Below are 72,089 nucleotides of genomic sequence, written 5' to 3'. Positions count from 1 at the left end.
GTGGGTTGATAGGTGAAGCCAGATGGTCTTAAAATCCTCACACTTCATCTGAGAATGGTTAAACAAATTAAAATGGAAAGACTCTGCACTCTAAGAAATAATGAATATGAAGAATTCTGAGAAATTTAGGAAAATATATGGACTTATGCAGAATAAAATAAGCAGAACCAGGAAAGCAATATTCAGTGACCACAATAATGTACTTAAAAAGAAAATCAAGAAAAACAAAGCTGAATATTGTGTAGTTATAATAACTAAGTTTAGCCCAGAAGAAGAGATGATGAGAAATGCAAGGGAGATAGTGGGTCCATTATTCCTATAGCTTGGGGGGGGGGGGAGTCCTCTACTAACCCCTAACTACATCTCATTCATTGGCCAACAATAGTTCCTAGACCAAGTGTACCTGGTCATTGTTTGGACCCTGATGGCTTGGATTGAATGTAAATAGTAACTGTTTCTGTTTTGCTCAGAAACCCTGAGGGTCTTCCCTCCCAAATTGTTTTTTTTCCCCTAGGGAAAAGAGGCCATTTTCTGCCTCATTTCTTACCTAGCTTTAATCACAGAATGAGTATTACCTCAGTCACACTGAGATCTGGAAAAGACCTTAGCTTAAAAAGGCCAAGGTCCCCCCACTGCATCCTGAGCCATCTCCAGTCATCCTGATCTATATCTTGCCCAGAGGGCTCCAGAGGAGAAAGTGTTGAGGCTGGTGACTTTGCAGCCGCCCTCCCTCACTTAAATCCAATTCACTTGCAAGTCATGGCATCACCTTCCCGATGCCGGGGTCCTCTTGGAGAATGAAGGACAAAAAACAACAACTACGTGTGCTTGGTACTCAACTCACCCCTTTCTATGCTCATAATTCTTAGTCTATCACCTGTCATATCTATTCATCTGTTTATCCAATTTATGGAGCCCAAGTGCCCAACTAACCGTCCTTTAACTTTCTGGTTTAATCATTACTCAACATTTCAGTCAATACCACTTCCTTTCATTCCAGAATAGTCACATATACTTGCAGAATTGGTTGATAGCTTGATCAGTTTTGCTGAACTGTTTCTTCCTTTTTTTTATTCTTTGTTATAAGGTATAGGGGGTAAGGGTGGGAGAAACAAGCAAATATTTCCATACTTGGAAATAAAGGTGATGTAAAAAGTAAAAGATATACAATTTAAAAAAAGCTAAACCCAAGCAAAGGAGTTAAGAAAATTCAGGCCTGACACATTGTAACTCACCTCAGCAAAAAGTTTCCTTGTAGTCATCCTCATCATCCCAAACAACAAAAAGCATTCATAGTATTAATCAGATAATTACACATTGTATTACATTAGCTACAACTTTTTTTAAAGCTACACAGACCTATATCCTGCCCTTTGGGAATTTTCACTCTCTCAAATTGCTTTTTTTTCCCCTGTCCTTATAATTTTGTGGGTCAGCAGAATCCACAGTCAGCGAGCCATCAGCCAATGGAGATGTTGATATAAGATTCATGAGCTGCAACCTATTATACAAAGCAGAGGCCATTATTACACATGAATATAAAGCAGTTTGACTTAAGTGGTTCTTCTTTTATATGAATAATAAATAAAAGTAAATTAATCTATGAAATAATGTGTCACAAAATCAGAAATCTGAGCTATGATTAAAAGAGTTCAGTAATTATTGCCATATTGTTTGGCAATACAGGGATATCACTAATACATTCAAAAAGAGTTTTTTAAAGTGATACAGCAAAGGAGTATGCAGAATGAAGAACCTTTCAGAATTTGTAAAACTTTCTTGCTAAAAATCTTTGACATGAGGATTCTGAGGTAGACTTACCCTACAGGAGGCCTTGGGCCAGTGGCTACTATAATTAACTTAAGGATAAACTTTGTGTTCATTAAGAAAAACCTAGCAACCTTCACTGTACTTTGCCAATACGACATAGAGCTAGTATCATCAGCAATGTCATTTTTCTTTACCAAAAAATTTTCAAACACTGACTAGCTTTGAACATGAAAAGTGGGAAAAAAGGTGACAAAGTTTAATTGTTTTTATGACAAATTTAAATATGTGTTCTAGATTCAAGACTTTCCTGGGGACTATAAACCCACTAAGGAGTCCCTATGCTTCTATAATTCAGTGCGATTTTATGAGAGAAGATGAGCCCAGAATGAGGTCTATGCAATGGGAAAGACTACCACTTCCTGTTGTATTAATCTCTCTGCAGTGGAGAGTATGCTATGATACAGGCTCAAGGAGTAGTTTGTTCTTTCAGACTTCTAACTGATTGAAACAGTTTGATCTTATGATATGCCCCTGGTATAGCCAATGAAAATTCAGTATTTAATAATTTAATTGAACAAACATTAAGTAGCTACTGTTTACAAAGCACTGGGTTCTGTGCCAGGGGAAATAAGAAGTGTTAATAAGACTTTGTCCCTACTCTCAGTGATATTCCAATCCCTGGAAAAGAAGAATCTGTCAGAAATACTCTCTCAAAAACTCTGGTGCTTCTGTGATCCAATAATTCATACCACAATCCACCCTGTGAAACTGTTGGCCTCAATTTCCCGTATGTTCTCTTCAGGAGGGTCCACCCAACATGCTGGAGGCCTTCCTTGCTTTCTTCTGATATCATGATCACTCTGTTACTCTGTCATCCCTTGCCCTTGCCAAGGACTAAAGGATCTGTCTTCTATTGATACGTTTCCCAAATGACACCTTTTACTCTTTCTTCAGAGTTCTTCATCGATCATATATTGCAGCCTGCTCACAACTACTGTGATCTTCAATTTTAATTCTTAACTGACCATTGTCTCTAAGTCATACTGTATACAGTAGCACAGAAGATGGTATTTTAAAGATGGTTCTTTGATTTTACAGGTTTGGAGTTATCAGGGGAGCTTTGCAAATTTCCAAAGGCAATCCAGACCCCTTTCTTCCTACTAACCTGGACTCAACTCATTACCTATCTGTACAATCCATGCCATATATAGCTAATGATGGACTAGCATTATAGACTACTTTAAAATATATATTGTAACTTGGACAACAGATATTCTTCATCCACTTGGTCTTTCCTATATACATAATAAGACTACACTCTTTGGAGTGATTACAAATCCAGTCTAGGAAGTTTTACAATGTTCTAGGGCTTTATGTAATCAGGTCACCTATAAACAGAAAGGTCTAAAAGACCTCACCATCCATAAAGAAATCCTCTTTAACTTGAATTCTGTGCAAGATCACCTCCATCACAATGTTGAGTACCTTTGATAAGTATGTATTTTCCTGTTTTGTGCCTTACCTGATATTTTTAATCAGAAGTTCATTGAACAGGATTATTTCTGTTGTTATATCTCTTGAGGAATATTGAATAATATGGATATACAAATAGGATTCCCTTGCTATAAAGGATTCTTACAAAATGATATATTCCTCCAGCAAATCAAAATGCCTTTTTTTCTTACATCAGATACCAGTTGTATGACCCTATGCAAGTAAGATAATCTCTGTCAGGGCCAGTTTCCTCAACTGTAAAATAGGCAAATAATACCACTTACCTTACCAGGATGATTGTGAAGATCAAATGAGATGATATATGTAAAGTGCTTTGCAAACCTTTAAGAGATACACAAATATTAACTATTATGGAACATACAGTCTGCTACAATGGATTTCACAAATGTTTTCTGTTTTCTATTTGTTGTTCTTCCATTTCAATCTCTAAATGCCCTTGGAATGACTTTCCTAGTTGGACACCTTGCTAACCTTTCTTAAAGCTAGTTTTACCCTCTGCTGCCTCTTTCTACTTTATGAGACAGTACTGCTCATAATTGTCCATCATCCTTCCTTGTAAGGTTTTACAGACGACTTTATATTCTAGTCCAGTGTTGCTTTTGCAGCCATCTCTTTCTATTTGGCAAGTGAGTCAGATGCTTGCTTTCCAAGGTGCTCCCTGGAATGTTTTGGTCCACTGCTGGTAAACAATTTATATTGGTTAAATTTCCAGAGAAAATTATTGCAGTTGGTCTTGTTATTTCTGTTGTTCATTTTCAATTTTTGATTGTCAGTTACTTGTTTAAGTTGAGAATTAAGTTATTTCAATTGTATGCCATACCTTTTTTCTCATTGTTATTCTTTCTTCCCATTTTTCACTAATTGTGATCTTAGCTCTGAGGAACTGATGGTCTATGTACAGACCACCAACTTCAGGGATCACTCCCAAATTAATAATGAGTCCTTTACTTTCTACTAAAATACAACTCATTTCATTTTTATGACATTATTTGGAGCTTATCACGCCCATGGTCTACCGATTCTTTTCCCAAAGAAAATATGTACATATTTACAGGTTTTTAACTTTTCTCATGTCTTCTTCCAGAGCTATGCTTTCCCATATAGTTTTATATCCTCCTCACCTTTTCACTAAAGTCCTCAAATATCAGAGGACACATTGATTTAATTTGTAGATTCCAAGAAGGTTTTTCATAGAATTTGTCTACCTCTTCACATACATCAATAATTAAATACATGAAATTATACTCCCCAGGCAAGGAATAGAGACAGGGTCTTGATGGCTTCCTATATCCCTTGGTCCTCCCTACCCACCCTATATCTTCCAAACCCCAGAAGCCCCTGACGTAGTCCCTGACTCAGAAACTAAGAACTAGGTAAGTCACTCAACCTATTGGAGACATAGTTTGCTTATCTATAAAAGGAGTAGTAAAAAAAAATTATCTTTAACATTATTTCCAGCTCCAAGCCTATGGACTGGTAGCCCATAAAGGAATCAGTCCAAAGTATAACCAAAAATAAATAAATAAATAAATTGACCTTAGAAAAACTCAATGCCTTTCATGGAATTAGTCCTAAATTCCATCAAATAACTGATCATTTCTCTCAAAACTATTATCTAGTAACCAGTGAAAGGTCATTCAATTTGGCCAAAGTGGTAAAATTGGATCTTGTGTGAAGAAATAGTCTTAGAAAATTCTAATAAAAGAAGTAGCTGTTGAGAGTTTGACTACATCTTCTGCCACTTAAAATCAACTTCCAGAAGCTTTGATGTAGGGACAGAAGGTCTTATAAAATAAGAGACTTATTGTAGAAGGTAGAGATTATTTCCTTTTCTTATGCTGTGACAGGATTAATGATGCAAGGAAGGTTCATAATCAGCTCAAAGGTCAGGTTGGGTTAAAATTGTTTTCAATAATTTTGGACTGAGATCCTTTCTTAAGGGTCTAAGTTGCAGAACATTAGTAATACCAACTAATTTCATGGTCTATGATTGAACATAGGGCTTTAATTCAATTGTGGATTTTTCCCCAGATATTTTAAATAGCAAACACAGTGCAAATTTTTAATTTTCAGCCAGAAACTGGCATTATTATTTATAATATAGGCAAGAAGGTTTTGTGAGCACCTAGTCATTAGTTCATTTTTTTAAAATCTGTCACACTGGAGGAGAAGACTTAATCCATATGATATAGGGGAAAAAGGATTAGTGTGAATTGGATCTCAGAAAAACAAGATTGTTAAAAAGAAATTTCCATATATGCTGCAAAATCATCATCTTAGAAATATCATAGGTACAGGTACTGTGTGCATCTGTTCAGTGGAGCAAAAAAGTATATAATCAGGTTCTTAGCATCAGCCACTTTTTACTCCTCCTTTCACCAAGTCTTATTAATTCTACCTCTAAAATACCTCTGAGGGGCTCACCCCTTCCTCTTCTCCATTGCTGCCTCCCTAAAGTCCTCATTACAATACACCTATATTATTTCATTTGCTTCCCAAATAATCTTCTTACCTTAAGTCTCTCCCTTCTCCAACTCCTCACTTTGTTGTTGTTGTTGTTGGTAAATCATTTTTAAGTCATCTCTGACTCTCCGTGACCCCATTCTGGAATTTTCTTGGCAAAGATACTGGAGTGATTTGCCATTTCCTTCCCCAACACATTTTGCAGATGAGGAACTGAGGCGAACAAGGTTAAGTGACCTGCCTAGGGTCACACAGCTAGTAAATGTCTGAGGCCAGATTTGAACTCAGGATGATGAGTCTTCTCCTACTTCAGGGCCAGAACTCTATCCACTGCACCACCAAGGGGCATCAGTATCCTAGAGTAAAAGTATACGATGGCTCCCCATTGCCTACAAAATTATTTCTAAAATTTACATTTGTCATTCAAAGTCAAACAATATGGCTCCAAGTTACCTTTCCAGTGTTATCTTCTACTACTTTCCCTCACATGCCCCACTGTCAAGTCAGGCTGGTCTACTCATCATCCCCTGAACACCTTGATGCTTCCAGGACTTTGTTCATGCCTGGAAATCTTCTCTTTCCATTGGTTGAATCCATCATTCAAGACCCGACTCAAAAGTTATTTCCTCTACGTGACCTTCCAAAATACCTCCACCCAGAAAATAATAATAATAATAGCATTTATGTAGCACTTCAAGATTTTCAAAGTGCTTTACAGGTTGCCTTATTTATTTTAGAAAATTCATTTCTCCCTCCTCTCAACATCTCTTTAATGTGTTCTTCCAAAATTCACCTAACCATGATTATTACTATTAGTAAATAATAATAATAAGCATTTATATAGTGCTTTGAGGTTGGTAAAGTATCTTATATTTTATGACACTTAAAGGAATTGAACTCTCTCTCCTCTTAACTTGCATAGATTTTGTTCCTTTTACATATTTATATGTATATATTTATGCACTATATTATAAGCTCCTTGAAGAAAGGGATGATCCTTAAATCCTACTTTCATCACTTTGTATTGTACTCAGTGCTGATTAGAGTATTGAGTGGATAATGTCTATTACCTGGGTATTCAGGCATGATTATGAGTAGAGACTGATCTAGGATCAGTTACCAATACCTGGTGGTAGCAAGCTAACTAGCTCAAGGCAGCATGGTAGAGTGTAAAAGTCACAGTCTTTAAAGTTGGAGGATCTGGGATCAAATTTGAGCTCTGATACTTACTGCCTATCTGACCTTTGACAAGTCATGTTGCCTCCCTGGGCTTCAGTTTCCTCATCTGTAAAATGAGTGGATTGGGGGTAAATTGAACTAGATGACCTCTAAAATTCTTTCCCGTTCAGTTCTGCCATCCTATGATCCAATGAGGTCCTTCTCACCTCTTTGAGCTAAAGACAAACTAGGAGTTCCTTCCCATCTGACCACTGCCCTTAGGAACCCTGATCTCCTGGAGACATGAAGATGAATATCTCTTGATTAGTGTGTGAGACCCTGGCTTAGAGGAACATGTATACACTCCCCCAGGAAAACCAACTGGGACTTTGGTGGGGGTGGGGGGAGGTGGAGGAGTTGGGTAGAAAGAGACTTGAACATGGCAGCACAGCAGAGAGGCAGAGTTCTCTGTGATATGGTTTTCTCACCATAGATATATGCAGAGACCTCGCTCTATGAACAGAAGAGTCCCAAAGTCTCTCTCTGTTGATAGCTGCTAAAAATTTAAACAGCCTACAGTTGTCTTGCTGTGTGGTAGGTGCTTAATCAATGTTTATTGACTTGAATTGAATTATATGTCAGGTTATTTGATTTCTTTGTTCAATCATTTAAACAGGTTTCAAGTAACCAGTTTCAGACTATTTCTCCCTCCCAAAAAAAGTAAAAAAGATGACTAAGATTATAAGGAAGATAATAAGGAAAATATGGGCTTTGTATTTATTTTGAAAGAGGATGAAAGGACAATTTCCAAAATTCCATTTTTAAAAATGTTCAGAGAAATCAACAAATTTAACCAATTCCTTTAACCTCTCCCTTTGCAAGCCTGGCTACTGACCAAAGAGGGGGCATTTTCCAGTAGGCTCTAGAGTGCTTGCTATGTGACTTTGAAACTAACTATGTGATAGTAACCAAGAATTCAGATCAAAAATTTTTTAAAAACTGATCATCACATAAATCTTCCAAATGTATGAATTAATGGCATCATGTAGACAATCTATATGACTAATAGGAATTCTCTCTTCTAATTGAGATGTTGTCACAATGACAAAGCTGTAATTTGTCTTCAAAGAAATCAGAGGTAAGTACTGAACTAATTTTAACTGTAGACTTTTGGCCATTTGAACTTAATTTGAACAAGTCTTTTTTTATAAAAAGTGCTCTGATTTTACTTTTTTTTTCTATTCAAGAAGACAGATTAACAAAAAAGAAGCTTTCATCACACCTTTAAGGGAGGTGATGGGTTAGTTGATTTTCAGAGATAATTCCTTATGTACCTCTTTGATTAGCATTGATAATCAATGCTACCAATCAACTAATCAGCTACTAATCAACCAGCAACACTTTCCACCACTTCATTGATATAAACTTTCCTTCAACTAATAAAGAAAGCAATTCCCCTATGACTTAGTAGATGATTTTTAGAGTTCATTTGGCCAAAACCAAAATCACTCTGTGACCACCAGACCATTCCTCAGATTCTGTATGTATTTAGTATAATTTAGGCAGCTAGTTGGCACAGTGGATAGAGTGCTGGCCCAGGAACTGGGAAAACCTGAGTTCAAATATAACCTCAGACACTTACTATTTGTGTGACCCTGGACAAGTTATTTAACCTGAAGAGATTAAGAAGTGGCAAGAATACATAAAATAACTATACAAGAAAGGTATAACAAGGATGGTATGATTACTGATCTAGAACCAGACATCCTGGAGAAATCAAGTGGACCTTAGAAAGTATTGCTAACAGTAAGGCTAGTGGAGGTGATGCAATTCCAGCTGAGGTATTAAAAACTCTAAAAGATGATGCTGTCAAAGTGCTGCATTCAATATGCCAGCAAATTTGGAAAACTCAACAGTGGCCACTGGATTGAAAAAGATCAGTTTATGTTCCAAACCTAAGGGAGGGCAATGCCAAATAATGCTCAGATTACTGAACAATTGCACTTGCCCCCAAGGTCGTGCTTAAGATTCTTCAAGCTAGGCTTCAACAATATGTGAACTGATAATTAATGGAAGAGCAGTCTGTTTTCAGAGAGGCAGGGGAACTAGAGACCAAATTGCCAACATTTGCTGGATTACGGAGAAAATGATGGCATTCCAGAAAGACATCTATTTCTGCTTCATTGACTACACTAAAGCCTTTGACTGTGTGGATCACAACAAAATGTGGCAGGTCTTCAAAGAAATGAAAGTACCAAATCATCTCACTTCTCTCCAGAGGAACCTGTATGCAAATCAAGAAGCGACAGTTAGAACTGCTCATGGAACAACTGATGGTTTGAAGTTTAGAAGAGGAGTTTGAAAAGGATTATCCCTTATTTACAATATATTCACAGTGCAATGTGAAAAATGCCAGGATGGATGAAGTAAAAGCCAGAATTAAGGCTGCTGGGAGACATGTCAACAATCTCAGATATGCAGACAATACCACTCTGAGGGCAGAAAGTAAAAAGGAATTAAGAAACCTCTTGAGGAGGGTGATATAGGAGAATGTAAAAGCTGGCTTGAAACTTAACATAAAAAAAACCCTAAGAACTCATCACTTTCTGGCAAATAAAGGGAGAAGAAATGGAAGCAGTGTCAGATTCCATATTCTTGGGCTCAAAGATCACTACGGATAGCAACTACAGCCACAAAATTTAAAAATGCCTGCTCCTTGGCATGAAAGCTTTGGCAAATCTGGACAGCATATAAAAAGCAGAGAAAAAAGATCCATATAATCGCAGCTATTCAGGCAATTCATGGGAGGTAAAAAACTGAAGCTGAAGCTTAAATACTTTGGCCACATAATGAGAAGACGGGACTCATTGGAAAAGCTTCTGAAGTTGAGAAAGATTAAAGGCAAAGGGAAAAGGGGATGACAGAGGATGAGATGGATAAAGTCATGGAAACAATGAACATGAACTTTGACAGACTTTGAGAGATAATGGAGGATAGAAGGGCCTATGTGCTATAATACGTGAGGTCACAAAGAGTTGGACATGACTGAATGACTGAACAAAATCCAGTTTCCTCATTCATAAAATGTGAATAATAATAACACCTACCTCCCAGAGTTGTTGTGATGATAAAATTAGATGATATTGCTAAAGCACTTTGCAAACTTTAAAGCATTATATAAATATTACCTATCATTGTCTATCTGTAGGTACTAAAAACAACATAAAATAGAAAAAAAGATCATTTTCCACATCCTGTTTTCAGCAAAAGCTATACCTAAATTATCCCAGGGAGGGTAAAGATGGAGAGCTGTTCTCTCTCGTTTGTAAAGATCTCCAGGGATGGCAATTCTCTAACTCCCTCAGGTAGCCCATCTAGTATTTAGCCACCCTTACAATCAAAAAATTCAATTCAGTAAACAATTATTAAGTCCCTGCTATGGATCTCAGTTCCTTCACCTGTAAAATAAAGGAGCTAGATTAGATCTTAGGAGCTTAAATTTTTATAGTGCTTTATGGCATACAAAGCACTTTCCTCAGAATAATCTTGTGAGGCAGTTATTATTAATGGTACAGCTAGGTGGCACAGTGGATAGAGCACTGGGCCTGGAGTCAGGAAGACCTGAGTTCAAATTTTACTTCAGACAATTACTAGTTGTGTGACTCTAGGCAAGTTATTTAATCCTGTTTGCCTCAGTTTCCTCATCTGGAAAAAATGAGCTCTAGCTCTTTGCCAAGAAAATTCTGAATAGGATCACAAAGAGTTGGACACAACTGAACAACAAAAAGTTATTATATTATTATCCTTATTTTATAGATGAGGAAACTGAGATTCAGAAAGATAATGGGACTTACTCAAAATCACAAAGGTAGCAAGGACTAGAACCAAGATTCAAACTTGGGTCTCCCAAATCCATTACTTTCCATTAGACAACACTGCATTTAAATTTCCAACTACACCCTATGTATAAAGGCACTGTAATAGGCATTGGGGTATACATGTGAAATAAACTAGTCCTTGCCTTCACTGAGCTAATGTCCTAGTAGGATGGATGATGGATGGGCTCAAATAATTAGTACAAGTTAGAATATATGTATGGGCCTAGTAGAGGTGAAAGAAAAGGAGCAGATTTAAAGAAGAATGACTAATTTCTAGAAGTAAGGAGGTATCAGAGAAGTCTTTATGAAAGGAGTAAGAGTTGAGTTAGGCTATAGTGGAAGAGAAAGATTTTAACAGTCAGTAATAGGGGGTAAGCCCATTCCAGGCTTGAAAGATGAAGTGGGCAAGTCCTTAGGGTCTGGAAGGGGTAAGACTACCAAACAGTAAGTAGTGTAATTTAGCAAAGATCCAAGGAGGGTAAAGGGCAGTGGCATGAAATAGGACTGGGAAGATAGATTGGAGTAATATTTTGAAGGGCTTCACTACCATTCTAATGGCCTAAGTACTCTCAGTCCCTGAAATTTCTCCCTTCTGATTGTCTAGTTTCTTCCAGAACCTCCGTTTCAAGGAGGGGGCCCAGGCCATTGGTGTCTTTATTCCTCTCTAGGACATAACATGTCCCCACCTCCTCTTTTATGTGTTACCTTACCTTATTAGAATGTCAACTCCTTCAGGAACTATCTTTCTGCTTCTGTGTGTATGTGAGCCTTTAGAGCAGTGCCTGGCACATAGTAACCACACAGTAAATGTTTGTTGACTTGGTAACTAATAGGTATATATTTTATTTTGTAAGCAATGGAAAGCCACTGACAGTTTTTGAGCCAGTGAATTCACATGAGCCAGACTCATGGCTTAACGAAACTCCTTTGACAGCAACATGAAAGATAGATTGGATAATGAAGAGCTTAGAGGCAGGGAAACCAGTTGTGATTGTTCTGGTAATCCATGAGAAACATGAAAAGGCCTTAAACTAAGGTGAAACAATGGGATTGGAGAAAAGAGGCCATGATTCAATTCAATTCAACAAACGTACATTAAGTACTTACTAAAATAATACCTAATATGTATATATCACTTTAAGATCTGTAAAGATATTTATAATATACACATGTGTATACATGTGTGTATGATGTCCTTTGATCCTCACAACAAACCTATAAGGTAGTTACTATTATTATTATCCCCATTTCACAGATGAGTAAACTAAGGCTAAGTAAATTGTCCAGGTTCATATATCTAGTAAGATGGAATCCGAGCCCAAATCTTCCTGACCCTTAGCCCAGCACTTTATGGCTCTCATTCTGCCTCTCGTGAGGCCTAGCCCAAATACAGGTAGATGGGCAAGACGACCTCTCAGATTATATGTATACTGTAGTCTAAGACAGGTGTTCTTAACCTTTTGTGCACCATATAGCAGTCTGGGGTACCTATGGGCCCTTTCAAAGAATGCTTTTAAATGCATGAAATAAAACATATAGAATTACAAACAAAATTACTTATATTGAAATATTGTTGCCAAAATCTTTTTAAGTTATTAGACCTCAGGGTAAGAACCTCTTATTCTAAAGGGAGAGTCCCATGCTTCTTTAGCAGTGTTTCCACTAAACTCCTTCTCGACTGTTTCTATGTTAACTGCCTAGGACAGAATGAAAAATGAAATAGCAGCAGCCCACAAGAAGATTGTATTCTACTGAGGGAATGGGGGGAAAGTACTAAAGAGGAATTGATCAGATGCTGCAGAAAATTCCAAAAAGATGAGATCTAAGAGAAACCCATCACATTTTGTAATTAGGATATGTGTATGTGTTTTCTTACTGCAATTCAAGGCTATTTCCTCAAATTCTGTCCAGAAAGGAAAGAAACTATCCTCATTGAGATAACTCATACATATAACTTAACCTTGGGGCAGCTAGGTGGTGCAGAAGATAGAGCTCTGGCCTTGAAGTCCGAAAGACATGAGTTCAAATCCAGTCTCAGACACATAACACTCACTAACCACCTCAGATGCTCCAGAGGGGTCAGGGTACTTCTGGATCTCATCACAGTGAGTACTCCAAAAAAAAATAATACAGATATAATACTAGAAAAGTGGGGAGGAGAAAAAAAGAATAATTATGAGGTTCGGCATTTATAGTTTTTATATCCCTAATGCCTTAAAATACTTCATAGCTATAATTTCATTTATTTTCACATCATCCATACAAAGCACCCAAAGTTTAGCTAGCTAATTTAGATTTTCTGACTATTATGGCCATCACTTAGTAATACAATAATCATCATCTATGAATAGGCAGATAGGTGGCATAGTGAACAGAGTGTCAGGAAGACCTGAAGTCAAATCCTGCATCTGATATTTGTTAGCTGCAATACTCTGGGCAAGTCATTTAATCTCTCTTGGCCTCAGTTTCTTCATCTATAAAATAGGAATAATAGCATCTACATCATAGGGTTGTTGTGAGGATCAAATGAGACAGCATATGTAAAGCACTTTTCAAACATTGAAGTTCTACATAAATGCTAGTTATTATTATTATTACAAGTCACAGTTCCATTTAAGGTCTCAACAATTATTTATAGACCATCCTGAGAAAGACTGATGTAGTTGAAAATGGAGACATGGTCTCATTGGGATACTTCAATTACTATAATTCCTTGTCCCCATATAGAATTTGCCTTTGGGAGGTCTGAATTGGGACTAGAGCCATTTATCCACCATAATCAATGTATATAGAGCATTTGGAGACCCTTTCTGGAAATGTGGTTGAAACCTGCCAATGGTAATTCATCATTAAGGGACTAATTTCTTCTCCTCTTAATAATGGCAGTAAAGGAAAAAAAATTCTGGATTTGACATTAAAAGACTGGTGATCTGCCATTTACTAGTTTGTATGACCTTGGAGAAATGACTTCAACTCTCCTCATCTGTAAAATGGGGATGAGAATACTTCCACTGACTGCATCACAGACAATCAAATGAAATAATAAATATGTCAGTATATTACTTTGGATTTTTTATAGGTTCTTCAGATCCCTAAAGATCTATACCATAATGTGAGCTATTATTGTCATTCCTCTGCTTTACACCTCCATGAGAACATAGAAATGTGTCTATCACAGGTGTTCTTTTTTCTACATGGATTCCCTACAAGGTATTATTTTGAATGAGTTTGACAAGGTAAAATCCTAGACACCACGCAGCTGAATGTACAACAGAACACATGATAGTTTCCTTAATACACAAATACAGTTATACAACTGCTCAGTCTCTCTGTGGTTTTGCTTATGCAAGGTGCCTCTTTTCTGATTCATTTGGCACGACTTTAGAAAGTGAGTTAAACATTCTGGTCATGAAAAGTACCACCCTTACTGATCCCCCCTTACCCCTTCTCCACTGAAAAGGTTCAGATCACAATGGGAACTGGGTTGACTATTACAAGTGCATCGGTGATAACTCTGTAAATAAGAAGTGGACTCATGAGTGTGTTTTCAGATCAAAGCATGACCGTTCTTCAGGAACTGAAAAACTCCACATTTAAGCCTCTGATTTCCATGAGTCATTAAGAGTTATTGTGCAACAAAATTGAATTAAATTCTTAGTTCATTGGCATATCAGCATATCGAGCAGATGTGTACAGTGTAAGGAGATCGGGAGGCTGTGGGGACTGGGAAGGGGAGAGATTACAATGCTTCTGTTGCTGTGAGAAGATTGTCTCTTACAGCTGGAACCAGGCTAGAGAGGCAAGCAACTGATTGCACTTCTACAGAACGCATTCAGGAATGTCAAGAAACTAAGTAGTGTGGAACAGTGGAAAGAGCATTGGACTTAGAGTCAGAGGACCCAGGTTTAAATCTCACCTCTGACCCTCACTGTCTGTGTGGAGTTATGCAAGTCACTTGACCCCTCTCACTCTTTAAAATAAGAGGTTAAACTTGATGGCTTGAAAATCTAGGCCTTTGTTCCTGTGATATGTAGGTGGAGTGCTAGGGGTGGGGTTGGGGGGTGGGCAATGGGAAGGTTGAGAAACTGGCCTCTAGTGTAGTGTGTACAGGAGCTCAGAATGGGGGGGCATGCAGTTGAGGGAGGACGAAGGAATGGACAAGGGTGTGAGGCTGAGATACCTTTCACTCATTAACACTTATCTTAGATCTCCTTCCTCTATATTACAGATTTAGAGGTGGAAAGTAGCTCCAAGGTCATTGAGTTGAACCTCTCATTATATAGCGGAGGAAACTTAGGCCCAGTGACTTTCTCACGGTCCTTTAAATAGTATAAGTGACAGAGCTTGTGTTTGAACTCTGGTCCACTGACTCCAAGTCCAATATTTTTTCCACTCTGCCACATGCCTCCATCACAGCCATCTGTTTGTTCCTTTCCTTTCCAGAGTAATGGGTTTGGAAACTCATATGGAATGTGTTCTCATCTCTCTAGAAGGATAAATATAGAAACTTGGAGTTAAATAGGCCAAATTCTTGAACTCTCCCCAAGAGACTAGAAGGAGGAAATTGGGTTGCACCTTTCTTCTCACCAGGAGACAGGGACTAGAAGTTCTCACTTCTCCATGGCTATCTCTGGCTTCTGCCATCTTTGAAGACAAGCACTTCTTGTTTACTCCAAGTCTGCCCTGTCACTGACTATCTGTCTCTTGATCTCTGATTTCTTTGTCAGATGTTTGCTCCTTTTATATAAGCCCAAGTCCAAGAGCCATGGGTTATCCATTGCAGCTCAGTTGGGTCAGCAAGTACCTAGACCAAGAATATTCCCACATCTTACCCAGGAGAGAAGATGCTATCAATCATCTCATTGTCAATGGAGATGTCTACTTCTCCCATAGGAAGGGCCCTTTAAGGCTTAAACAAACTTATCTTTTCAACTTGCCATTGGGCAGGCCACTTTTAAATACTCCATTAGTTACTTCCATGGGCAGCTAGGTTGCGAAGTTCAAATCCAGCCTTAGGCACTTATTAGCTGTGTGACCCTGGAAGAAGGAGGCATCTCAGATCATGAAAAGATCTGAGGTCCACTTCATTAGAGGAATCATGGACCTTTTAATAAAGGGCTATTGGCTCAGAGCTCTGCCCCACTCTCTTTTATTGTAGGTTGGACAATTATAATTCCCACAGAAATATACACACATGCACATAAGATCTCATACAATCTTCAAAACAACCCCATGAAGTGGGAGCTATTATTATCTTTATTTTATAGATGAGGAAACTAAAACTAAAAAAGATTAAATGACTTGCCCAAGGACACAGCTAATAAGTGGCTAAGGCAGGATTCAAACTCAGATCTTTCTGACTCCAAGTTCTAGCCACCGCATCATCATTGATAAGAAACTTAGAGATGTCTTCAAGGTAAGAACAATGACCTCATCCCATGATTTTGTCAAATCTCACCAGCCTCTCCAGGTCACATCTTCTCTTCCTATTTATATAAGAATAGGTCAGAAAGCATTGTCTGAAAAGGACACCCAAGATCACTTTGTGAGCAAGCACGGTAGTTGACCTCAATGACAGTGACCTCAAAAAAATCACTTATCAGCACTAGTAGGGTCCTCTCCAGCTCAATATCGATGATCCTATCAGATTTAGATAAAAAGACGTTATCTAATCCAAATTCCTAATTTTGCAGGAGAACAGAACCACCAAGTGGGTAACTGAATTTCCCACAGTCACACCAGTCATTATTAGCAGAGGCAGAATTAAAAATTGAACTTCCTGACTCCAAATTCAATAGTGAAAGTAGTTCACATTTCTAAAGGGCTTTCAGGTTTGCAAAGCATTTGACTCCTAACAACCCTGAGACGGTAATAATGACATAGTCAGTGACTCCATTTTGTAACATACTTTGATTCTATTAGGGAGTCTGGCCAACTTTCTCATGCCCTAGGTCTTGCGATCAGTGTCACTGCAATAGTGCATCATCTGGCCCAGAGCACCAAGAGCTTTTAAGACTCTGTAATGTTGGCCTCAGAACCAGCACAATGCCCTGATGAGCCAGGCCCCAGACTCCTAGAGTGGTTTGCCCAAGTTTGTACAACTAGTGAGTGGCAGTGCCTGGAATACAACCCAAGTTTACTGCCCCTCAGGCCAGGGCTTTTCCCACTACAGGGTTCCTCAGGGGACAGTGTGTGCTGAATTTGGACTCCAAATACTAGAACTGCTACTCATTACCTTAGGCAAGTCACTTAATCTCAGATGACTATGAAATGAAGGGGGTAAAGTAGATGTTTTCTACAATCCCTTCCACCTCTAAATTTATGATTCAGAGAGGTAGCATATTACAATGCTGAATCTGGAGTCAAGAAACCTGAGTTAAATCCTACCTCAGATGCTTATTAGCTGTGTGACCCTGGACAAGCCACACTGACCTCGCTAAGCCTCAGTTTCCTCATCTATAAAATTGGGTTAATAATAGTACATACTTTCTGTAGTTGTGAAGATAATATTTGCAAAGTGCTTTTGAAACCTCAAAGTGCTGTAGAAATGATAGCTATTAGTAGTAGTAACCTTGGTGTTATCATTATTCCACCTTACTCTTCAGTTCTGCATACTCACCATCCTTGTCACTCTTCTTCCAATACTAGCCTGACTGCCTGGTTTCTTACTGACTGCTTAACAATGCTCAAGCCCCAGCTGCCACAGTCATTTCATTCTAGGCCCTCACTGGCTTCCTTAACTCTTTGAGTTCTATGCTCCACTGTGGATATTATGCTTTGTGTTCATTACTATAAACTTACCCTTTTCTCTGTAGCTAATAAAAGTTAAAAGCAAACAAACAAAAAAACTAAAATTTGTTAACCTAAGGGATAGTCCAGGGACAACAAGCTAGGGGGCAGGTGAAAGGCAAGATTCCCTTCCATGAGAGAGCTAGATCAGGAAAACCAAGAAAAGGGGGAAAATGGCAGTGATGGCCATGGGGAGTACTAGTGGACCAAGGCCCTGGATGGTGACAGACAGTCAAGTAAAAGTGGGGTTTTAGAAGATAGAGAGGAAGGGGCATTATAGGGAACTGGATTTTTATGTAGACCCATCTTAAGCTGCTTCCATTCTGGTTGTTAAACATCTCTGTCTTTCTACTCCAAAGCATAAATCATTAAAACAGGGATGTGTATCTTGTCAAAGGTAACAAAGAGGCTGATGGTTCAACACATAACAGATTCATTCACATTTTCCCATCTGAAATAACAGAAATACTTAGAGTAGGGGCTAAGAACATACCAGCTCCCCCTTCCCAAAACCTTTTCTTAGAGCTAATGGGAATGATCCCCTAGAGTGTGCTGACACACTCAACCCATGATCTAGGCATGCCCCTGCACAAAATCAGTGTGCATTTAAAATTCCCTCTTTCGTAACACACTATAACAATGTGCTAAGCACAGTGAAACAAAGATTTGCTGTATTTTCCAGAGCAGCATCAGACAAAAGCCACAACAATGAGAGAAAGCAACAGTAAAAAACAATAAAAGGATACTTCCCAGAGGAATTCTACAATACTGTGATGGAAGCACTAAATTTAGACTTAGGAGATGAGGTTACAAGTGCTGGCTCCTGGCCCCTGTGGGACCCTGGGAAAGTTAGCTAATTTCACTGAGATATAGTTTCTTTGAGTAAAAAATAATAAAAGAAGTTCAACCTCTAAGGTCTCTTCCAAAACTGACATTGTATGATTCCTATAAAGATGGCAATCCATTGAGTAAATCAATCAAATCACCTCCTCCCATTTAAAATAAGTGTCAAGATGCTAAGCCCTAATACATTAATCAAACAAGGTGCCTATCAACTATTTAGGCCTGATATATTAATCAGGGGAGAATACACCTGGATTGTTCACTAGGTTTGAACAAGGCCTGGACACCTCTTTGAATCAAAGATGTTTCAATTAGGTACAACAGACAGTCTGGTCCCATTGGGTAAAGGACTTGGTCACATTCTGAGGGAAATGTATAAAAGGAGGAGCTAATTTGGAAGTAAGGAAAAATTGCAGAGTCTGACAGCAGAAAGGAAAGCATGGGAACATCAAGGGTTAAGTCAGACAAAATCAGCAGCACAGAGACTACCTGAAAAAGGAGAAAGCAAAGGAAGACTGAGCTATGGCAGAATGGAAAGAGGTCAAGGAGAGCCGTGAGTTCCATGGGCATCTCGAAGCAGGAGCCTCACTTGTATCTACATCCTCAAAGACTGAAGTAAATTCCAGGGGAAAAAATCTGTTCTTTCTCCAATTTCCCCATAGAGGTAGCTCAACCAGGGCAGAGTATTACAGAATTGCTGACTCCCTTCTTCTAAGCACTCAACCTCTCCATTCTTCCCCTAAGGTCCTGTTTAGATTTTGGGCTGTCATATCATAGTATTGACTCCTAATGAGCTTGAAATCCACTAAAAACCCCGGGTCATTTTCAAACCAACTATTCTATCATTTGCTTGTGCAGCTAAATGAAACTGCAGGATGTTAGCTCTATCCCTACAGATCTCATCTTACTAGATGTAGTCCATTATTCTAGCCCACTGAGACATCTTCTTGGATCCTGACTCTGTACAGTCATGGAACTGTTGGTATTTTTGTATAGATAGCTATTTATTCTTTTCTATGTTGCCTGTGTAGCTACTTAGCATTTTAAATGGTGAATTCCTACAAAACTGAGCCTCTATCTACTTAGCTCTCATGAGGCAGATCCTAGAACCAGCCCTTTTGCAGGTGAGTGCTTAATAAGCAATATTTTATAGTGTTACAAAAACTGGCCTAATTCTGCTCTGATTACTTGTGTCATTATCCTTTGGGTAGTTGGTGCTAATTAGCTGAAGAGAAGTGGAACACATGGCATATTTAATCTCACCAAAATAATGCAGAAAACTTTTTTTAATGTCATATATCTGAGTTCATTTCTTAACTAGTAGCAAAAGCAAATACTAGGTCATTTTAAACTCCTTCCTGGGTTGCTACTCTTTTTATTTTTGTTTTGTTTCTTTTTTTAAAAAAATTCAACAAGATCAGACTTCTGTCTCAAATTCTGTGCTGACTTAATTTAATTCAACATGTTTAGAGTATTTTTTTAAAAGTATTCAAGGCACTTACTAAGCACTGGGTCTACAAAGATTTTTTTAAAATGATGCAGTCCCTGACCTTAAGGCTTATAAAAAGGAAGATAAGATGCACACACACGCGCACAAATGATACTGGTAGAATATGATCTTCTTTCCAGGCATATTTCACATTATCTCCCTCACCCACTTTGTTCCATACATACTGACCTACTTACAGCACCCCCTGAATAACGGCCCATCTCCTCCTTCTGCACCTTTGCAAATGTTCTTCCCCCATACCTGGAATGCTTTCCCTTTTCACTTCCTTTGCTTGGAATACTTAGCTCCCATCAAAGCTCATCCAAAAGTGGATTTGAAGCCATAGATCACTGGAATTGCCAGGAATCACATAAGTAAAATATATGAATGTAAATATATCATATATCCATGTATATACACAGAATCATACAAAGTGAATAAAAAGAAATTTTGATGGTAGGGGAGGTGCTAACAATTGTGGGGAACAGAACATTTTTCAGGCTGTTGATGACACAGGGCCACTGATGGCTGCTCTTCACTGGTTTCTGCCTGATGAAGATCCATTGGAGGTATCTCTCCTGGCCCCATGGTCTGTGCCAGATGATGCTCCACCAAGCCGTGCTCAACTAGCTGACTGTTGTTCTACCAGATGTTGTCACGCTGGCTGCAAAGGCTTTCCCAAATGTGGGTCTACTGTGCATGACCTAGGAAGCTTTTTTGTACTTCCAGCTTCTGGCTTCTGCTGAAGTCCTCAGCCACCTCTTTCTCATGAGAAGAGCTGGTCTGCAATGTTCTTTCAGCTCAAAAGTTAAAGGTTTTTCTATAGCTCTTTGAGGAAGACAGCTTTTCTTGGCCACAAGAACAGCATCAATCCTAAAATATCATTCTCAGTCCTTTTTTTTTTAATCCCTTACATAATCACGTGTTTTATTCCCTTAAAAGTGTTGACTCTCATCTCTAGCAAAAGATTCTGAACCCAGATGCCAGCTCTTCAGAACTAGAAGAGACCTCCCAGATACGGTGTAGTACTTAGTGACCTCTTTTCTTTGAACCCAACTTCTTGGTGCCAGAGCTCGGATCTCTTAGTCAGACATTGCTTAACTTCTGGTAGACATTTCTTAATGCCTCCTGATTGAAATCTCTGAAGTCTAGAATATTACTTTCACCATCACCACCCTGTGGTTATTCATGATGTTAGAACTCCAGGGCTTCGGGTTCCCCAGTTTTCTCAACTCCTAAGTCCTTTCACTTTCTCATGTAGATGGGTAGACAGAGAAAAGGCCTGTGCCAGAGAAAAGGCTCAGTCAAGGCAGATAAAAGGTGTTTGTCCTTCCTACCTAGCCTTCTTCCTACCTAGTCAGATTCGAGGCCTTTCTTGTGTAGATTCACCAACAAAGTCTGAAAGGGGTTTGAGCTCACGGATCCACTTACCTGTGCATGTGTTGCCTCCCTCCAGTAGGATGTGAGCTCCTAGAGGCAAGTATTGTTTTCATTTTTGTTTTTGTATTCCCCAGAATCCCACACAGTACCTGGCACATTGTAGGACATTTTTAATAAATGCTTGCGATATTAAGTCAAACGGCCTAAGGAGATACCCAAGTAAGGTGTTCTAGGAAAGCTTGAGGAGGAAGCCAGCCAACCATCCATCCAATTGACTTCATCCAAGCAACAGTTAAAAGAAACTTTTATAGAAGCTTTGTGGTTTTGTTAGCTGATCAATATAAAATTTAATTAAAAGTAAGTGAATGCTTCTCAAGTATGAAGTCCTTCTGCATGTGAATAATCACCTTTTCCTTAATAAATATTATCAGAAGGTTGTTTCGTTTCTTTTTTTTTAAACACTTGAACTTAGATAATATCTACCAAACAAAGAAAAACAATTTGGATCTAATAAAATGAGACCATTTCAGGTGCTTGAGCTCAAACTCAAGTTAAATGCTAAAGAAAAAAAAAGCAGGCAAGACTGCCATGAAATAAAGAACATGGTTATGAAATGTGGGTGGTTAGATAATCAGAATTGCAGAATGCTTCCAAGCTGTTCTTTTCCCTTCCTAGAATGCCCAGCAAGCCCTTTCAGCTTTGCTACACAGGAACAAGGCAGTAATCAATAGGAATTAGCTTGCTCTAACAACCGAGTGGTTGTTTTTTTTTTCAAAGCTTCCCTACTTTTTCACTGTATGTCAACATTGAACCACAGTCCCCACCCCACCCAAAAAAATATATGATGCATTTTAAATAGTTTCCTTTTTTGTTTGTATTTTTTTTTATTTTTACACTGTCATTTTGCAAGAAGTGATTACTTCCAAGGGCTGTCATTGACAGGCCCACCCAGCGAAGGTGTTATGAGTGAAAGCTGCTTCTCTTGCCTTCCGGCTACCCAGAGAAGGGAGAGCCACAGATTGCTTTCAAACATAACTTAGAGTTACTGCCTGAATGTCTTGAATTGTTCTCATATTTCCTTTTATTTTTGGAAAGGGTTTAAACAGGATTTATGGCTGCTTCTGTCTAATGGGCTCCTGTAAAATTATGACTTCGGTCCTGCCTACCTATCACCCTTTTAGATGAGTTTTAATGAAGACATAAAATACAAAGATCAAGTCATAGAAGCGGAGTATAGAGAAGGCATTTTGTGAACACCTGTTATTCTCCCCTGTCTTGGGGGGACAGAGACACACCTACAAGATTGCAAATGTTAACCCAGAGACTAGGGGGGAGTATTGGGAGGGTGAATGAAATATAGTCAAAAGAGTCTCTCAAGTGTGCACTGAATATCTGCAATACTATAAGCAATATCAATGATTACTGAGCAGAGGAGCCAGCTTAAGCCCAGACTCTGACTACCCCGCAAGAGCAGATATCAGAGCCCAGCATTTCCCTTGCAATACTAAACTCAAAACCAGAAGGAAAAGTCCAGCAGAACCAAAACAAGGCATCTGTGTGCTCCAGGCCAGGCTTGAATAGTGAGGTCTCTGTTTCGCTACCCACTGGAGGTTTCAAGCCTTTGCTGAAACACACATGACTTGACTTCACAGCCGACAGGCCTACTTACCAGGAAAAGCAGAATCTCCTGGCATTCAAAATACGTGTGTTTATAAAAAGTTATATTAAAAAGTATCCCTTATTGCTCTGCAGGAGGTTGTTTAATAATACCTCATGTTTATATAACACCAGAAGGTTTACAAAGCCACTTATGTCTTCACCATTCACAGTCACAACTCTAGTTAAAACCTTCAATATCTCTCATCAGGATGATCACCCTTTAATGTCCATGAGTTTCTCTGCCTCAAGTGTCTCCCTATTCCAATCCAGCCTCCCATTCAGCTGCCAAAGAGATTTTCCTGAAGCATTGATCTGACCATCTCACCTCTACCACCACTACCATGACTCAAAAAATTACAGTGGCTACCTATTACCTAAAAAATGAAATATTGCTAAAACTTAATATGAAGAACTTACTGTTCTTCACACATAACAGTCCACCTCCCCACTCCAGACCTCACAGTGACTGACCCCCATACCCAGAATGCTCTCCCTCTTCATTCCTGGTCCCCTAGCTCCTTTGGCTTCTTTCAAGACTCTGCCCAAATCCCACCTTCAGTAGAATGCTTTTCTAAAATCAACCTGGGAAGCTAGGGTTTTCAAGAAACTTTCAATATATGGCAAAGACCCCTAGTATAAGACTATTAGTTGGGGTAGAGGGAAAAGCTACGAATTATTGAGGAAGTAAGAACAGTGCGGGGTGGAAAAGTCAAAAGATAACAGCTACCAGAATCTTGATTGGGTGATTAATTTGGATTGAATGAACCTTAAAGGAAGAGATATCAATGAGTGGTAGTCATAACAGGAGAGTCTGGAACTTGCAATAAAGAGTAAGGAATATTCTGGTTTCACCACCATGACCAGTATGTCAGGAGGTACGAGTAGAAGTACAAACATTACTGGAAGGAGTGGCCAGGGAAACTGTCCTCAAGAGACAGCTAGGTCTCAATCACAGCAAAAAGATAGAAGGAGGGAAAAAGGAAAAGTTTAGAGGTGAAAACGTTTGTTAGTTATAGAACAACCATTAAGGAGACCATAGTGGAAGGGGTAAATAGATATAAAGTGGGATATTTGAGGTTTAGAATTGAGAGGCACGGAAGCAAGGGACTAGGGAAAAAGGACTGAGATTTATACAATGACAGGAATTCAGAATCACTGGGATGTAGATAACATGACATGATGGGAGTATGCTGACCATTTCGATCTTCAACTAATTGAAGGGTTGTGGTTAGGATCAATCAGTGATCAGTCAATAAACATTTATTGTGCTAGAGATAAAAAGAAAGGCAAAAGACAAACTTTGCTCTTAAGGAGCTTACAGTCTTATAAGGGAGATAACATGAAAATAATTATGTACAAACAAGATGTATACACTACTGAAGCAACTAAACAACAATGAACCAGGATAAGGGGTTTTCTGGTTTTCTCACCTCTACCTCTTAGGATCCCTAGTTTCCTTCAAAGCTCAACTCAAGCACAAATTTCTGTTCTGTAAGAGGCTTTCCTGATCATTTCCAACTGCTTTTACTCTTCATTATCTTGTGTTTAACATATATTTGTATAAATTTATTTTGTAGATACTCATACATGTACATCTTATCTTCCTCAATAGAATGCTACTCAATCAGTCAACTAGCATTTAGTAAATGCCTACTATGAGCCAGGCACTGTACTAAGCACTGGATGCAAACTTATGAAGTCGAAGACTTTCATTTTTGTCTTTTTCTCTCCATTACCTAATATAGTGCCCAACATATAGTGGATGCTTAATAAATGATTATTGACTAAATTAGGTCCCTAAAAGTGTTCTGTAATAAATAGTTCCACTATACTTGGTCCTGTTCCGTCTATAACTAGAAGACTACTTTCCATTCTTAGCATCATATTTTGTAAGGGACTCCAAAACAGAATATATCCATAACCAACCAACTAATAGTTGAAGAAATTGCAGGTTTTTCACTTAACTAAGAAAACAGGAAACACAAACATGATAACTATCTTTATAACATTTTAAGTAATCTTATACAAAAGAGAAATTTGGTTTATCCTACTCATCTCCAGAGGGCAGAACTAGGATGAAGGAGTGGACATTAGCAGAAGGCAGATTTCAGTTCAATAAAATGAAGAACATGCTAGCAATTAGAGCTATGCAGAAATGCATTGTACGCCTTGGAAAGACTTTTAAGAATTCTGATCAATGACAAGACCAAAGAAATTGAAAAGGACTAATGAGGAAGCATGCTACCCCACTTCTGACAAAGAGGTGACAAACCTGTAGAATGATACACATAGAAAATGTGTAGATTTCTTTTACTTGACAATGCTTATTACAAGGATTAGATTTTTTTTCCTTTTTATGGAAAATCAGAGCATGGAGGCTCCTGCCACTGTAAACTCCCAAGAATACTTCTTAGCATGGTTCCAGTTCTCATTCATCCCTTTTTTTCTCTCCTACAGGCCCCAAAGAGTGTGCCATGGAAAATATTGCCTCCTCTCCTCCCACCTGAAAAAAAAAGAAAAGAAATAAATGAAGGTCATTGAAGCCTATTTTAAAAGTCAAAGAAAGGAACAAAAAGAAGTCCAATCCAGGGGGAAAACAAATGAAGCAGGACAGCTTTGAAAGGTACATATTGAGAAGATAGATAGACAGATAGATAAGTACACAAACATATATACACATATTTTAGATATTTTATTTTCTTCCCCAATTGCATGTCAAAACAATTTTTAACATGTTTTCTTTTAAGTTTTGAGTTCCAAATTCTATCCCTCACTCACCTTCCTCCTTATATGTGTGCAATCATGTAAAACATTTCCGTATTAGTCATTTTGTACAAGAAGAGAAAAAAGAGAGAAAAAGAGAAAGAAGGGAAGGAAAGAAAGAAAGAAAGAAAGAAAGAAAGAAAGAAAGAAAGAAAGAAAGAAAGAAAGAAAGAAAGAAAGAAGAAAGAAAGAAAGAAAAAAGAAAGAAAGAAAAAAAGAAAGAAAGAAAGAAAAAGAAAGAAAGAAAGGAAGGAAGGAAAGGAAGGAAGGAAAGGAAGGAAGGAAGGAAGAAAAAGGAAGGAAGGAAGGAAGGAAGGAAGGAAGGAAGAAGGAAGGAAAGGAAGGAAGGAAAGGAAGGAAGGAAGGAAAGGAAAGAAAAAAGAGAAGAAAAGGAAAGGAAAGGAAAGGAAAAAAGGAAAGGAAAGGAAAGGAAAGGAAAGGAAAGGAAAGGAAAGGAAAGGAAAAAGGAAAGGAAAGGAAAGGAAAGGAAAGGAAAGGAAAGGAAAGGAAAGGAAAGGAAAGGAAAGGAAAGGAAAGGAAAGGAAAGGAAAGGAAAGGAAAGGAAAGGAAAGGAAAGGAAAGGAAAGGAAAGGAAAGGAAAGGAAAGGAAAGGAAAGGAAAGACTACAGATAGTTTTGATTTCTTTGTCTGAAAACTGCTTGTTCATATCAAAACATATATAATAGAGATTAACTATTTCACATGTAGCCCTTTCTTCTGTTTTACATCACATTTGGAAATATTCTTTCTCTCTTCTTGTCATTCATCAAATTTAGACTATTGTAGTGCTTTGTGAGGTAAGCAACTCTCCACCATTGAGTGGTGTTTAAGCAGAGGCTAGAGAATTGTACCTTAGGGATGTTATAGAAAAGATTCCTCTACAGTGGAATATAAATTCAAATAACAAATTCTATGTACCTTTCCAAGTCTAAAATTCTAGGATTCCCCAACTCATCTTAATTCCTCAACATTCTCTAAAGAAATTACTTCCTTGCCTTTTGTTTACTGAAACATATGGCTATGTATCATATCCATATATGCCTATTCCTAAGATATTTTCATATTTATACATATTTATGTTATGGAGAATATCTTAACATATCACATCAACCTTGAAGCATACATTGGGGAGGAATGGGAAGAACAGAGAACACACTGTGTGTGATAGAATAAGCCAAATCATCACCTCAGTTTCAAGTTCTCTGTGGTACTTACTTTTATCTAACACTTTCAAAAATTCTCTCTTTATGAAAAAATAGTCTAAAATGTTTTATAGGATTACACAAGATGACATTTAATTGCGTTAAAAATCAGAGCATAGAGCCTCCTGCCACTGTAAACTCCCAAGAACACTTCTTAGCACAGTTCCAGGTCCCATTCATCCCTTTTTTTCCTCTCCTACAGGCCCCAGAGATTGGTCCAACTGCACACCTATGGCTACCACTGCCTGTTCTTTCACCTGGTTTCCTCTCCCTCAAGCACAGTATGGAATGGGATGCAACTGAATAGTTTATCACCTACCTTGCTGTCTCTACAACATGCCTTAGAAAAACAAGGAAAGACTTGGACCTATCAAGGAAGATACTATACACTTCCAGGAAAAGAACTGACAAATAGAAATATATACAGTATAGTCTTACATATGTGTATATGTGTGCAAGTAATATTATATATGTGTGTATATACATATATGCACATATATGTATATATTTGTGTTTAATTGTATCCTTCTCTAAGGCAGGGTGAGGAAGGTGGAAGAAAAAAATTAAAAGTCCACAGTAGAGAATACAAGAAAACTTAGAAGGAAGCACAGAAAAGTTGGGTAGCTTTGAAAAAAGTGTGTGGTACTTATTACATAAGGGGTTTTTTTGTAAGTAAACAATTTAAAATGGAAATTTGTTGTTTTATGTTGAATCTTCTGTGTTCTGGTGTGTTCATGGAAATGTTCTTACTTTCTTCTTCTCATTTTGTATTGTTTAAAATGAATAAAAATTTTAAAAATGAATGAATGAATTAAACAAAACTGCAGTCCTTTAAATGTTTCTTAAGAGCTCTGACTAACAGGTATAATTGCAAGGGACAGCAACAGAGTTGGGTAAATCACAAAGTTAGACATATTTAAAATATTAAAGGAATAGTTCTCCTTGGTGTTCACTGAAATCCAATTCAACAACCAATAAGCACATTCTACAGGTAAAACAATGGGCTAGGTGCTGGAGCTTCAAAAACAAAAACCTAAATAGTCCCTTTCCTCAAGGAACCTAAATTCTAACAGGGATCTAACTGGAACTCTTTCTAATCTTTCTTAGATTCTATGTTATTTCCACATTTATGGGTCACATTAATTTTAAGACTTATCTCCATCCAACCTGCCTAGGCTGAGCCAGTTGGATATCTCACACATGAGTACCTATCCTTTACTCTTTCTCTAGTGCAAGACAAAAAATTTTTAATTTATGTAATAAAATAAACATTTCCATAGCATAGCACAATAAAAAAAAAGACAATTGTACATGAAACTGCAAATCCACTGTGTACAACCTGCTATTCCTTTTAAATATTCAACAAAATTAGCATGTAAATTCCCCCCCCACTCTAGAGATGGCTACCATTAGACACAAATAGGGATGTGTGCGTGTATGTAAAATTATTCTATTCATACTTTTACTTATCAGTTCTTTCTCTAGAAAGCATCTTTCTTCATATGTCTTTTATAGTTAATTTGTGTATTTATAATAGACAAAATAACATATTCATTCAAAATCATTCTTAAAACAATATTGCTGTTACTCTATACAATGTTCCCTTGGTTCTGCTCATTTCCCTCTACATGATTTTATGCAAGTCTTTCCATGTTTTTTCTAAAATCATTGAGCTCATCATTTCTTACAGCACAGTAGTATTCCATCACAATCATATACCACAACTTGTTCAGCCATTCCCCAATTGATGGGCATTTGTGCATATACAATCACCAAAAGAATATTAGTGTTTTTCTTTTAAATTATATATAAGAGAGTAATGAAGCCAAATGAGAGACTTCTACATTAAAATGTGTCTTGGAATCACTGAATACACAGTTTAATTTCCCATATGCAATCTAGCCTCTTCTGTACCTACTACTCAATTCTGAATCTAGATCATTGACCATTTGTAGTGTTCAATCAAAATAGAATCACTAATGGATTAACTCAATGGACTTTCCATCCAACTGCCACAATCTGGCTAAGATTCATTCTTCATCAGCTTGGTTTTTATTGTGTGGATTATTAGGCCAGTCTCTTTTAAGTAACTATGAATTTCATTGAGGGCAGCCTTGTAGTATCACGTGGTAGTATAATTAACATATCATCTTTTCTGATATCAGGAGAGCATCTGGGGAACCTGCCCATTTATAGAGAATCTCTCATTTCCATTCTATGTGGAACACTTTCTATTATATTGGGAAACAACTTGAAATTACCAAATATCTCCCTGTTTTGTACTTCATATTATATGACATTCAGCAGCTCTCACAAAAGAAATTTGGGAACCAAAGCTGAAAATAACCTTGATCATCAGTGGATTCCAAAGATGTTAATCCTATCATTGTGTTCAATACATGAATATGTCCTTTTATTAGTGATAAGAACAAGGGGTCTAGAACGGGCTAAGTAACTTTCCCAAATCCCAGGCAAATTCCAGAGCAGAGACAGGAATAGCAACTGATTCTTGATTCTGAAGGTATCTTTACAATTTTTGAGGATACAGTTCCTCCATGCCATTAAACCATTATGGTTATGATGCTAAGGACATAGAAAGAGTCAAGACATTTGTGGAGTGATAGGTTATTCAAACCTAGCTTTAAGATCAATCATAGAAGCATAAATTTAGATCTAGAAATGACCTTGAAGACCATCTGGTCCGACCTCTTCATTTTACAATTTAGGAAAGTAGATCATAGAGAAATTCAGTGACTAACCCAAGATCACATAGGTGATGAGGGGCAAGGTCAGAATTCAAAATCCAATGTTCTTTCTGCTTGACTACAATGCCTATACAAATCCAATTATAAACCAGGAAAATCCCCAGGGTACAGGGCCATGAAGCGACAGGCTACTGTCCTTAGAAACTCAAAAAGTACAAAAACTTTAGGTCATACCACAGGCATCCTGGCAAGAGCCCAATTATTTTCTAATTTAGTCCAATCCTAACTACCTACAAGGTAATTTAACTCTTCATTGTACCAGGAACATTTTAAAAATTCACAATATACAGGAACAGGGATGAGTTCCTTCTGAAATATCCCTAAAGAAACTGGAGCTAAGATCATCCTATCATCAATCAGAACCCTTCATTTTAAAAGACATAGTAGAACTCTATGAACCTGGATCTAGACAAGAGCAACATAGCCAAGTGCTATACTCCTTGTAAAACTAGAAAGCTCTGCAGTCATAGAAGAGATCAAAAATGATGTGATATTCAGTACATAAAAGGCATTTAGGCACTATCCTGAAGGCCAACCCATTTGGAGAAGCACCCCATGTGAAGGGGATTGTCTTGTAAAACTTTAGGGTGGAAGCCAAGCAGACCAACTGCCATTAGGAAGTGTGTCAAAATCTAGCTAATTAAGAGCAGCAAAAAAATAAAATAAAATATCATTGTCTTTGTTCCAGAATTGATCGCTGCTTGATTTTTATTGAGGAAAATAATAAAGTTTTAGTTGCTTCATTGAGTCATAAAGGTCATGCCATTACTGATATTCCTGTAATCCCTTTAAGGTTGTGAAAGTCACCAGTGTTTCTCTTTACGAGGCCTTATACAAAGGCAAGGAGGAAAGAACAAGATCATAAAAATTCTGTAACACCATTTTCATATTAATAAATTGTCATGTAATAAAAACATATATAGGATTTAAGATTTCTTGCCTTGTTTTCCTTCACCTCAGTTATTACAAGCATTACCATTTACATCAGAAAAACTGTTCCTGCACCAGCAACTACTTTTTCTTTAATTCATCCAAAAATATTTATTGAGGTTTATACTATGTGCTAGATACTGATGTGGAACTTTACTATGGTAAACTGAAACAAAAAGCATTCTGCTCACAATTATACAAGATGTTGTTATTGTAATTTTACTTATCCAGTTACTACTTTTGGTGATCATTTGGTTATCTGGTCCCAAGCTTTACAGAGCTTCATTGCCATTGATTATGTCATTGCTGATGCAGTTTCACAGGCATTTGGATACAAAGATGAACTTAGAAGTAATCCTTCTGATATTCTTTGATGCTTTTAAAGGTAGAAAAGAATTTGGATTCTTTTGGAGTACTGACGAGTACTCCAAAAGGATCCAAATTCCTGCAGATAAAAAAAAAGATTATTATAGATCATGGTTGTGGCAGTTGGAACTAGTTGCACCCTCCCTGACTTTCTATAACATTTAAATACTGATCTTAGAACAACTCACTTTGTCACTGAAAGACAGAGACATGACTTCAGAGTTGATTTGAGGAGTTCACTTGCCATGGTTCTGAACGTGGAGGCCATTCACATGAAGTCATCATAACAAGCTGTTCTTTTTAGGGTTGGAGGAGACAGTACCTCAGGTATTTCTTACAAGTAAGCTTGCTTGGTAATTTAGTTTAAACCTGGGAATATTATATTTCATACCAAAGAAGAATGCTATATATAGTTTGCTAGTTGAGACAGAATACTTTTTTCTTCCAATGGAATTGAAATCACTTCCATATTTTGCCAAATACATCAAGGCAATTTGTATTAACTTCACTTTAAAGCAATGTATCATAGTCTAGCCTATTTTTGTCTTAGCCTCCTATTGGAGTACATAGTAGAAAACTATGTAGAGGGCAAGACATAAGGTTATTTTTTTTTCTCCGTGAATGTCACACCTGGATAATAGAGATGAGAGATACTCCAAGACAAGAGACTATTTACCATATTCTGGAGCAGTTCTCGTGAGTAGTAGCCAGCCATTTATTTCTGAAAAGCTAAGGTCAAATTCTTAATTCCTTCTATTGCCTACAGTTAGATATTGATTGAAAGGATCCATATTCTTTCAGAAACTGATAGATTTGAAAGATTGCATTCCAAGGATGATATACCAAATCAAACAACAGGTCAAGCAAGGACAAACACTGAATATTCTAACGAGGAACTCCCCAAATCCTATGATCAATTCAGTTCATTCTATTTGAGAAGTTTATTAAACACTATGCACAGCATGCTGTGTTAGGCACTGAGTAAGATACAAACTTTAGATGAGACATGTACCCTACCCTCATGACACTTGCAGTCTAGTAGGGAGATAATAAAATATGCAAATAATGACTATACTAAGGAAGCAGGGTGAGAAGAAAAGAGTTATTACTGCCTGAAGGGACCAGAAATGACTTCATAGAGGAAGTGACATTTAAATTAGGTTTTAAAGAAGGGGTGAGCTCTGAAACTAGTCTCAAACTAGAGAGGTAGGGAAAAATTTCCCACTTCCCACTGATATAATTTATTATCTAATTTGGAAATCCTGTGTCTGCTTTGCTAGATACAAAGACACAGATCCAAAAGGCAAGCTGCTCTCAAAAGATAGTTGAACATTAGGAAGCATTCAGGATTAGCCTTGGTTTTAATTAGGATATTTATGGGAGGGAAATAGATAACCTGTGAAAAGACATTCTAGTCATTGGGAACAGTATAAGTAAAGGCCCAGGGGGAGAAAAGTAAGGATAGAACATGCATGACAAGTAGTCTGGTTTGGTTGGAGAATAGCATGTGTAAAATGGAACAATAAAAGATAAGGCTAAAAAAAAAAGAAGCAGAGTTGTGCTTCATTACATAGGACCTTGAATGTAGAACCAAGAAGTTTGAACTTTACTCCACAGGCAATAGGGAGCCATTGAGTTAAACAGAGGAAGCACATGACACAAAATATGTATAAGAAAGATGCTTGGTAACCATGTGAAGAATGGTTTGGAAAGGGAGATTAGAAGTGGATACACCTATTAGGTGACTATATCTGTATGGTGGTAATGACTACTTTCATTTGGGTAGGGTTCTGCCAGGAGAAATAGAGAAGAGAGAAGCACAAGAAATAGTATAGTGTATAACTATCAATCAGTCAGAGCTGACACCAAGCAGGGCTGCCCTCCTTTACTCCCCTCCCCCAAGCTTCTCAGTCTCTGTCTCCAACCTTCCTGCCAATGCTCCCTTTTCTGTTTCCCCTGCTGACGAGATATTCACCCTTCCCAACCTCGCCTCTACCAGAACCCAGAATTTCCACTTCACTATGACCTAAAGGCCAATACCCCACAACCTAATGGTGATAAGCCAGTTCCCTCTGAGCTCTCCACCCTGTCTGATAGATATCTCATTATATTCTAAGAGCTCCAGGGCCTTCCTATGCACAATGTCAATGAACTCTTAGGACCTCTGGACTTTCCATCTACTCTGCATTGGAACTCTCTTAGATATATTAATGCATTAATGCATATAATCATGCATGAATTCATTAATTCAATCAACAAACATGTATACTACTACAACAAACATGTATCTACTAGATATAAAAAACAAAAGAAAGAATCTCTACCTTCTAGAAGTCTACAATCTATCTAGGAGGAGATAGAGAGGTGTTAGAGAGATAGATGGATGTTAAATATATATATACACACATACAAAATGCATACTATGTGACTTGGCAAGGGGAGGGGGACAAGGCATTAGCAGCTGGAAAAAGAATCCTGTAGGAGGCAGAATTTGTGTTATAATTGTGATAGAATACTACTGTGCTATGAGAAATGATGAACTCAATAATCTGAGAAAAACATAGATAATGAAAATAATGAAGAGTGAAATGAGTAGAACCAAGAGAATCTTGTATACAATAACAGCAATATTATATTAAGAACAGCTTTGAGCAAATAAGTTATTTTGTCTATTATAAATACCCAAATTAAATACAAAGGACATATGAAGGGAGACACTATCTGCGTGTGTAATGGTAGCCATTTCTAAAGGGGGGAGGGAGAAGGGAAGAAAAAAAGAGGAAAAAAGAAATTTGCATGATAACTATGATGTATTTAAAAGGAATATTAAGTTATAAATAATAGATTTGGAGCTTCATGTGTGATCATCTTTTTTTTATTATACTATGTTATTGAAATGCTTGTTTTAGTCTATATAAATTAAAAACAAAATAAATAATTTTTAAAAAGAAAGCCACTAGAGATTCTAATTGACGAAGATGAAGAGGCAGCACATTCCAATGTTGAGGACCAGGCAGGAACAGAGGCAGGAGATAGAATCTTGTGCTTAAGGAATAATGAGAAGGCCAGTTTGGCCGCTAGACCAATGCGTACATGAAAGAGAATATAACTAATAAGACTGAGTTGGTAAATTGGGGCCAGGTAGCTAAGAGACAAACAAAACAGTTTCCATTTGATTTTGGAGGAAATGAAAAGCGACTGAAATTATTGAACAGGGTAGTGACCTGCACTTTAGGAAAAATCATTTTGGCAGTGATTGTAGTATGGAGCATAGGTAGCATGGAGTATGGATTATAGATAGTCCAATTAGAAGGTTAATAGGACTTGGTACCCAATTAAATGTGAAGCCTAAAAATATACCAAGGTTTCAAACATGAGAAATTATGTGAATGGTTATACCTCTGCTGGGAGAAATAGTAAAGTCAGAAGACAGAGCAAATTTTGGGTGAAGGATAATAAATTTAATTTTGAAAATAGAGTTTTAGGTGCCAGTGGAACCTCATTCATGTAGAGAGGACTTAAGTATAATTAAGAGATTACAGATCTAGAACATGCAAGTCAGGTCAAAACTGGAGTTATAGTTTTGAGAGTCATATGCATAGGGTATGACAGTTGAAACCACGAAAATGAATATGTACCAAGAAAGTAAATAGGAGGATTTGGGACAGGGAGAATTGTAAGGAGGAGAAAGGGGCTAAGAATCAAATGCTGGAGAATATTACCATTAAAGAGTCAGGGAGAGGATTAGGACCCAATGAAAGAAACAGAAGAAACAGTAAGAAAGGAAACATAAGAATCTTGGAAATAAAATGTCTTGAAAGGCAACAGAGGGAATGCTATTAATAAAAAGGAATCCTGAGATTAGAGGTATGCTAATCCAACCTCCTTATTTAGCAAATGAAATGAGCTAAGGAAGTCAAATGACTTGCCCAAAGCCACAAGGTAGGGTATAAACATTTGAGGTAAGATTTGAACCAAGGTCCCCCCTGACTCCAGAGCCAGTGGTCTTCCCATTGTACCAAGCATTCAACTGTGAAAAATGAATATTGCACAACAAAATAACCTGCCTCCCCTAGGCTGAGGCAAGTAGTCAGAATCAGATCACCAGTATTACTGGTGTCCCTATTACTGGTTTTAATGGACCACTGCCTTCACAGGATGGGAAGAGGTATCAGCTTTTGCTTACAAAGTATAACTGTGGCTGTTTCTGCTCCTTCCCCCCGCCCCGACCTACACACACACATATGTACATATGGTGTACACCTAAATGCTTTTTCCTTTCCAAAATATTTGATTACCACCTCTGCTGACCACCATTGCAATGGGGGAGGAGAGTGGGGGCAAGGTAGTGGTGCCAAGGTAGTGGTGGCATGACTTCTACAGAACACATATGGCTCTATTTATCAACTAAAATATCTCTGCACCTGTATTTCAGGGTGGCTATAGGGACATATTAGCGTACTAGTAGTCAACTAAGTATTGCTGACACATGGAAAATTGAGAGAAAAGATTAAAATTGAAGAGACATCTTTTTCACGACACAGCTCTATTAACTAATCAAAACTTTTATATATACATGGATTTTGTACATAAAACACCTCTAAAATGTTCAACAGAATGAACAAATCAAAGAGAAACTAAAATGTAGACTCTATAGTGAATGTAAATTTCCAACTCAGATCAGTTGTGGAATTAATTATCCACAAGTCAGCAGCTGATATGCCCAGAATAGAAAAGAGTTCAAAAGAAGTAGGATAAACATGCATGAGTTTATAAATAACACCCATCTGTTATTAGTAATATCACACAGATACAGCAGCAAATCAACACATGTTCTCCATCTCCATTACTGTTTATCCTAAAATAACATCCTTGTCAGAGCACTTAGAAGTACAGTGATTGATGCTATAGAAACTAAGAAAGCACCATTCAGTTCTTGTTTTGGGCCATTTCTATATGTTGGTGGGGTCGAGTATTTCAGGTAGCAATCTTTGATATATTATCTTTATTTGAAACTATAGTTCCTGGACTGAACATTATAACCGAAGCATTTGATATATCAAGTGTTCTGCAAACCAGGGCTTGGTATCTCTGAAAATCACACTGAAACCCAGAAGGGGTGAGCAGTTTGGAGAAGCAGTGTTTCAAATAGCAGCTTAATGATGGTATGTCTGCAAGATGAATTGTAGGAAATGTAGGCAGGAGAACAGGTGGTCATGGGAATTTTCAAGGAGGTCATCATCAGAGAATTCCCAAGGGATGAAAAAATTTTAGAACTATTAGTATAATGGAGTATATACTAGATCCACGCACAGCCATTAAATTTATTCTTCGTGCTGTTCTTAGGACTGTCATTGACTTTTCCTGTGGTTTGAGTACCTGATAAAACTTATCCTTTGCCCTTGTCCAATGAATATTAAAAAATGGAATCAAAATTATTATTTTTCACCTACCTACCTCAGAGGATATGGTGAATAGTTAGTGACTACTATTGTTGTTGTTTGTCCTTCATTTTTTTTTGGTGAGTCAAGTGGGGTTAAGTGACTTGTCTAGGGTCACACACCTACTGAATGTCATGTGTCTGAGGCCAGATTTGAGCTCAGGTCCTCCTAACTCTAGGGCCGGTGCTTTATCTACTGCACCACCTTGTTGCTCCTTGTCCTTCATTTTCTTTTTTTCTTTTTTTTAAATTTATTTATGTATTTATTTTTCTTTTCTTTTTTTTATTTTTAGTTTTCAACATTGACTTCCACAAGATTTTGAGTTCCAAATTCTCTCCCCATCTCATCCCTCCCCCTGCCCCAAGATGGCAGGCATTCTGTATACCCCTTCCCCTAACCTGCCCTCCCTTCTATCTCACCTCCCCCCCTTCTTTTATCCCCTTCCCCTTCTATTTTCCTGTAGGGCAGATAGATTTCTATACTCCATTTCTTGTATTTCTTATTTCCCAGTTTCATGTGAAAACAATTTTTTTAGCGTGTGTTTTTAAAATTTAGGCTCCAAATTTTCTCCCTTCCTCCATCCCCACCCACCCTCATTGAAAAGGCAAGCAGCTCGATACAGGTTATATATGTGTAGTCATGCAAAACATTGCCGTAGTACACATGTTGTGAAGAACTAAGTATATTTCCCTTCATCCTATCCTGCCCCCCCATTTATTCTATTCTCACTTTTGACCCTGTCCCTCTTCAGAAGTGTTTGCTTCTGATTGCCCCTCCCCCAATCTGCCCTCCCTTCTCTCATCTTCCTCCTCTCTTGTCCCCTTCCCCCCTATTTTCCTGTAGGGTAAGATAGATTTCCATACCCAATTGAGCGTCTATGTTATTCCTTCCTTAAGCCAAGTCCTATGGGAATAACATTCACTCATTCTCTCCTACCTTCCCCTGTTTCCCCTCCATTGTAAAGGTCTTTTCTTGTCTGTTTTATGTGAGATAATTTACCCCCATTCTACCTCTCCCTTTCTCCTTCTCCCAGCATAATCCTCTCTCACCCCTTATGTTTTTCTCCAGATATCACCCTTCATCTTCAACTCACCCTGTGCCCTCTATCTATCTATCATCTATCTATCTATCACATCTACTATCATCTATCTACTATCTACACACATACATATAATTTTTATCATCCAACTACCCTAATACTGACAAAGGTCTCATGAGTTAAAAATATCATCTTTCCATGCAGGAATGTAAACAGTTCAACCTTAGTAAGTCTCTTATGATTTCTCTTTCCTTTACCTCTTCATGTTCACTTGAGTCTTGTATCTGAAAGTCAAATTTTTTTCTCTGGTCTTTTCATTAAGAATGCTTGAAAGTCCTCTATTTCACTGAACAACCATTTTTTCCCCTGAAGGATTACACTCAGTTTTGCTGGGTAGGTGATTCTTGGTTGTAATCCTATCTCCTTTGCCCTCTGGAATATTATATTCCATGCCCTGGTCCTTAATGTAGAAGCTGCTAAATCTTGTGTTATCCTGATTGTGTTTCCACAATACTTGAATTGTTTCTTTCTGGCTGCTTGCAATATTTTCTCCTTGACCTGGGAACTCTGGAATTTGGCTACAATATTCCTAGGAGTTTTCCTTTGGGGATCTCTTTCAGGAGGTGATGGTGGATTCTTTCAATTTCTATTTTGCCCTCTGGTTCTAAAATATCAGGGCAGTTTTCCTTGATAATTTCTTGAAAGATGATGTCTAGGCTCTTTTTTTGATCATGGCTTTCAGATAGTCCAATAATTTTTAAATTCTCTCTCCTGGATCTATTTTCCAGGTCAGTTGTTTTTCCAATGAGATATTTCACATTGTTTTCTATTTTTCATTCTTTTGGATTTGTTTTAGTGTCTTGATTTCTCATAAAGTCACTAGCTTCCAATTGCTCATTCTAATTTTTAAGGAAGTATTTTCTTCAGTAAGCTTTTGGACTTCCTTTTCCATTTGGCCAATTTTGCTTTTTAAGGCATTCTTCTCCTCATTGGCTTTTTGGACTTCTTTTGGCATTTGGGTTAGGCTATTTTTTAAGGTGTTATTTTCTTCAGTATTTTTTGAAGGTCTCCTTTAGCAAGCTGTTGACTTTTTTTCATGATTTTCTTGCATTACTCTCAGTTTTTCCTCTACTTCTCTTACTTGCTTCTCATAATCCTTTTTGAGCTCTTCCATGGCCTGGGACCAATTCATATTTTTCTTGGAAGCTTTGGATGTAGGAGCTTTGACCGTGTTGTCTTCTTCTGGTTGTATGTTTTGATCTTCTTTGTTACCAAAGAAATATTCTATGGTCTGATTCTTTCTGAGCTGCTTGCTCATGATCCCAGCCAATTACTTGAGTTACAAACTCTTTGTTAAGGTGAGAGTCTGCTTCCAGTGTGGAGAATGTACTGTCCCAAGCTTCAGGAGTTTTGTGCAGCTGCTTTCAGAGATACTTCTAGGGACCTGAAAATTTTCAGTTCTTCCAAGGTGCTATGATCAACGGCGAGGTGTTGACTCCTTTCCTGGCCTGTGCTCTGGTCTATGAGTGACCACAAGCACTCTTCTGTCTTGGGACTGTGAGGAGGATTCTCTCTTCATCTCTACTACAAGCTCCCCTACACCAGCGCTCCTCCTTGCCCCATGACCTCCACCCAGAACTGTGACCCAGATCCCAAGCACGGGCAAAGTAAGAGAATCCTGCACTAGCAGAGAGATCCCTGCAATCCCCCTCTGATCAGCCACACGATTCCCCCTCAGTCTGTGGGCCACAAGCTCAGGAAGCAGCTGCCACCCCAGGCTGAGCTCAGGACCGGGGCTGGTTCCATGCTCCTCTCTCACCACAGACACAGACTTTTCACACTGACCTTCTAAGTTGTCTTTGGCTTTTGTGGGTTGAGAAGTCTGGAAACTGCCACAGCTGCTCATTATTCAATCCTCTGAGGCCTGCTCCAGGTTTGCTGCACCCTGCACACCCACAATGAACTATGCTCTTCTCCCTGCCCAGTGCAATATACCTTTCCAAACAGCCACCCAGGCTGTCTTGGGCTAAAAATTTGTTTTACTCTGTCTTTTTGTGGGTTCTGTTGCTTTAGAATTTTTTTAGAACCATTTTTTATAGGTATTTGAAGGGGTTTGATGGAGAGCTCAAGCACGTCACTGCTTTTACTCTGCCAGCTTGGTTCCACCCCCTCCCTTCTCCTTCATTTTCAAAGAGGAAAGATGACATTACCCTGTGATATCATGATATCTCTCTCTGTTCCAGAGTCATCAAAGTCAGAACAAAAGTCAGGATAATTGGAGATGGCCCAGGATACAGTGAATGACCTTGTATTTAATGTCTGACAAAACTCTAAGAGTACCACAGTGCCTGCTTCAACCACCTTCATGGACATAGGAACAACTTGTTCTCATCCACCCATTCCACTGGAGGAAGTCTTCATATGCTTGGGATAGACATTCTCCTTATCTCACTGATAAACGTGGGGCCTGTTGGTTACCCTCAACCTAGTTTAGCCCCTTTACCGAGACAATTTTACTGGGGGGGGGGCGGGGTGCTGTGCATGCTACAGCTTCTTGGAGCCACAGGTAAGAGTTTGTTGACTGGTTAGACACCAAAGGTGGATGATGAGCCCTTTTCAGGTCTCAGCAAGCCCTCACTACCAGAGGTAGTAGTCCTCCTTTAATAAATAAGCATACATATATACATATATATGTGCCAAAAGACAATCAAAGAATATTTATTGAGCTCCTTTGTTAATTCATTAATTCAACATTCAACAAACTTTTACTAAACACTTACTTGGGTAGAACACTTCTATGTGCAAAAAACTCTAAAGCGTGCAAAAAAAATTTAAGATATGGAGCCTGCCCTCTGAGAGCTTATAGTCTAACTGGAGCAGTATACACATGAAATTATTGAGTAACAAATCAGTGTATGATAAATCTCAGACAATGTGCAATAGAATATTATAATGTGCTATCAGAGTCCAAGGGAGGAGATATAATGTGGTCAAGGAAGGTGTCACAGAGAAAGGAGCAATAAGCAGAGGAAAGAGGGAAGGGCATTCCAGCTAAAGGGAACAATGTGAGCAAAATCAGGGACACAGGACTGTGGAAGGCATGTTTGACAGTTTTATGTTTGAAGAACAAGCCAGCCAAGTTTGGCTATCATTACATAACAGTTTTTATTGATAGGACTAGTGGATTTTTAGATAATAAAGTTACAATCTTTAAGAAGACATTACTGAGGAAACCTGCTTCCAATATCCAACTTCTAATTCTTTTAGTCTTAGTTATTATGATCAGCTACATCTCAGCAAACACCTAACTGCCTCATAGACGGAGATGCATGGAGAGAAAATGTTGCCTTGGTGAGGCATTACCTTGAAGATAATCAGAGCCCAAACTATTGAGCACTTTACAAGTTAAACTGAGCATAGCAGATTGCACTTTACATGATTAGGTCTCTGATGCTAACTAGGGTGCGCAGTGAGAGTACATTACCTTTCCCTCTCATGCTAAAAAGGAAAAAAAAAAGAAGCCACTGTATGCCAATATGGAAAAGAATTCCCCAAAATCAGACTTGAAAGAAGAGTTACTTCCCCAGCCTCATTATCTATTCAAGAATCTTCTATCAATAAAATCTTTGCATCTTGCTCACTGACCTAATTTTGTTTGCTTGGGAAGAAGGCAAAACAAAACATTGAGCAACACTACTACATATTTCCTTAATGCTTTCCCATTTTCAAAATATCGTTACCTTCATTCTAGGGGAGGAAGCTGAGGCTGAGAGAGGTTCAGAGGCCTTTGCCCACTAATGGCTGAATCAGAATGGGTACTCACACTAAGTCGCTGATTCCAAGTACTGTGGACTCTGCACAGTATCACTCTGCCTGTTCATATATTCAGCCTGAATTTTCCTTTTGGATGTAAGAATGGTGAAATGTATGTACACTTCTTGACAGAGATGTGAAATGAACCATCTAAAGCATGGCATTCACCCCTCCATTCGGAGTTTACCCTAAAGTAACTTTGGGTATCTGGTGGGTGTTACTGTGAAGGATGATATTGGCCAAGTGATACTCAATTCTTTCTGCTTCCTTCTCCCTTCTTGATGTACTATATCTGCTTTCCAAGTCTAGTACCTATCTTTCCAATAGGCAGGAGAGAAAGTTTTGGGTATGACCTTTTCTTAAGTAACTACCCTCTTCACTCTCTGCCCCTCCTTCTGAAGATTCTATCAACCACAAACAATTAGTTCACTTCAAGTCTATGGGCAAGATAATGGCCTTGAAGTCTATGTGGTCCTTGTCTCTGCTATTTTGTAGAGTTTACAATAGATGAAAGGGTGTAAATAAAATTACAATAACACAGAACCCCAAGTTGGAAAATCCCTACCATGCAGCAGAAGTTTGGCTCTCTGCCTAATTTAAATTTTCTGTACTTCCAGCTAACTTTAGCTTCTATATATTTGAGGCAAAAATCAGGATACAAGAAATGTTTAGGTAAAAGAAAAAAATCTGAGTACGTTGAAAGGCCCATTATTGGATAAATATGGGGAGAAGTTGTCAGGGGAAATAGACTTCAAGTTTTCTCAGTCCTTGAAGATAACTGTCCAACTGGTCATTTCAGTCTGAGTCTTCTCATCTGAGAAGCCAACAGGAAACTGATGGCCCACGTCAATCTCTCCCTTCTCTGTTGTGGCTCAGCTCTCTTTTCAGTTTCTCCTTTTGCCTGTTATCTCTGTGATGATGGTTTTTTCTAGCTCAGCTCATTAAGTTCTAGGTAGAGCTGGGGATGTTAGCTTCCATCACTGACGCTGTTGCTCAGCTCATGTAGTACCCACTCCTTCTTCTCAGTTTGGTCTCTTAAGGACTCTCTTAAAAAATATTTTAAAAAATCCTGGTTATGATTCAAGTCCACCTTCTGACTCAAAGATCAAAATAGTATAAAAATAATTCTCAGAGAGGGAATTCTTGTCCCTCCAAAATACAAATCCCAGTATGCCAATCCATTCTTAAACCCCTATTACATTTAGTACTTTATGAATGTGTACCTACATGAAATGGAAGAAACCATAGCCAATTATTCTTCTATACCTAAGCTCCTGGGACCACAGGAAACAGCTATTATTTATATATCATTGATTCATGAAAGAGCCAACCAAGTTAAATCATCATACCTCCACAATGGTTGTCTCTTCCCTGCTCTTCTCTTAGCATACTTCAAACCACGTTTCCTTTGAAATGAGTGTGACTTCACTTTGCCTGTGCATACAAAAGTAAGTCAGTCAATTACTATTAAGCACCTACTATGTGCCAGGAATTGTGTTAAGTGCTAAGAGTACAAAAAAAAAAAAGGCAAAAACAAACCTCTGGATTTTCCTTTGAAGAGAAAACATACAAACAACTAAACAAAATAAAATATATACAAGATAACTTGGAGATAATCAACAGAAACCTATTTGTACTCCAACCACATTATAGTAGTCTGTATACCATCAGACTTCTTCCTGAGGAACCAGGAACATCCAGTTGGAGCCAGCTTTGTCTCCCCAAAAGTCACTTGGGGAAAAGACCTAGACTGGTGAACTAGGAATTTACTAAAGGTCAGGGACACTGAAATGCTTTGAAATACAGCCTCAAGGGAAACCATCATCAGAAAGGAGGAAGTCAGAAAGTGAGCAATAAGGGAAAATAAAAGAGAAAAAACTGAAATAACCAAAGATCTCAGGAGTAAGAAAACTGAAAGACCTTGAACATAAGCAGATAAAACCGAAAGGGAAAACCTTAACAGCAGAAGGAAATATGACCTCTGAAGTCAGTAAACAATTCAGACATTTATGAATAAATGTTGAAAAACAAAGGAATATAATTCAACACTTGATGAGACAGAGGATGCTATGTATGTTGAAAATGTGGAACCACAACACTGTTCCTGAGTGGTTTAAAAGAAAAATGAAAGCTTAAGAGCAGAATTTATGGTCTGCACAGCAGAAATAATTGGCAGAATAGAAAAACTTAAGTTGACAATCACAAGTCTCACCAAAGAAATAAAAGAGAGGGCAACTGATTTGGACTGCATACACAAGGAAGTAAAGAATAATGTGGAAGAAGAAAAACAAAAAAAAGAAAGTATCACCCCACTTTACAGTCGTGAGAATGTGGAAGTGGTACTTGAGAGGCAAGTAAGAGCTGGAAAATTAAAGTAATGGCAGAAATCTGGGTTTCTTGGACATTCTTTCCCTTGAATGGCAATGGTGAGTCCCTGCGGTAGCACATAACCTCATATACCAGTATAGCGTAAGTTTCCCCTATGGTCAAACTTTAGGAGATGAAGAATACAGGCAGTTATTGCATCCAGGCACCACACAGGGCCCAAATTATCAAAAAGATTCAAGAAATATTATTAAGCATTTCCTATATACAAGACATTATGTAAAGCACTGGGGATATAAAAGCAAAACATTAATAGCACCTGCCCTCTCCAGGAGGAATATGATGAATATAAATGCTTTAATGTATGGTCAAATTATCTGATTTTGAATTTGAATATTTCAAATTAATAACTAGGTGACTCTGACCAAGTCACATACTATCTCTGTGTCTCAGTTCCTTCATCCATGAATTAGGTTTGGACAGAATGATCTCTCAGATCTCTTCCAACTCTAAATCTATGATTCTATGAACAAGTCATTTAATGAATAAATTTAAAAGGACATATTATGCATTTAATATGTGCCTAGCACCATGGTAATAGAAGGGCAAGAGCTTATATTCCAAAGAGGGACATAACATGTTATAAAGAGATGATAGCCAGGATAGAGTGTTTTGATTTTGGAAATCATAGGGACAATAAATGGAAGCATAAGGGAGTTGATTGATATGTTTTTCAATAGCAATGGCAATATTGATTTGATTAATAAGAAGGCCACGATGTAATTTGAAACATGAATGGAATCAGCATGGGGATCATGTGACACAAGTACCAGTTAGGATATATAGACTAGAGGGCAGAAGTTCCAAATTTGAGAAGAATCTATGGGTCTCAGTTCCCTCATCTATAAAATTAGAAAAATTATATTGGTAATACCTGTACCAGAGGTGGGGAACATGCAGCCTCAAGGCCTCATGTGGCCCTCTAGATCTTCAAATGCGGCCCTTTGACTGAATCCAAACTTTATGGAACAGTATTTGGATTCAGTCAAAGGGCTGCACTTGAGGACCTAGAAGGCCACATGTGCCCTCAAGGCCATAGTTTCTCCACCCCTGAATACTTTAAAGTCCTATGGAAATTTATGGTGTGCTGCTGCTAGTGGTGGTAATCTTGGATAAATACATGTAATGTCATTTGAGAAGAAAGTGATCACTCACAACTCAAGGATATAAGGAAGACTTCACAGAAGATATGGTACCTGAATTCAACCTTAAAGCAAGATAAATATGCTGAAGCATAGAGATAAACAGAGGATGCATTCCAGGGATTGGGATATTTAGGAGGAGGAGAGGAATGGAGCATGGTAAGAAAGGTAGTTTGTACAAATGCAAAGATGTAAGAGACAGAATGTAGAGTTCAGGAAACAGCTTGCAATCCAGTTTGGCTAAAACAATGAGTATGGGAATAAGGAATAACGTGAACCTGAAAGATCAATTGTGAAACACCTGAAGTGCCAGGCTACAGAGTTTGTGCTTCATCTTTGAGACAATTGGGAGTCACTGAAGGTTTCTGAGTAAGAGGGTGACATAGGGACAAATGAGAGAGAAGAAATCTATGTCCCCAGAAGCCTAATACCCACTGAAACACTGAAAGGAAGTGACTTAGCATTTTTTATGTAGTGAAGTTATTGCTGTGGCTGAATAGTGATTGCCACTGTAAGAGATGGCTTCAGTATAATAGCAGAGAAGCTGGGAAAAGAGTCACTGGAAGCAAAAAGTTCAGCAGTAAGACTATTCAGTAATTCTCAAACAGGGCATCTATGTGGTTGGGTGGACCAGCTGTCTCTATTTCACCTGTCTCTTTGGTGACATTTGTCTTGCCCACCACATGGGCAGCCTACCCTGTATACAGAGAACTGAAGAATTTTCTGTAAGAGGTGGTTACCATAGCACCAACTGGATTTTGTGCTGAGCAGCAGGTGGTATTCAAATGCCTGGCACTTTTCGCAGAAATAAATGCCACCATGGAAAGTAGCCAGAGGTTTCAGTGTCCTGGAAAATGATGATTTGATGTACCATGACTCTTGAATACTTACGAATTCACATGAGGCTGAAAATGAGTTATGGATTTAAGACTAAGTCAGAAGAGCTATATTCAAGTCCTGCTTCTGAAGCATTTGCTGCATGAATTTGAATAAATAACTTTGTCTTCTGGTGTCCTCTCTATAAAGTGGATAAAGTACTAGTGATAATGGGTGTCCTTAATATGCCATTTCAAGTTTATAAAGTTGCTTACCCACAGGATCTCATTTAAGTCTCACAAACAACCCTATAAAGTAGGTGTTATTTTTATCCTTACATTAAAGAAGAGAAATCTGAGGCTGAGAGATTAAGTGACTTGCCCAGGATTACATTGATAGTAAGCATCCATGGCAGCATTTGAACTCAGGTCTCCCTGCTCCAAGTCCTGTGCTCTATCTACCAGTATCAAATGGTTGTCATGAAATTCATGACAGGAGATCACAGATGTGAAATCACTTTGAAAAGTATAGAATCCTCTTCAAATAAGTGGTATCTGATACTTTCATTAAACCTTTTTATTAAACTTGGATTTTTTTCAAAAAATCATAAAATCAGTTCATTAAAGATTAGATTCATGCATTAATACAGTTACATTAAAAATGTTAAATACATTTGGTGGTCTATTAGTGAGATACACATAGACATTGATATCCATTTTTTCAAGGCATAAAAACCAAAGTGGGATTGTGGTATAGTGATAGAGTCAGCTTTGGAGTAAGAAAGTCCTGGATTCAAACCCTGCCTGTAATGCATACTGTGTGATTCTGAGAAGTCCTGCAATGCTTACAGAGCTGTATCAGACTAAAGCTGACAGATCAAGTACTAACCTGGATGGAGAGAGGAATTTCCTCATTGAGAGCTCCCCACACCAATGAAATCGTCTCACAAAATAAATAAATAACTTAGCATGCCTAGCAAATTCAAGTACTAACTTTGAATTATGTCCTCATTCATTTGTTCTTGAATTTGTTTTAATTTGAATTCATATCTTGGGATAGTATTTATATTGTCCCCAATGTTAAGATTTTCCTTGACTTTGAAGGCAAGGTTGGCCTTACTCAGAGATGAAGCTGGCAACAATGATAGTAGAGGCCATTAACTCTTTGTCTTCACATCTGGGTCTCCCTATTTTGCCTAAGCTAGAAGTGTAGGGGCCACATATAGACTCAACACCACTGTGATCAGCATAGGAACTTTGATCTGCTCTATCTCTGACTTGGACCAGTTTGCTCCTGTTTAAAAAAATGTGATGGCCCTGCCCCTGCCAGGGGCTTAATATGACATGAAATGTCATATTAAGGACACCCATTATCACTAGTATTAATGCCAAACTTAGAACAGACATCTGATTAGCCTAACTTACTACAGCTCAGAATACCCAAGTTCAGGAGATCCACCAGCCTCAGCCTCCCAGGGAGCAGGGATTATAGTTGTTTACCACCCTACCTGTCTTCCATTAACTATTTACAGAAAATCAGAATTACATAAAAGTAACATATAAAATGAATTTATATCCATACTTTCATCCTCTTCACCATCCTCTATTATCACCATTATCATCATCATTATCATCATCATTATTTTCTCCATTGCTGTCATTATTCATAAGTTCCATTAGGGTAAGGATGATATCTTAACTATATTTGTATTTTCCCCCAAATACTTAGCCCTATGCTCTCTGTAGCAGATCTTCATGAATCAATGGAGCATTAGTTGTGGTGCTGTCCTAGGTGCTAGACAAAGAGAATTACCTTTTCCTCTAGAAGCTTATACCTAATGCACACAGTCCAATGATTATAAACAAGTGAGGTATAATAAAACAAAAACACAATCAATTTTAAAAATTGGAAATAAAGCATGAACCCTATATGTCACAGGTTAGAAGTTTAGCATGGAAGGCAAAAATAATTGAGCTTACTTAAAAAAAAACATTTCTAGTTAAGCTGTTCTATAAAAGAAACATGTGCAGTGCAAAATGTAAGAAAATGTTCTGTCCATCAAAACTTAGAATTTGAAACTAAGTTGATATGCAGTAACTTTGTATCATTTGCATATATGTGGATATGTAAGTGAATTTTTAATCACACTTTTTAAAAATAGCCTTCCCTGCCTTAACTTCTAGGTACCTAAGAATAATCCTGGGCCTCAGTTTGAATTCTGTCATTTTACAGGACTTCCCAGCAGGGAAGGAGTGGAAATGTCAGACGGGTTTGCAACCAAAGAAATTCCTAGTTGAAAGAAAAAGACTTGAGACTTTTCAAGGAGTGATTCTAAAAAAGGGGGCTGGTGACAAGGCTTACTAGTGAAGAAAAAGTTTTGGCCTTTTTAAGTCAGGTTGAACTAAAAAGATGTATTTTAATGATTGGCAAAGAATGCCATGAAATAACTTCTAAAATTTTGAGCAGCCTTTTGTTCATAATTCACATCAATGGAAAATGACTTTGTGCTTCCTCAGAAGTATTTAATATTGATTTTGGAAAAGTGTGATTTTAGATTTTAATATTTCAATGTATAACTGATTTCAATGAGTTCAAGTCCTCAAAGGATTATCAACATAGAGCCAGACCTCAGAGGCCATCTAGTACAACCTCTTCATTTTACAAATGAGGAAAACAAGGCTCAGGAAGTTTAAGTGACTTGCCCAATGTCAAAAAGATAATAAATGTCAGAGGTGATATTTCAACCCAAAGTAACTGACTCCAGATTCAGCATTTTTCCCCTGTACCATACCACTTCCCATTGGGATAGATTGCCATCCATTCATAATCTTTTATAAAAGACCTACCCAATGCATGTGAGGTCTCCTTCTGACACTTTTCTGGATACAAATACAACTCTTCTATTTATATATTATAACTTGTTCTCACTACATGACCAGGAGGCTCCCTTTACTAATCATATATTTCATGTATATAATCTTTTATACTTCACATGCCTAAGTCTTTATAGGTACCATATGCACAATAGTATAAGTAACATACTACACATTTATGGTGACCATGAGATTGTCTTTTCAGTTGATTGCAATTTTTATTCTTCAGAGATCATGGTATTCTATTATTTTCATCAATATAACATCTCCAGGAAAATATTAGCGCTACAAAGATGGACTTTAGAATCAGAGAGCAAGTTAGGATCATTGAAAGCCCTAGGACACTAAGGTTTCCACCTCATATCCATCAGATTGGTGAATTGGAAAATGACAAATGTTGAAGGAGCAGTGAATTGGTACAGCTATCCTGGAAAACAATTTTTAACTAACCAAAAAAGTTACTAAATTTTGCATACCCTTTGATCCAATGATATCACTATTAGTCCTATACCCCAAAGACATTAGACAAAAAGGAAAAGAATCAATACGTATAAAAATATTTACAGCAGTTCTTTTTGTAGTAGCAAAGAATTGGACACTGAAGGGATGCCCATAATTTGAGGAATGGTTGACCAAATTATAATATATAAATATAATATAATATTATTGAGCCATAAGAGATAAAAGGAAATAACTTGACAGAAACCTAGGAAAACTTGCATGAATCAATATCAAATGAAGCGAGCAGAACTAACAGAACATTTTATATAATAGCAATAATACTCTGAAAACAAACAACTTTGAGAACTATAAGAACTATGATGAATGCAGTGCCCAACTATGATTCTGATGTGGTGCTTGCATGCTTATGTTTGGGTGCTTGTACTTTGACCCCAATTTCTCCCTAGCCTCAGGAACACTGTCCCTGACAGTTTCTCCCCAACCCAAGGACCCTGTGCCTAGCAATTACTCCTGAGCAGGCCCCAGCAAGACCCTTATCTCTCTCCCTGGTGCAGTTCCAAGCAGCACCTGAAGGATTTATTAGTTTAAACTGGCTTTGCACTGGGTCATAAAGATATTCTTAGTCACTACTATACTACCCTACTGCCCTACCTCATTATCTACATCCTGGGCTCCTCATTAACTGTATTTTAGACTTAAGACATATGTATACTCCCTACATCTATCTTGTCTAACAAGACATTGATTGGTGGCAGCCTGGACAACTCTCAGTTATCCTGAACTCTAGTTGACTTAGTGATGTAGCAGGCCTAAAACCACACCTCCATGTGGCCCCCCTTCTGGGCTTTTCCTAGTGAACTCTGGGTAAAATGCCTGTACAGTAGGTACAAGAAGTGCATGTTCTTTTAAGAACTAACCATTCCTTAACCACTCCCTAATCCCACCCTGAATCCCCTAGTTAGCATATTTGGCACATGTTTTATTGTATTTTTTCCTACGCAAACTTTAACTGTACCTGTCTAAGCTTGCAGGATCCTTTAAGAATCCTTGCCCACTGAAAAGCGTAACAGCAAACTTTGCCACCTTGGCTTAAAAAATGCTTGAGTCTGCGAATTCATTCCAAATGACCCATGTACTTCAGTCTTTGAGGGGTCACAACCTCTCAACCTCTCAGCCTGCAACAATTCCAGAAGATCAGAGAGGAAGCATGCTACTCATCTCCTGAGAAAATGTCAAGAGACTCAGGATGCAGAATAAAAATATATTGTTTGGTCCAATTAGGGAATTTGTTTTTCTTGATTATTCATACTTGTTTTAAGGATTTTTTTTACCTTTTTTCCCATTGATGGTGAGGAAATAGAGAAAGGTAAAAAATCAATTTTATTTAATGAAAAAATAAAATTTAATTTTAAAAAGGAGGTGCTATCAAATTTACCAAATATAATTTATCCTGCTCTCCTACTGCTGTTCCTCCTTCCTGCCCTCCTTTTTAATTCTGGGCCTAGTTCATTTCTCGGTAGTGATGTCTAATGTGTGTATAATGATGAACTAAATCAATGAATTTCCCACGAACTACATGTTATAATCTGAGCAATATACATTCTTTATCCACTTAGTTTTTTCTGAATGGATTACTGCGTAGCATGGAATAATAGAAAATATACTGGGCTTTGAGTGAGAAGAGGCCTGGGTTTGAGATTACCAGCTGTACAACTGTGATCAATTTACCTAATCTCTCTCAGTTTCTTAATCTGTCACATGGGGATAATAATGCCTATGGTACCTCCTTCATAGAGTTGTGATAATCAGAGAATATAATTATGTAAAACACTTTGCAAAAAAAGTCATACAGAAATATGATTTCATAGCTGTGATAAATTCCCAGAGTAAAACTTCCCTCTATCAATGCAGATTAGCAAATAATCTGTTACACATAATCTTAGAAAATTGCCTGAGGTCACTAAAAGGTCATAGGATTTACCCATGGTCACCCAGCTAGCATGTGTCAGAGATAGAGTTTGAACACAGGCCTGGCCCCAAGAATGGCCCTCTAACCACTATTCCATGTTTGTAAATTTTAAAAATGCTACATAAATACCAGCTTTTGTTGGCTAAACTCTTTAGAATGGTCATGAAGCTCACTAAGGAGGCACAATGCTATACATAAAGAAGAATATAGAAAGCCTTGTAAATTTTCCTTTGAAAAATTCCCTTCTATTTAGATTTTGTGCAAGACATCCTCTCTGACAGTAATGAACACCTTTGGCAATCAGATGTCTCCCTGCTTTATGCCTCCTTTGATATTGATAGGGGACTGATAACACACACTTGTCCTTGCAGTTACATCTCTCAGGTAATTGTGTATGAACTTAAGACATATGGGAGGCAAATTGGTGAAGGAGAAACTCTAAGGCTACACTTTACTCAACTGAGTCAATGATTTCCTTGCAATCAGCAAACAGTGGGAAATTATGTTCTTCACACCTCTCAGTCATTTGTGATATGTAGATAAATAAATACAAATTAATTGGGAAAAAAGCTTGGAGGAGCAGGAAAGGCCTTGTATAGTAGATAACTCTGGTTGAGCATTGAAATGAGCTCAGAATTCCAAAAAATAGAGGAGAGGAATGAGAACATTCTAGGCATAGGGGAATGACCTGTGCAAACAAATATATGGAGGAGGGAAATTAAATATCATGTATAGGGAATAGTACATAGGCCAGTTTGACTGGAGCATGCATTAGAAATTGTGAGGGAGAGTAATGTGAGATCAGTCTAGGAAGATAGGACATAGTGAGATTGTGAAGGGCATTAAATGTCAAACAGAGAAATTTCTGTTTTATCCTAAAGGCAAAAGGAAGCCACTGAAGCTTCTTAAGCAGAGGAGTGATATCCTTAAGCAAGAATGACTCTGAATTTGTGAACATGGATGGATAGATGGTACACTTAACATAAACAGGGAATTCAAGAGGACTGGTGAGTTTGGGGGGAAATACAAGTTCCATTGTGGACATGTTAAATCCAAGGTGCTTACGGGATATGCAGGTAGAGATTTCCAGCAGGCTGCTGCTGATGCTTAGCTGGTGCCCCTGAGAGAGAGACTAGTTAGATACATAAATGTTTGGGTAATCTGCATAAATATAATGGATTAATATATAAGAGCTAGTGGGATCACTGGGAGAACATGTAGAGAGAGACTGAACCCTGGGATACACAAAATGAAGATGAGAATGTCGTGTCTACTATGGACGTGTTTTGCATAACTGCACATGTACAACCTATATGGAGTTGTTCGCCTTTTCAATGAGGGTAGGTGAGGAGGGAGGAAGAGAGAAAATCTGAAACCTAAAGTTTTAAAAACATATGTTTAAAAAAATGTTTTCACATGCTACTGGGAAATAAGAAATATGGGAAATGGGGTACAGAAGTCTATCCTGCCCTACAGGAAAATAGAAGGGGAAGGGGATAAGAGAAGGGGGGAGAGATAGAATAGAGGACAGACTAGGGTAAGGGATATTCAGAATGCATGCCATCTTGAGGTGGGGGAGGGGTGAGATGGGGTGAAAATTTGGAACTCAAAAACTTGTGGAAGTGAATGTTGAAAACTAAAAATAAATAAATTTATATTTAAAAGAGATTTAAAAAGAGATATGTGAATGTGAATCTCTTTCTTTGTCATTCTTTTTTTTTAAATTATTTTTCCCCCAATTATGTCTTAAAACATTTTTTTTAAACTTTTTTGTTAAGTTCTGAGTTGCTAATTCTATCCCTCCCTCCTTTCCTTCCTTCCTCCCTCCTGGAGACAGTAAGCAATCAGATATAGGTTTTACATGCACAATCAGGTAAAACATTTCCATATTAGTCATTTAGTACAAGAAGACTAGAATAAAAGAAAAAGAAAGAAAGTGAAAAAAAGGTAAGAATGTTGATACAGGAAAAGAGTCTGGAAGGAATGGTCGGATAGACAGGAGGAGAACTAGCAGAAATCAGTGTCACATTGCCCAGTCAGGAGAGCATATCCAGTGGAGACTCAATGTGTCAAACACTACAAAGAAATGAAGGGAATGAGAACCAAGAAAAGGCCAGTGGATTTAGGAATTCACTGTCAGTAAACATGAAGAGAGCAATTCCAGTCAAGTAGTGGGTTGTAAATCAGATTACCAGTGGATGGGATTACAAGAAAGGGAAAGCAATAAATATAAAAAGATTTTTCCAAGGGTTTGTCAGAGAAGGGGAACCAAATACTTTATTCTGGATCACAGATCTAGAACTGAAAGGAACTTCAAAGGTCAACTTGTCCAATCCTCTTGTTTTATGGGAGAGGTAACTGAGGCCAGGCATGTTAAGTGATTTGCCTAGCATCACACAGATAGTACATAACAGGTGGAATTTGAACCCAGGTCCACCAGATCTTTTTCCACTGTACCATGTCCTCCCACTAATAGAATGTAAGCTCCTGGAGAGAAGGGACTTTTTTCTTCTATCTTCAGGCCCTAAAACAGTATCTGGCAAGTATGAGATCCTTAATAATGCTTGTTGATTGATTGTGTGAGTCATCATAGACTTCATACATAGCCTTGGGACACGAATTAACAGCTTTGTTATTTTGACTCCCCTACCTCAAAAACCTTAATTGCAAATAATTTAAATGAATGAAGTTAGGTATCTAAATTACTCAGAGAACATTGCTTTTGCTGAGTCGTTGCCTAAAGTTAGCCCTGCACCTACCTTTTACAAGATTGGATTTCATAAACACAGACACAGAAAGACAGCGAGACAGAGGGAGGAGAGAGAGAGAGAGAGAGAGAGAGAGAGAGAGACAGAGAGAGAGAGAGAGACAGATACACACCAAAAGACTTACTGCAGTTTTAAGCTTTACTACTTCATAGTATGTGTGAGCAACTAGGTGGTGCAATACATAGAGTATCAGGCCTGAAGTCAGGAAAACTCATCTTCCTGAGTTCAAATCTGGCCTCAGACAGCTGTGTGACCCTAGGTAAGTAATTTCACACTATTTGCCTCAGTTTCCTCATCTATAAAATGATCTGGAAAAGGAAATGGCAAACCATTCCAATATCTTTGCCAAGAAGACTGAAAAATGACTGAACAGACAACAGTGTATGTGGATATATGTGTGTCTATGTATATATGTATACATCTATATCTATGTATATGTGTATACATCTATATCTATGTTGTACATAGGTATGTTTAAATATGAAATATTCTTTGCTCTCCTTCAATGGTATATTTAGAAAGTGCCAAAGAATATTCCTTAGACAGGAAAATCATCCCTAAAAGAAACATACCTTTTTTTTTTTTGGCAATTGGGGTTAAGTGACTTGCCCAGGGTCACAGAGCTAGTAAGTGTCAAGTGTTTGGTCTGAAGCCAGATTTGAACTCAGGTCCTCCTGACTTCAGGGCCGGTGCTCTATCCATTGTGCCATCTAGCTGCCCCAGAAACAGAACTTTTATTTATTAATCCTAATTAATCATAAAAATGACAACTCATTACATTGTATTTTCAAGTGAGTTATACATTCTGTTTTATTCCCACAACAACTTTTAAGTGAATTTGTTTTTTAAATCAATCAATGAACAGGCATTTATCACATGCTTATTATAAACTATGTGCCAGACGCTGTGCCTGGCACTAATAAGCTTGGACTCAAACCCAGATCTTGGGACTCCAGACCTAGTGACCTTTTCATACTACCTGAAAGATCCTAGCACCCTTGTCCCTGAGCATAGACGTTCAGTGAATATCCATTTAATCAAGTTGCTGAATTCAAATTAAACTAGAAAGTGAGTTTTGTTCTTAAGGATAGTCATGCCAGTGATGCTGGCAGTCACGTTTAGGTCTCTCTACTCTATTTCAGATTCATTTCTGGTCAGAGCTGCAAGCTACACTCCTGTTTTACCACTTGAATTCTTGGACTCCCACACTAGCCTTAAACTTGCCCTGTGGGCTCCCTTCTCTGACTTCTTCTTGCACTTCAGGCAATGTCAGAGCTAGAGCAGTATGATTGCGGCTAGACATTTTTATGAGGTGGGGAATTTAAAGAGAGCCAATAGTACCTTATGTTGCTCTGAGGAAGAAGACAGGAAAAAGCTAGTGGTGGAGGGGCTCTTGTGGATGGTGAGAGGAGTCCCCAGTAGTTGCTCAGCTGTCATCCCAACTCTATCTACATCAGTGAATTTCTTCAGAGTGGAGAGAGAAAAGGCACGTACAGCAGCTGGTGGACCCTCATGCCAGTCTGATCTAGAGTTGGAGAGACAGTCTTGGCATTATTATCTCATCAGTGCCAAGATAGGGAGGGAAGATGTGGGTATGCAATCCACCCACCACCACACTTCACTCACTGGCTAGTCTAGGCCTAGGTCCCTGGTCCCCCTGGAAAAAAACTAATAAACTATTAATCTTATTAATGAGGTGCTTGACCCTGTTGAAAGACTGTAAATGTTATCAACATCCTCAAATGTGGCACTCTGTAAATTCATTGCTCTTAAGCAGAGCACCAGTCACACCGCCCTAGGTATGGCTCTGTATATAAAGAGTACTTTGCTGATATCATCATCATAGTCCCTGCATGTCTTCTTCAAAACGTACATCATCTAGGGGCAGCTAGGTAGCACAGTGGATAGAGCGCCAGCCCTGAATTCAGGAGGACCTGCGTTCAAATCCGGCCTCTGACACATAACACTTACTAGCTGTGTGACCCTGGGCAAGTCACTTAATCCCCATTGCCTAGCCAAAAACAAAAAACAAACAAACAAAAAAAGTAAATCATCTGCAATCTGGAGACCAACAGCTACTGCCCCATGTTTGACTTAGCCATCCATAAATGGCGCCACTGCTAAGCATCAGAACAGAAGAAACTTTCCAAGGCATCATCTGTAAACTATTGTCTGAATTTTTAAGGTGAGGTAAAGTAATGGCAGGCCTTCTGTGCAGTGTCCCTGATGGAGGTCTCTAATGACTCCTAAGGATACCACAGCAAAGCCCTGGAGCAGGAGAAGGGAGAGGGAGGGCAGGCCTGGTCAACAGCTTTTCTACCACGAACATTTATTTACTTATAATCAATCATAAGAAATACATAAATATATTTTATTTCTTTGTTGTGACTCATTGAGAATGAGACCACTCTCGGGTAAAATTACCTTCCACATTAATGATGAGGGGGAGTATGAAGCAGCACAGTATCTTTAAAACAAAAGTTGTTGAGTCAACATTTCTATGTTAGAATTCTAGCTAACAATGTGACCACTGGCAAATCATGTCTGGGCCTTGGGTTTTTCCTCTAAAAGATGGGCATAATGATACATGTACTACCACTGTCACAGTAATGTTGTGAGGAAAACCCTTCATCTATCTTAAAGATTTATGTGCTTGATTTTATTATTAAAGGATACAGCTTATGAGTGCAAAAAAATACATAGATATTGAGGAACATTACATCAGAGATGACACTAGGAATCTCCCGTCTTTCATCCCATTTGGAGTAAGGTAGCAGGCTGCTGTCTGTTCTGGCTAGAATAGCCTCACGGTGCCACTGGAGGAAAGTACAGCCCCTTTCCTATCACGATAGGTTTATTACATTACATTATTTAGCAGCATCCATAGACTTAAAGCTGGAAAGGATCTCATAGGTCATCTAGTTGGAACCCTCATTTTACAGATGGAAGAAAAGGTCTAGAGAGGTAAGGTAACATCAAATGTCACACAGATGGGGCAGCTAGATGGCACAATGGATAGAGCACCAGCCCTGGAGTCAGGAGGACCTGAGGTCAAATCTGGTCTCAGACACTTAATAGCTGTGTGACCCTGAGCAAGTAACTTAACCCTGAATGCCTCAAAAAAAAAAGTCATACAGATAATAAATGGCAGAGCCAAGATTTGCCCAAGTTCACACAGCTAATAAGTCAGGATTCAAATGTACCTTGCATTATGTTACCCCCAAATGGAGTGTAGTTATATAGAAGAGGGGTGGAATGTGGTAGCAGGGATAGTGGTCCATCCATAAGGTGATGTAGGTACAAGTTCTGACTATATAGTGCTCCTTCTTGGAGTCAAGTAAAAGGCTCCTGTCAGGCAAACCAAAGATTCTGCATTCTGGAGACCGTACCATGGAATAGGGGAAAGAAATGAGGATGTTTGGTCTGAAGAAGAGGAGAATTAAAGGTAATATGAGAGCTGTTTTCACATTTTGGAAGATATTTGCTCTTCTTGGTCCCAGAGGATAGAACTAGGCAGAGTGGATGGAAATTGCAGAGAGACAAATTTAAGTTTTATGTAAGGAAAACCTTGTGCAAAATTAGAGCCATCTGAAAGCAGAGTGGGCTACCTTGAGAGATAGTAGGCTTCTTCTCCATTGTATGACCACCTGCTAGTATGTCAGAGGAAGAGTTTTGTTCTCTTACAGATGACTAGATGGTCTCTGGGTTCCCTTCAACTCTGAGATTGAGTCCGTGATTAAGTGATTCTGTGATTCTCAAAATCATATGCAGTCTGAACACAACCCCTGATAATAAGTCAACTCTGCTATCCAGTTAGCTAACACTCTACTCAACATACATGACATGGTTCCTTCCTTCAGAAGCTTATGTTTAAGATTAATATGACCTTGTTAATATGATTGTATACATGTGCCACATGCATGCTCATGCATTTTATGTATAAACAATACATCATTTTTTCAAAACTTATTTTTCTTTCCATTTTCTTTATTTTTTCCCTCTTCTTTGTTTGATGGACCCCTCCAGGCTGCCCATGTAGGTTCTTGAAACTAATGGTCGCTACAATTTCTGAGGAAGCAGCGATTCATTCACCTTTCCAGGGAGAAGGTGATCCATCACATTTTGATAGGCTGGACAATCAAACTCTGGCTGTATTCATATGACATTAGAGAGCTGTTTTCTTGAGGAACTGCTATGCCAGCATCTTAATGATGAGGCTGATTTGTTCTGGCAAGATATTTCAGTTAAGGGTGTCATGGAAACCAGTCTGCTCCACTGCCACTGAGGGCATTTTCAAGGAAACAAATACTTTTGAATGTAATGTACTTCTACCCAATGCTATGTGAAGTACAATTTCACCACACTGAGGCAATGGAAAATCATCTCCTTGAAACCCTATACTGGCTATGCCCTTCTCTGATGCCTAGCCCCTGAAGGAGTTTCAACCCTTGGCAGAAATAAAGGGATGAGGAAAACAGAAAGATGCCAGAGATAAAGAAAGCATGTTTAAGCATAAAAAAGGAAATTTGAATGAACCAATAAGGGAGCTGTGTGGGCACAAGAGAATCATTGTCTGCTGAGGGTCCATGTTATGCTATTACCATAACAGAGAGAGAGAGAGAGAGAGAGAGAGAGAGAGAGAGAGAGAGAGAGAGAGAGAGTTTCAAAAATGATGCATGATGCAAACCACCATTTTGCTGACAATTATTATTCTACTTATAGTATTTGCCTGACTTAAACAATATTGACCTCTCTGGCTTTGGAAAATTGCTATGAACTCCTTCCCATTCTGCCTAGGCCTTGTATTCAGTTACGTGTGAACTCAAGCTGGACCTAGTACAGCTTCTATTTACTCTCTCAGATCAGCACTTAGACTACACTCCCATTTCCCAAGATGGTTCTCTTCCTCAGGCACTATTAATTGCCTATACTTCTCAGCTTCTATTGGCCCTGCCTCTTCTAGAGGGAGAAATCTTGCAGTTTTCCTTTGTGTTCCAGTGGAAAATAAATCCCATTGTTTTCCTTTTCCTTTCCTTCTTTACCTCCCTCCCTTCCCCTTCTCCAAGTTCAGACAACTGAAAGACTGAGCCGCTTGCTGCCCTGCAGGCCCTCCAACTGTACACATTGGAGTCAAAGGTCTATGTGTACTACAATTAGAACAGACCTCTCTAGAAAACTAGCTTCACTCTGGGGATCATTTTAAGCCTTGCTCAAAACAAATAATTATTTCTAGAAGTGGGGAGAATTAGCCTCATGACTACTGCACAATGAATCCTCCAGATTGCTTCACTAGTAATTCCCAAGGTTTCTGCCTCAACACTGACATTTCTGTTCCTCCCCACTGAGGGATCCCCAGAGCTCAGACCAAAGTAGCCTTTGTCATGTTCTGCCTGACAGTAGGAAGATCCAGTCTTCCTACTGGATCCATGCCTTACAGCCCAGGAAACATCTCCCATTGGACAATATAAATGTCTTTTTCTAGGACCTCAAGTAGACTTCAATCAACTCTCATTCAATTCCAACCAGTCAAGCACCCTTTTGGCACTCTAGAAAAGGCAAGGGACTTCAGCAAATTGAGCAAGCTTCTCCTGGAGCCTAAGAGAGGACTTTTCATGAGATACTCCTGTTATGTTAGATTAGTTTGGGGACAATCTAGCCAAGCCTATTGAAGTAAACTTTGATCCACCTACTCTATATGGTGGTCATAAAAGCCCAGAGCTTTCACTACTAGGATCTTTCCTCACCATCTTAGGGTTGCTTAATTATCATCTCAAGACCCAAACCTGAGACCTCTCATCATAAATTCATGGTGCTCTCTCTACACCTGACTGGGTGGTACTCATTCAACAGACTCTGGCCACACCTATTTCCTTTGGGAAAAAGAGGAGACTACTCTGACAATTACTATATGATACCCCTTACATAAGTTCCCCTGTGTGGCCAGATCTTTTAACATGAAGATGATCCACCCTGGTAGTAGCCCTTCAATCAATCAATAAACATTATTAAGCACTTGCTATGTGCTAGGCACTATGCTAAGCACTAGGGATACAAGAAGAGACAAAAGACAGGAGCTTACGTCAAATGGGGGAGACCACATGCAAACAAATATATACAAAGTAAAACATATACAAGATAAACAGGAAATGATTAAAAGATGGAAGACATTGGAATTAAGAGGGTTTAGGGAAGGATTCCAGTTAAAGATTTGATTTTAATTTGGATTTAAAGGAAGCCAGAGAGTTCAGTAGGCAGAGTAGGGGAGAGCAAGCATTCCAAACATGGAGGTAAGACAGAGAAAATGCCCAGAGACAAGAAATAGAGTGTCATATTCAGACACAGACAGCATTGAGGGGCCAAGAAATAGGAGGTCAGGATGCAGAGAAGGGAAGGCAGAGGGAAAGGTCAAAAGTCAATAGATATGGTCAGATGAGGGGATTTCAGAATTCTTGAACATAGAAGCAATTTGTGGGTGATGGCAAGATCAAGGATGTGACTATCTTTGTGTGTGACTGATGTGGAGTGGAAGAGTAGGTCATGGGAAATGAGTAGGATGAAAAAATGAGTGCTTATGGCATTTGAGGGAAAGTGAATATGTATGTTAGGTCCTCTAGTATGAGGGCAGAAGTTCAGGATGGGAGAAAAGGTGTGAGCCAGATGTCAAACTCATTGAGGAAGGAAGAGGAGTAACTCGAGTTCCGTAGACAACAGTTTCCAGGATTTTGATACGAATAGATATGTCATAGATACGAATAGCATGAACTTCAAAAATTGACAGGTTACTAAGAGATGGAGGTAGGGGGCGAACCTGGAAGTGAACAATGGGGAGTAAGAAGTATTACAGCTCCCCTGAGCTAAGGAAAATAAGTAAAGGTACAGCTAGTACTATAAAGAATGGCCAGGGACACTATATCATCAGGGGGAGCCATGTTTCAATAGTAGATGAAAGGAGTGGAAAAGGCAAAGATTTAAGATGAAGGGAAATTTGATGACTATCAAACAGACATTCCAGAGGGCACAATAGAAGGACTAGGTTACGCTTGGTTGAAACTTTGGGGTATGAGGGTTGAGGGGGATGAGAATGAGGAATCACATATTGGGAATGAGGAATAGGGTTTATTAATAATCGGCAAGAGTGTAGAGTCACTGGGATGTTATGGGCATAACCAAGTATGAGAATATTCATCATTGATTAGAGGATGTCACTTCTCTTCCCAATGGAAGTTGAAAATCAGCTTGGACACCAGTGCAATATGATATGGGAGACACCCACATGGTCAGATGGAAGGCCTCATTTCACTGCTCCCCTTCCCTCCAAAGGCTGGAGATTAGGCAGCAGAAGGGTGCAACTGGTGATAGAAGTAAAACTTTCACAGCAGGAGAAAGAAGTCCTATTTCCCACCAGATTTCCTCTTCTCTTTTTTTTTTTTTTTGGTTAGGCAATGGAGGTTAAGTGACTTGCCCAGGATCACACAACTAGTAAGTGTTATGTGTCTGAGGCCAGATTTGAACTCAGGTCCTCCTGAATCCAGGACCAGTGCTCTATCTACTTCACCACCTAGCTGCCCCCTTTTCCTCTTCTCTTAAAGGATAGGCAGAGCAAGGAGTATAAGGCCTGAAGTCAGAGAGAGGTTGCTCTCCTTTGTACTAAGGTTTTCACATCCCACTTAGGAGATTGGCTTGGCAGCAGGAGGTGGGGGTTGCCTTGTGTTGGCACAGATGGAAGCCATTGTTTTGGGACAGATGGAAGATGCCCAGCCAGGCCCTAGACAGCCTTCTCTTAGGGAAAAATGCTGTACCCAGCAAGAGATGAAAGGCACAAGACACTCCTGTGGTCTGAGAAATTATGGTTGGTCTTCTCATGAGGTGGCCCCTGCCCCAGGTGTTTATGACTGTCTGCTGAATAAACCTGCTTGCTTTACCACCTTCCTGCCTCAGCACTTCTTGCTCCTTCCTATGGGCCTCATGGGAATTCCCTTTGATCTACTTGACCTCTGGCATTTGGTTAGGCTGTTCCCCTCTCCTTTGACCCAAAATGCAGAGCCAGAAAGGACTAGAGGCCACTTCAATTAATCCAGGAGGTGAACACCAACCTGCCTGTGATCATTCAGAATTGAGCCCACATTGAGCAACCCCATTATTTGCAGCCAAAGCAGTGACAGTCCTTCCAGAATCTTCCCAGCTCACCTTTCAGGTGGTTAAAATGGAGTTAAAATGTAAATGAGAGGGAATTATGCAACTCGGGGGTGCAAAGTCTGGCCCACCTTTACAACCAAGGTTGCAGATACAATCACAGTTCAGACCTATGCCCAGAACTAGACTACCTGCTACCATGGTTAAGAGTATGACAATATTACCCAGTCTTCATATATCCACAGACCTATTTACTTCTGACCCTAAAAGTCAAACTTTCATGCTGCTAACTCTTGCAAGTCCCATCTTTGCTGGTTCAGGGGCTTCTAAAAACATTGTGAATTCAAGTCTTGCTCAGTGCGTGAAGGCCTCTGTAACCCTACACCTCCCTGGTAGCACTTCAAACAAGTTGAGTAAATAGTTTCTTCTAACCCTGTAACCCAGTAGGCCAAGGTCCCACGGGCCTCTGTGGAGAGGCATAGAAAATAACTCAGACTGAATATCACCCAATGCCCATTATTCCAAGCTGTGCTGAAATAACATCCACTAGCATTGTATGAGATTTGGGGAAGGTCACTCCCCACTCCTGGATCTCTTAAAGCATTTCCTGGATGAAAAATAAGCTGTGTTCAGCTATGATTGACCTTCAGAACCTAAACCAGAGTCCCCTCTCTAGTGCCAGGACTTCGGGAGCAATTTTAATACAAACAAGGTAAAGAAATTACTCCAACATAGGCTATATAATTGTGTGATTAGCCTAATACTTGGAGTACCAATTCCAATCAGTCATAATAACATTATTCTAGCCAAATATTGTAGCTGTCCTAAATATCCTGGAAAAGAACTGGTAGAAAGGATTCATTTGTCTGGACATCCTTCTCTGCTTGCAGAGCCCCAATGCTATTTGTCAAGAAGACAAGCTGGGAGTTATATCCCTGCCAAAACCCAAGAACTCTAAATACCATCACCATCTAGGACTGATATGAACTATGACTGACACTTGACCCACTAGAACAACAATCTGGAGGCAATAATATTCATCAAATTGAACCTCAGTGGGACATACAATCTAACCTGGGAACAGGAAGACAAGAAATGGAAGACAGCCTCCACACTTGGCAAGATCTGTATAAATACCAGGTAATGCCCATCTGTTTGTGTTAAGCCTCCATGGTTTTTCAGAGTTCAATAAAATCAGTATTTGAATACCTGACCAAACCAGGAGTTAGGGGGTAGTTGGTCTCAATGATATCCTCACTTAAAGATGTCACTTAAATTAAAGCAGTGGAAAAAGAACTGACATCAGAGTCAAGATTTGGGTTTCAGTCCTACTCTGACAAGTACTGACTGTGGTATCTACCACCACCTCAGTGCCTACGAGAGTAAGGAAGAGTTTGATGACTCTAAATTTGAGGGTACTTTGGGCAAAGTCCCACTTGCTCCTGCTAGTTCCATCTCTGTTCCTATCCAAAATGCATCAAGCCATTCTAAATGGTATTAGACTCCATGAACAAGATGGCTGACTTCCTCTCCTGGCTTCATCTTCAACTATAACCAAGGTCACACATCATTCATGAGAGAAATATTCTAGCTCCACAGTCTCCCCTCTCACTTCATCTCTAAATGTGGTCTTCAGTTTAAGGTTTTATCAATGGACTGTGGCACTTACAATCCTCCAGGGAAAGAACAAGTCTTCAGAAGCAAGAGACTTGGGTTCAAATCCTAACTCTGCCACTTATTAACTATGTAATATTGGTCAAACTCTTGAAGCTCCCCAAACTTTGGTTTCCTTACCACCTCAAAAACATAGTAATATTCGTGCACTTACCTCACAAGACTGTTGGGAGCATCTAATGATATGTTTGCAAATCATTTTATTAACCTTCCACCTCTCACATAAGTAGAAATAAGTAGAAATCCAGACTGTGAACCTGGATACTTCAGAATCATGTTTTTCCAAGTAATTTGGAGGATCTCATTTTATAGTTGTTCTATGATGAATAAAAGATAAGGATATCCATTTGGAGAAGGTTCAGTTCATGTGGTAGCACAAAGACATTTTAAAAGGAATACTATAAACTAGGATGAGATATTCGGCATTGAGTTCAGGAAGGAGGCATTTGAACAGAAGGGATATTTTTACAGAAGAGACCCCACAATTCTGAAAATCTTGTTGTAAACTTCAGACTGCTATTGAGAAAAATAGCAGTATTAAAGAAGACAGACTCAAGAAAGGGAAGACTTATTGGTAAGAGCTTTAGTTCTAATATTCCAAGTAATTATGGCTACCACTGACTGCTGATCTCACATTTGTCACTTAAGGTACATCAATCTAAACGGACAAAAAGATCTCTTGTCCTGGAAGAAAAGTATTATGGAATGGACAATACTAGTTTCAAAATGATCAAGATGGTGCTACCAGAATGGATTTTTTGAAAAGATAATGTTCAGAATTTTTTTTTTGTGAGAGATGAATTTGGACTGAAATGAAAGAATAGAAAAGAAAAGGACTAGAGCAAGAAGACGGCAATAGTGGGCCAAGGTTAGGAAGCCAGAAGAGATGTAATGAACACTAAATCTCTCACCACTTTCTTCACCAGATTCAATTTTTTGTTCAGTCTCCCCAAAAAAAATCCCCAAACTATTTTGATTTCACTAAACTTAATCCCAAACTCAAAGCTCCAGTTTATTAAAATAGCAACACCCAACACTCTATGAAGCAAATTCAAACTATTTCAACACTTCAGCCAAAGCCATTTTAATATGTTTAAGCAAATTATCCATCACAACTCTTGTTTGGGCTGCCTAGCAACAGAATGCAGTGCCCAGCATAACCTCATTTCAGAGCCTCAGGAAATTAGTTCGTTATTGGACAGCAAAAGCTATTTCCTCCCTAAAAACATTTAAAAGAATGCATGAATTAGAAACACCGTATAAAGTGATCAATTAAATCATCTTCTTCCCCACAACTACCACCACTTTTTTAAACACACTCGCATGTTTGAAAAAGGAATTAAATTCCCCCTGGTGGTTTCACATTCAACAATACCAAATTTGCACGTGTTTCCAGAAAGCTCTTTATTTACATGTATTTACATATTTCCAAAAAAAGTTTGAGAGAAGAATACTGCTGATTTGTCAATGTGGTTTGATTTCCTAGTCTGACATATTTATTGTTAATCCTTCCTTTTCAAAGAAGACCGGTGAAATCATGAATGAGTGGTGTCTTGACTTACACATGAATCGGATTTAAGTGAGGAAGAGTTGCACTAATCCCCGTCAGCCTCACTCTCTTCTTCCAGAGTCGTTGAATTCCAGTAGCAAGACAAAAGTCAGAATAACTGGCAATAGCTTGTGATGCATCTTCAATGTCTTACCAAGATCTCTTTTCGGGGGGAGGCTAGGCAATGGGGTTAAGTGACTTGCCCAGGGTCACACAGCTAATAAGTGTCAAGTGTCTGAGGCTGGATTTGAACTCAGGTCCTCCTGACTCCAAGGCTGGTGTTCTATCTATTGTACCACCTAGCTGCCCCTCTTACTAAGATCAGAGTGCTCCCCTCAGCTGCCTTTTTCACTGTTGAAATAAATTGTCCTTTTCCACCCATTCCACCCAGAGAAGTCTTCACGTGCTTGGGATAGGCATAACCCTAACTCACCAATGGGTTTAAAGCCTATTGGCTACCCTCAACTTGATTTAGCCCACCTGCCAAGATGGCTAATTGGGGTGTGGCTGCTGTGCACGCTACAGCTTCTTGGTGTTACAAGTGAGAGTTGGCTGACAGGTAGACACCAAAAGTGTCTGAGCTGCCCTGAAAAAGACTCAGTCAGTAAGCCCTCATACCTCTATATTCAGTAGCAGGGATAACTTAGGGATGTCATGTCTGGTCATGAGATCACAGATTTAGTACAGGAAAAGATTTTAGAGGGCCTAACCTCAACATTTTACAGATGAGGAAATTAAATCCCAGAGATGAAGTGACCTTGATAAAGATCATTCAGGTACTTTAAATACAGCAACTCTGACTTTAAATCTCTGACTTTAAATACAGTAACCTTTCCACTGAGCAATGAGAAGGGATATGTCAATATTTCAGTGACTCATTGTGGTATCATTGTCATGGGTACAGATGGAAACCTATCCATGACTTTCCATCTTGTGTTGTCCTTGTCCTTGACCTCTCCTAAATTCTACATGGGAGAGGGGAAGATTTTTTCTTTTTCATCCCATAATTTTGCCAATGGAGGATGTAGACTGACAATCCATTATTTCTCCCTCTTTAATGGCCAGTCTGCTTCCTCCCTCTTCATGACCAGTTCTGTCACATCTCAGTCAGTAAATATTTATTAAGCACCTACTATGTGCCAAGCACTATTAAACACTAGGAATACAAAGAAAAGCAAAAGATAATCTTTGCCCTCAAAGAGCCTATAATCTAATAGGGGAAATTTCTCCATTGGTGTCCTTTACACCACTTGTCCTATGCAGTTCTTCATTAGTGTATGTAGCAATCTCGTCACACATACCTAACATTGCTCTTTGGATGTTCCTGTAATTTTTTTTTTTGGAGACTGGCATTTCATGCCAGTGCTACCGTATCACTGAAAGGCCTTTATGTCAGAAAGAAATTTGGTGTCAGTAAATGAATTTCACAGTTTCTGTATCTGGTCTGCTCCCATTCAGTTCTGGGCCCAGCTCCCTATCTATTAGCAGTCTATTTAAGATACACTTACTAAAGGACCTGTTCTGTGGTTTATCTATCTATATGCCATTTTTCATCCACTTGATTTGTCCTGCGTGGTGGTAGGCTGAACTCTTTTGAGTAATTATTTATCTTATTTAGAAGTCTATGCAGTGTCCCATGTATTAATATAATCAGCAAACATCATCCACAAACAGAATATTTGGAGGACCTACAAGATCATGGAAAATATATGTGGACTTGCTTTATGTCTCACTTGATATTGATATGGTCGCTGTGGACACAGTGCTGGATTTGGAGTTAGAAAGACCTGAATTTGAATCCTGCCCCAAACATTTATTAACTATGTGTCCCTAGTCAACTCACTTAACTTCTTAAGTTCAGTGTCCTCATTTATAACATGGCATGATAATAGCATTCATTACACAAAGTTATTGTAAAGATCAAATGAGATAACATATATCTAAAGTTTTTTATAAACCTTAAAGCACTATATGGTATTGCTCTTAATGATAATCAGAGAGCCATTAAACTAAGTTATCTCTGTTGTTTCAACGTTCAAGTAATCTTGTATGTGTAAGGAAAATTGATCAGGGGAGTTTGTTGAACCTCATCAATCAAGCAACCAGCAAAGGTGTTTAATATGCAGGGACTATGATTTCTAAATAACTGGATGAGATTTCAGGGCATGAGCCTTTGTCTGCAAAAATCTTTGGGTCACCTCACACAAAGAGAATATAGGCACCTACATTGGCAAAGCAAATTTCCTAATCTGGGAATTCCCCATGCCAATGAAATTACAGGTCCAATTCTCATCCCCTAATAAATGGTGAACCTAACTTGATGGGTCCTCAGAAAGTGGGTAAAAGGTGGCACATGGACCCCATTGAAGACATTCCAGTGTAATAGAACCTGGCAGAGCATTCATCCGCCAGCCCAGCCTAGAGCACAAGGTTATCTCTGCCGCACAAGGCTTCAGAGGAGACTTCATAAAGCATAAGAATGGAAGATCTTGTCAATTAGGAAGGTAGTATAGTGCAGTAGTATCAAACTCAAAAAGAAACAGAGGGCACTTACTCATGCTTGAGGATTCCTACAGGCTGCATATTGACTTAGTTTTAAAATGTAACATTATTTGTATATCATTGTAATTTTATTTACTTTGTTAAGTATTTCCCAGTTACATTTTAATTTGGTTTGGGCTCTATTCAAGAGTGTGATGGGCTATGTGCAGCCAGTAGGCAGCATGTCTGACCCCCTCTGGTCAAGTATATAGTGGATTGTATATACTGGATTAGCAGCCAGGAGTTTCCAGTTCCTATTCATCCTTTAACTAGTTGTATGAACATGCATTGTTCTTTGTGATGGACTGAGAAGATCTATACTTGTTTAATTCTTTGACTTGTATACTCAGAGCCTAACAGAGGTGGTTAATTTACAGCCTTGAAGCCAAATGTGGCCTTCTAGGTCCTCAGGTGTGGCCCTTTGACGGAATCCAAACTTAACAGAACAAATCCCCATAATAAAAGGATTTGTTCTGTAAAACTTGAACTCAGTCAAAAGGCCTCACCCAAGGACCTAGAAGACCACAGGTCCCCCACTCTACCACAATGCTTGGCATACAGTAGGTGCTTAATAAATTCTCATTTATCAATTCATTAATTATGCGCATCACATGTCTTTCTAATCCTCTTTGTCATCTTAATTCTTCTGACATCATGGTGATTCCGAATTTTTCATATAGCATCAGTGTAAGAATAAGAATTAAAGCAATAGGTTTTGGTAACAAGTAGTATGGACACACTAAACATATTCCACAGGTCCCAGATGTAATCCAGCTCCCAGCTGGATCTTGTACAGCTCAATTGTTAGCCCAAGTAATTCTTAATCTTCAGGTCTCATTCAAGATGTGTGTGTGTTTGTGTGTGTGTGTGTGTGTGTGCGTGCGCGCGCGCGTGTGGACGTGTGTAAAGATAAGGGGAGAGGGAGGGGGAGAGGGAGAGGGAGAGAGAGAGAGAGAGAGAGAGAGAGAGAGAGAGAGAGAGAGAGAGAGAGAGAGAGAGAGAGAGAGAGAGAGAGAGAGAACTACCCATTTAGTGGCATTTCATACCCTGGGGAAAATTTTCTTTTTCATCTACTTTGTTTTTCCACTGTGGATGTTTAAGCTAAAAGCTAATCTTTTTTGTATCACTATATAGTTCACTGAAGAGATATTGGAGTTTTGGGGGACTCAATGCAATTAATATAATGTCACATAATGTCATTTGTGAATAAACATGTTTGGGGAAAAACCTCATCAGTACTAAGAAATTCTTCTGTATTTATGTTTTCCATCTTCCGTGGTACTGGCAAATTCCTTAAGTGACCAACTACACTAAAGTCCTGCTCCAATGCCCAAGTATAACAAGCATGTGTTTCTAGACTCTTAGAGGTTATGTAGGTAAGTGAATCACTAGCACTGGCAGACCTGTAACAAAGTGGAAAGGTTTTGAGTACCAGCCTAGTGACAAGTTCTGTCTGTCATCTAAGGACAAGGCTAATTCATTTGGAGAGATCCATCATCAGAAGGTTGCTACTAGGGATAAATTTTTTGGACATGAAAAATAATGAGACAAAAGCATGAAATGGCTACTGGTCCTCTATAATTCCCTCAAACTCTCCATACTTATGATGACAGAATGATTGAAAAGAAGGTAGAAGACACTAAAATACACTGTGCTTTGACTATTTGAAATCATTTATTTAACTCCAAGTACTTTTAACATGCACTCTTGGCCCAATAACCAAACAGCTATTACACAAATGTATTGACTTTGACAGTTTTATAAATGAATCCAGAAGACACAAAGAGGTTGCAGCAAAGTAAAACATGGATTGAAAGGTTCTGTTTGTGCAGACAAATCCCTCTTAATTCTAGTACTTTTAATTATTTCCTATTTATCCTGTAAATAGCTTATTTGTACACATTTGTTTAGTCATTTTCAATCATGTCTGACTCTTCGTGGCCCTTTTTGGGGGTTTCTCTGCAAAGTTACTGGAGTGGTTTGCCATTTCCTTCTCCAGCTCATTTAGAGATGAGGAAACTGAGGTAAATATTTAAACAATTTGCACAAGGTCACAGAGCTAACAGCTAGGTGATGAAGTGTATAGAATACTGGCCCTGAAGTCAGAAAGCCTCATCTTCCTAGCTCAGATCTGGTCTTACTAGCTGTATTATGAAGAGCTGGATCCAACTGAAATGATGGAACAACAAAACATATTTGTTTACTTTGTGTCTTCTCTATTAGATTGTGAGTTCCTTGGGGGTAAGGACTGTCTTTTGCCTTTTTTTTTTGTACCCTGTGCTTAGCACAATGCCCAGTATATAGTAGTGGCTTAATAAATTCTTATTGACTGGCTAACTGAAGTAAAGGAATTGCTAGGGTCAGAATCATTCAGAGGCAACAAGAAACATCGTTTTATGGGAAATTTTATCTTCTCATCTTGTAATACTCATAATGAGAGGCAGTATGCTACAGTAGACAGAGCACTGTCAATGGAATCAATAAGATCTGAGTTCAAACCTAGCTCCAGATACTTAGTAACTGTGTGATCCTCTGTGCCTCCATTTCCCCAGGTATAACTACCCAGAAGGTTAAACTTGATGGCCTCTAAGATGCCTCTGAGATCTAAATCTATAATCCAATGATCAAATAAATGATACACATGTCAACATCAACTACAGAGAACAAATAAGTAGATAAAGTCTATGAAGATTTAGTTAAGGTCCTATATATGCCATGAATACCATCTCTTGATTCTCAGAGAGTTCAGTGGGCACATAGTGAGAAGAAGAGGGAATCTAAGTTGGAGAATACAACTTGGGAATGAAGTCAGGAGTCTAGCTCACCCACCAAATCTCCTTGACAAAGATCTGGCTGCTGGAATATGAGTTAAGGCCCCTTTTCCCTTTGTAGTGGGAACCTAGACATCAGCCAAGTTCTGATACTCCCAAGGGAAGCCTTGGGTAGAGGCATTTGCCAAAGAGTATAATTGCTTAGATGTTAACAGGGAAGTTAACTGAGGATAAATTACAAAGGAATTTCACAATTCTGTGAGAATAAGCCAGGATCACAAAAGTTCAGAATGAGCTAAGCCAATCAAAGAATTCTGAAGACAACAAAATGGACATTTAAAAAAATTTTGTTGAAGACAAGCGCACAGTCAGAAACAGGATAATATCACTGTTCTGAATTAATAAAATGATGGTAGACAACAGAAAGAAGGCAGAACTATTCAATGATTGTTCCGTTTCAGTTTTTTTTTAATAAGAAGCATACTCTTCATACTGGAGAGGATATATCAAAATAACTAATAGTGAATTGACACCTGATTGAAGTGAGGAGATCACCATGCCCAGATGAGCAATATGTCAGGGTACTGAAACATTTGGCAGGAATGATTACTGAGCTACTCTTTGGTGACCTTTTTTAAGGAGTCTTAGAGAATACCAGAGAGGGTAGGACTGGAGATGAGCAATTTTTTCTTCAATTTTCCCCCAAAAAAGGGAAGAGACAGGCATCTTCAAACTATAGGTTAGTGATCTTAAAATTATTAGCAAAATTTGATTGGATCAAGATGAATGAAAACTAATTTATTAAGCTCTTACTATAGATCAGCCGCTATACTAATTGCTGGGAATACAAATACAAACAATCAACATAATCATCATAGAGACCTGGTTCTGAACAAGATAAAGTAAAAGCTCACCTATCAGAGCCCAGGACCTCAGAGAGAATATAAGATCCATTAAGAGGCAACATGGTCTGGAAATGTCTGAGAAAATCTTAGTAGCTAGGCAAACAAGCTAACTATTCCTCTGGGAGAGTTTAAATAGCAGATCAATTTCATCAGTTACCTAGCTCAGGGGGGTTCAGTCTAGAGAAAAAATTGTCTAGTGACAAAGGCATTTCACACAGGAATGATGAAAAAGAGAGTCTCTCTCTCTCTCTCTCTCTCTCTCTCTCTCTCTCTCTCTCTCTCTCTCTTCCTTCCTGCCTCCCTCCATGTGTGTGTTCTTCATGCTCAGGTGACCTTTGGTGTCCAAGAGATTATGAAGTCCCATCAGAGGTCTCTCCAGTGACCACAGTCAGTAGCAAAGTCCACTGGAGTTAGTAGAAGTAGTTATAGGGGTTGGGAGGTAACCAAACAGCAACACTGAAATGGACATGCCAAGGCACTAATCCTCACAGCCCAATATAGAGCTAATCCTAAGGGAAATTTAATGAAGACTCCATAAAAAGGAGAAAAGGATTCTAGTAAGCAAGAGTTCTGAGTTTGCATTTTGGCTATAAATATTTTTACGCATGAGCTCACCACCACCACACTCTAAGTTTGAGCCTACTGTCTCCAGGGTGTGTGTGCAGAAGAATGTATCCTTTCTTTAGTTAAAAATTTTTGTACCTACTACTCTTTCTATTGTTGTTGTTGTTTGTCCTTCATACTCAAAGAGGACCAATGACATCATGATGTTGGGGTCAAGGTACAGTGTGTTTGCCTGTGACTGATCAGTCCAACACGAGCTCGGAAGGCTCTGCCC

This window comes from Phascolarctos cinereus, unplaced genomic scaffold (assembly GCF_003287225.1).
Source record: "Phascolarctos cinereus isolate Bilbo 61053 unplaced genomic scaffold, phaCin_HiC Scaffold_726;HRSCAF=1367, whole genome shotgun sequence".
Classification (NCBI taxonomy): domain Eukaryota; kingdom Metazoa; phylum Chordata; class Mammalia; order Diprotodontia; family Phascolarctidae; genus Phascolarctos; species Phascolarctos cinereus.
Note: the sequence above shows the minus strand (reverse complement) of the source record.